Source organism: Rhinolophus hipposideros (assembly GCF_964194185.1).
Source record: "Rhinolophus hipposideros genome assembly, contig: HAP1_SCAFFOLD_55, whole genome shotgun sequence".
NCBI classification, from domain to species: domain Eukaryota; kingdom Metazoa; phylum Chordata; class Mammalia; order Chiroptera; family Rhinolophidae; genus Rhinolophus; species Rhinolophus hipposideros.
The window spans coordinates 312,280-384,368 of NW_027669331.1; positions in this window are offsets into that span (position 1 = coordinate 312,280).

Genomic DNA, 72,089 nt, shown 5'->3' on the forward strand with positions numbered 1-72,089 from the left:
TGTGACACATGACATATAATATGACATATATATGTATATGTGTAAATAAGTACATATACATATATGTACACGTATACAGATACATATACATGTATATTGATATACATATACATATGTATGTTTACATATACCTATACATATATCATAGTAATAGACATAATGTTAGGATATGTGCTTATATAAATATATGGGTGCATACCATATAAAATACCTAGTAAATATGAACATGCGTATACATTGTAATATACTATGTGTAGTCTAGAAAATATAAAAATTTATCTTATTTATGCATAATAATGTATAGTCTATAACGTACGATACTCCAATAGATGCAGTACATAAAAATACATGTTTTATATATTCAACAAGCAAAAGTGAATATACCGTGGCCAGAAACAAATAACAAGCCCTTAATATAGTTAATACTTAAATAAACATAAAACTAAACCATAATTTTACATTATCGTATGTACCAAAAGGACATGTATTGAGAGTCTGGAAAAACCAAGTTCTGTTGAGGATGTGGAGCCATTATAACACCAAGTCAGTTCTGGTGGCATGTGGATTGTTACAACCACATTGGAAAACAATCTGCAGTATTTTAACAGTCTTCACATTTATAAATAAGAACACAGAGGATCCACTGATCAATGTACATATGCTGGGGTAACTCGGTCATAGGTTTGCCTAAGGACACTTACAAAAATAGGTCACTGCCGTATTGTTCTTTAAAATAAAGGAAATGTCTGAAATGCACATCAGTAGGATAATGGATTTTAAAAGTCGCAGTCAGAGTCAAATCCAATATGGTAATTAAAAATAATGCCATTTTATAAAAGCTGGTAATATAAAAACGTCATTCATCATGTCACCTTGTTGATAATGCCCCCCTAATATATATATATATATATAATAACTATTAGTTACAAAATGAAGAAAGAACTGATATGCCTAAACAACTTCAGGCAGAATTTAACTTTTATTGAAGGAAAACAGAGGATTAAAAATGAGGAATAAAACAGAGAAAATGTCCTATATGATATTTTTTTTTGATTTTATACTTAATTAATAAATGATCTCAGATATTCCTATACTGAATAGTTGGATCGGGATTCTTGTTTTATTATACTGCTTGCTTATTTTCTATTTCTAATTTACATGTGTCTATTTTTTAAAATGATACATGTGACATAAAATAATATGTGTGACATGTCATATAATGTATAACATATATGTGTACACGTGCGTACACATACATACACGTGTGTAAAATTGCACTTATATGTATATGTGTGCATATACATACACACATACATGTACATGTATGTTTATATCCATGTACATATACATTTGTATATATGTCTACAAATAAATATACGTATATAATTTTAATAAACATAATATGTTTAAATACATCCTTATATAATTATATGCATATATGCCACATGAAATATATAGAAAATATGAACATGCATATGCATTGTAATATACTATGTGCGGTATAGAAAAGATAAAAATATATGTTATTTATGCATAATGATGTATAATATTAATCTGCAATACTCAAATAGATGCATCATATAAAAATACATGTTTTGTATATTCATAAAGTAAAAGTGAATATGATTTGGCCAGAAACATACAAGAACCCCTTAAGATTGTTAATAATTAAATAAACATGAAACTAAACCATAATTTTAAATTTTTGTGTGTTCCAGAATGGCAGATATTGAGAATCTGAAATAACCATGTTCTGTTGAAAGGGTGGAGTCTTTATAACTCCTAGTCAGTGCTGGTGGAAATGTGGATTGGTACAATCCTTAGGAAAACAATTTGCATTATTTTCAGTCTTTACATTTATAAATGAGAACACAGAGGATCCACTCATCACAGTACATATCATGGAGAAATTCGATCATAGGTTTACTTGGGGATGTTTACAAAAGAAGGTGCCTGACATACTGTTCTTTAAAATAAACACGATACAACTCAAATGACCATCAATAGGATAACGGATTATAAAAGTCGCAGTCAGAGTGAAATAAAATATGGTAATTAAAATAACAGCATGATATAAAAAAGTTAGTAATATATAAACGGCATTGAGTATGTCACCATATTGATAATGTCCCCGTACTATATATATGATATATGTAATAACTATTGGCTATACTATGAAGAAAGAAATGATGTGCTTAAACAAATTCAGGTAGTTTTGAACTTGTAATGAAAAGAAAAAAGAGGAAAAAAAAGTGAAGAATTAGACACAGAAAATACCCTGTATCACATATGTTTTTCATTTTACATTCAATTAATACATAATCTCAGATATTCCTATACCGAATAGTTCGATCTGGATCCTTGTCTTATTATATTGCTTACTTATTTACTGAATTCTAATGTATGTGTTGCTATTTTTAAAATATATTATATGTGGCATACAATAATGTGACATATATATTTTATGCGACATATATTAATATATGAGACATATGCAATAGAATGTATGTGACAATGTCAATATGTCAATATATGTGACACATGACATATAACATGACATATATATGTATATGTGTAAATATGTACATATACATATATGTACACGTATACAGATACATATACATGTATATTGATATACATATACATATGTATGTATACATATACCTATACATATATCATAGTAATAGACATAATGTAAGGATATGTGCTTATATAAATATATGTGTGCATACCATATAAAATACCTAGTAAATATGAACATGCGTATACATTGTAATATACTATGTGTAGTCTAGAAAATATAAAAATTTATCTTATTTATGCATAATAATGTATAGTCTATAACGTACGATACTCCAATAGATGCAGTACATAAAAATACATGTTTTATATATTCAACAAGCAAAAGTGAATATACCGTGGCCAGAAACAAATAACAAGCCCTTAATATAGTTAATACTTAAATAAACATAAAACTAAACCATAATTTTACATTATCGTATGTACCAAAAGGACATGTATTGAGAGTCTGGAAAAACCAAGTTCTGTTGAAGATGTGGAGCCATTATAACACCAAGTCAGTTCTGGTGGCATGTATATTGTTACAACCACATTGGAAAACAATCTGCAGTATTTTAACAGTCTTTACATTTATAAATAAGAACACAGAGGATCCACTGATCAATGTACATATGCTGGGGTAACTCGGTCATAGGTTTGCCTAAGGACACTTGCAAAAATAGGTCACTGCCGTATTGTTCTTTAAAATAAACGAAATGTCTGAAATGCACATCAGTAGGATAATGGATTTTAAAAGTCGCAGTCAGAGTGAAATCAAATATGGTAATTAAAAATAATGCCATTTTATAAAAGCTGGTAATATAAAAACGTCATTCAGCATGTCACCTTATTGATAATGTCCCCGTAATATATATATATATATATATATATATATATATATATATATATATATATATATATATATATATATATAATTTATGTAATAACTATTAGTTACAAAATGAAGAAAGAACTGATATGCCTAAAAAACTTCAGGCAGAATTTAACTTTTATTGAAGGAAAACAGAGGATTAAAAATGAGGAATAAAACAGAGAAAATGTCCTATATGATATTTTTTTTTGATTTTATACTTAATTAATAAATGATCTCAGATATTCCTATACTGAATAGTTGGATCGGGATTCTTGTTTTATTATACTGCTTGCTTATTTTCTATTTCTAATTTACATGTGTCTATTTTTTAAAATGATACATGTGACATAAAATAATATGTGTGACATGTCATATAATGTATAACATATATGTGTACACGTGCGTACACATACATACACGTGTGTAAAATTGCACTTATATGTATATGTGTGCATATACATACACACATACATGTACATGTATGTTTATATCCATGTACATATACATTTGTATATATGTCTACAAATAAATATACGTATATAATTTTAATAGGCATAATATGTTTAAATACATCCTTATATAATTACATGTATATATGCCACATGAAATATATAGAAAATATGAACATGCATATGCATTGTAATATACTATGTGCGGTATAGAAAAGATAAAAATATATGTTATTTATGCATAATAATGTATAATATTAATCTGCAATACTCAAATAGATGCATCATATAAAAATACATGTTCTGTATATTAATAAAGTAAAAGTGAATATGATTTGTCCAGAAACATACAAGAAACCCTTAAGATTGTTAATAATTAAATAAACATGAAACTAAACCATAATTTTAAATTTTTGTGTGTTCCAGAATGGCAGATATTGAGAATCTGAAATAACCATGTTCTGTTGAAAGGGTGGAGTCTTTATAACTCCTAGTCAGTGCTGGTGGAAATGTGGATTGGTACAATCCTTAGGAAAACAATTTGCATTATTTTCAGTCTTTACATTTATAAATGAGAACACAGAGGATCCACTCATCACAGTACATATCATGGAGAAATTCGATCATAGGTTTACTTGGGGATGTTTACAAAAGAAGGTGCCTGACATACTGTTCTTTAAAATAAACACGATACAACTCAAATGACCATCAATAGGATAACGGATTATAAAAGTCGCAGTCAGAGTGAAATAAAATATGGTAATTAAAATAATAGAATGATATCAAAAAGCTAGTAATATAAAAACGGCATTGAGTATGTCACCATATTGATAATGTCCCCGTCCTATATATATGATATATGTAATAACTATTGGCTATACTATGAAGAAAGAAATGATGTGCTTAAACAATATCAGGTAGTTTTGAACTTGTAATGAAAAGAAACAAGAGGAAAAAAAAGTGAGGAATTAGACACAGAAAATACCCTGTATCACATTATGTTTTTCATTTTACATTCAATTAATACATAATCTCAGATATTCCTATACCGAATAGTTCGATCTGGATCCTTGTCTTATTATATTGCTTACTTATTTACTTAATTCTAATGTATGTGTTGCTATTTTTAAAAAATATTATATGTGGCATACAATAATGTGACATCATATATATTTTATGTGACATATATTAATATATGAGACATATGCAATAGAATATATGTGACAATGTCAATATGTCAATAATATATGTGACACATGACATATAACATGACATATATATGTATATGTGTAAATATGTACATATACATATATGTACACGTATACAGATACATATACATGTATATTGATATACATGTACATATGTATGTATACATATACCTATACATATATCATAGTAATAGACATAATTTTAGGATATGTGCTTATATAAATATATGTGTGCATACCATATAAAATACCTAGTAAATATGAACATGCGTATACATTGTAATATACTATGTGTAGTCTAGAAAATATAAAAATTTATCTTATTTATGCATAATAATGTATAGTCTATAACGTACGATACTCCAATAGATGCAGTACATAAAAATACATGTTTTATATATTCAACAAGCAAAAGTGAATATACCGTGGCCAGAAACAAATAACAAGCCCTTAATATAGTTAACACTTAAATAAACATAAAACTAAACCATAATTTTACATTATCGTATGTACCAAAAGGACATGTATTGAGAGTCTGGAAAAACCAAGTTCTGTTGAGGATGTGGAGCCATTATAACACCAAGTCAGTTCTGGTGGCATGTGGATTGTTACAACCACATTGGAAAACAATCTGCAGTATTTTAACAGTCTTCACATTTATAAATAAGAACACAGAGGATCCACTGATCAATGTACATATGCTGGGGTAACTCGGTCATAGGTTTGCCTAAGGACACTTACAAAAATAGGTCACTGCCGTATTGTTCTTTAAAATAAACGAAATGTCTGAAATGCACATCAGTAGGATAATGGATTTTAAAAGTCGCAGTCAGAGTCAAATCCAATATGGTAATTAAAAATATTGCCATTTTATAAAAGCTGGTAATATAAAAACGTCATTCATCATGTCACCTTGTTGATAATGCCCCCCTAATATATATATATATATATATATATATATATATATATATATATATATATATATACATATATATATATATGTAATATATGTAATAACTATTAGTTACAAAATGAAGAAAGAACTGATATGCCTAAACAACTTCAGGCAGAATTTAACTTTTATTGAAGGAAAACAGAGGATTAAAAATGAGGAATAAAACAGAGAAAATGTCCTATATGATATTTTTTTTTTTATTTTATACTTAATTAATAAATGATCTCAGATATTCCTATACTGAATAGTTGGATCGGGATTCTTGTTTTATTATACTGCTTGCTTATTTTCTATTTCTAATTTACATGTGTCTATTTTTTAAAATGATACATGTGACATAAAATAATATGTGTGACATGTCATATAATGTATAACATATATGTGTACACGTGCGTACACATACATACACGTGTGTAAAATTGCACTTATATGTATATGTGTGCATATACATACACACATACATGTACATGTATGTTTATATCCATGTACATATACATTTGTATATATGTCTACAAATAAATATACGTATATAATTTTAATAGACATAATATGTTTAAATACATCCTTATATAATTATATGTATATATGCCACATGAAATATATAGAAAATATGAACATGCATATGCATTGTAATATACTATGTGCGGTATAGAAAAGATAAAAATATATGTTATTTATGCATAATAATGTATAATATTAATCTGCAATACTCAAATAGATGCATCATATAAAAATACATGTTTTGTATTTTCATAAAGTAAAAGTGAATATGATTTGGCCAGAAACATACAAGAAACCCTTAAGATTGTTAATAATTAAATAAACATGAAACTAAACCATAATTTTAAATTTTTGTGTGTTCCAGAATGGCAGATATTGAGAATCTGAAATAACCATGTTCTGTTGAAAGGGTGGAGTCTTTATAACTCCTAGTCAGTGCTGGTGGAAATGTGGATTGGTACAATCCTTAGGAAAACAATTTGTATTTTCAGTCTTTACATTTATAAATGAGAACACAGAGGATCCACTCATCACAGTACATATCATGGAGAAATTCGATCATAGGTTTACTTGGGGATGTTTACAAAAGAAGGTGCCTGACATACTGTTCTTTAAAATAAACACGATACAACTCAAATGACCATCAATAGGATAACGGATTATAAAAGTCGCAGTCAGAGTGAAATAAAATATGGCAATTAAAATAACAGCATGATATAAAAAAGCTAGTAATAAAGAAACGGCATTGAGAATGTCACCATATTGATAATGTCCCCGTACTATATATATGATATATGTAATAACTATTGGCTATACTATGAAGAAAGAAATGATGTGCTTAAACAAATTCAGGTAGTTTTGAACTTGTAATGAAAAGAAACAAGCGGGAAAAAAAGTGAGGAATTAGACACAGAAAATACCCTGTATCACATATGTTTTTCATTTTACATTCAATTAATACATAATCTCAGATATTCCTATACCGAATAGTTCGATCTGGATCCTTGTCTTATTATATTGCTTACTTATTTACTTAATTCTAATGTATATGTTGCTATTTTTTAAATATATTATATGTGGCATACAATAATGTGACATCATATATATTTTATGTGACATATATTAATATATGAGACATATGCAATAGAATGTATGTGACAATGTCAATATGTCAATATATGTGACACATGACATATAACATGACATATGTATGTATATGTGTAAATATGTACATATACATATATGTACACGTATACAGATACATATACATGTATATTGATATACATATACATATGTATGTATACATATACCTATACATATATCATAGTAATAGACATAATGTAAGGATATGTGCTTATATAAATATATGTGTGCATACCATATAAAATACCTAGTAAATATGAACATGCGTATACATTGTAATATACTATGTGTAGTCTAGAAAATATAAAAATTTATCTTATTTATGCATAATAATGTATAGTCCATAACGTACGATACTCCAATAGATGTAGTACATAAAAATACATGTTTTATATATTCAACAAGCAAAAGTGAATATACCGTGGCCAGAAACAAATAACAAGCCCTTAATATAGTTAATACTTAAATAAACATAAAACTAAACCATAATTTTACATTATCGTATGTACCAAAAGGACATGTACTGAGAGTCTGGAAAAACCAAGTTCTGTTGAGGATGTGGAGCCATTATAACACCAAGTCAGTGCTGGTGGCATGTATATTGTTACAACCACATTGGAAAACAATCTGCAGTATTTTAACAGTCTTTACATTTATAAATAAGAACACAGAGGATCCACTGATCAATGTACATATGCTGGGGTAACTCGGTCATAGGTTTGCCTAAGGACACTTGCAAAAATAGGTCACTGCCGTATTGTTCTTTAAAATAAACGAAATGTCTGAAATGCACATCAGTAGGATAATGGATTTTAAAAGTCGCAGTCAGAGTGAAATCAAATATGGTAATTAAAAATAATGCCATTTTATAAAAGCTGGTAATATAAAAACGTCATTCAGCATGTCACCTTATTCATAATGTCCCCGTAATATATATATATATATATATATATATATATAATATATGTAATAACTATTAGTTACAAAATGAAGAAAGAACTGATATGCCTAAACAACTTCAGGCAGAATTTAACTTTTATTGAAGGAAAACAGAGGATTAAAAATGAGGAATAAAACAGAGAAAATATCCTATATGATATTTTTTTTTATTTTATACTTAATTAATAAATGATCTCAGATATTCCTATACTGAATAGTTGGATCGGGATTCTTGTTTTATTATACTGCTTGCTTATTTTCTATTTCTAATTTACATGTGTCTATTGTTTAAAATGATACATGTGACATAAATAATATATGTGACATGTCATATAATGTATAACATATATGTGTACACGTGCGTACACATACATACACGTGTGTATAATTGCACTTATATGTATATGTGTGCATATACATACACACATACATGTACATGTATGTTTATATCCATGTACATATACATTTGTATATATGTCTACAAATAAATATACGTATATAATTTTAATAGACATAATATGTTTAAATACATCCTTTTATAATTATATGTATATATGCCACATGAAATATATAGAAAATATGAACATGCATATGCATTGTAATATACTATGTGCGGTATAGAAAAGATAAAAATATATGTTATTTATGCATAATAATGTATATTAATCTGCAATACTCAAATAGATGCATCATATAAAAATACATGTTTTGTATATTCATAAAGTAAAAGTGAATATGATTTGGCCAGAAACATACAAGAAACCCTTAAGATTGTTAATAATTAAATAAACATGAAACTAAACCATAATTTTAAATTTTTGTGTGTTCCAGAATGGCAGATATTGAGAATCTGAAGTAACCATGTTCTGTTGAAAGGGTGGAGACTTTATAACTCCTAGTCAGTGCTGGTGGAAATGTGGATTGGTACAATCCTTAGGAAAAAAATTTGCATTATTTTCAGTCTTTACATTTATAAATGAGAACACAGAGGATCCACTCATCACAGTACATATCATGGAGAAATTCGATCATAGGTTTACTTGGGGATGTTTACAAAAGAAGGTGCCTGACACACTGTTCTTTAAAATAAACACGATACAACTCAAATGACCATCAATAGGATAACGGATTATAAAAGTCGCAGTCAGAGTGAAATAAAATATGGTAATTAAAATAATAGCATGATATCAAAAAGCTAGTAATATAAAAACGGCATTGAGTATGTCACCATATTGATAATGTCCCCGTACTATATATATGATATATGTAATAACTATTGGCTATACTATGAAGAAAGAAATGATGTGCTTAAACAAATTCAGGTAGTTTTGAACTTGTAATGAAAAGAAACAAGAGGAAAAAAAAGTGAGGAATTAGACACAGAAAATACCCTGTATCACATTATGTTTTTCATTTTACATTCAATTAATACATAATCTCAGATATTCCTATACCAAATAGTTCGATCTGGATCCTTGTCTTATTATATTGCTTACTTATTTACTTAATTCTAATGTATGTGTTGCTATTTTTAAAAAATATTATATGTGGCATACAATAATGTGACATCATATATATTTTATGTGACATATATTAATATATGAGACATATGCAATTGAATATATGTGACAATGTCAATATGTCAATAATATATGTGACACATGACATATAATATGACATATATATGTATATGTGTAAATAAGTACATATACATATATGTACACGTATACAGATACATATACATGTATATTGATATACATATACATATGTATGTTTACATATACCTATACATATATCATAGTAATAGACATAATGTTAGGATATGTGCTTATATAAATATATGGGTGCATACCATATAAAATACCTAGTAAATATGAACATGCGTATACATTGTAATATACTATGTGTAGTCTAGAAAATATAAAAATTTATCTTATTTATGCATAATAATGTATAGTCTATAACGTACGATACTCCAATAGATGCAGTACATAAAAATACATGTTTTATATATTCAACAAGCAAAAGTGAATATACCGTGGCCAGAAACAAATAACAAGCCCTTAATATAGTTAATACTTAAATAAACATAAAACTAAACCATAATTTTACATTATCGTATGTACCAAAAGGACATGTATTGAGAGTCTGGAAAAACCAAGTTCTGTTGAGGATGTGGAGCCATTATAACACCAAGTCAGTTCTGGTGGCATGTGGATTGTTACAACCACATTGGAAAACAATCTGCAGTATTTTAACAGTCTTCACATTTATAAATAAGAACACAGAGGATCCACTGATCAATGTACATATGCTGGGGTAACTCGGTCATAGGTTTGCCTAAGGACACTTACAAAAATAGGTCACTGCCGTATTGTTCTTTAAAATAAAGGAAATGTCTGAAATGCACATCAGTAGGATAATGGATTTTAAAAGTCGCAGTCAGAGTCAAATCCAATATGGTAATTAAAAATAATGCCATTTTATAAAAGCTGGTAATATAAAAACGTCATTCATCATGTCACCTTGTTGATAATGCCCCCCTAATATATATATATATATATAATAACTATTAGTTACAAAATGAAGAAAGAACTGATATGCCTAAACAACTTCAGGCAGAATTTAACTTTTATTGAAGGAAAACAGAGGATTAAAAATGAGGAATAAAACAGAGAAAATGTCCTATATGATATTTTTTTTTGATTTTATACTTAATTAATAAATGATCTCAGATATTCCTATACTGAATAGTTGGATCGGGATTCTTGTTTTATTATACTGCTTGCTTATTTTCTATTTCTAATTTACATGTGTCTATTTTTTAAAATGATACATGTGACATAAAATAATATGTGTGACATGTCATATAATGTATAACATATATGTGTACACGTGCGTACACATACATACACGTGTGTAAAATTGCACTTATATGTATATGTGTGCATATACATACACACATACATGTACATGTATGTTTATATCCATGTACATATACATTTGTATATATGTCTACAAATAAATATACGTATATAATTTTAATAAACATAATATGTTTAAATACATCCTTATATAATTATATGCATATATGCCACATGAAATATATAGAAAATATGAACATGCATATGCATTGTAATATACTATGTGCGGTATAGAAAAGATAAAAATATATGTTATTTATGCATAATGATGTATAATATTAATCTGCAATACTCAAATAGATGCATCATATAAAAATACATGTTTTGTATATTCATAAAGTAAAAGTGAATATGATTTGGCCAGAAACATACAAGAACCCCTTAAGATTGTTAATAATTAAATAAACATGAAACTAAACCATAATTTTAAATTTTTGTGTGTTCCAGAATGGCAGATATTGAGAATCTGAAATAACCATGTTCTGTTGAAAGGGTGGAGTCTTTATAACTCCTAGTCAGTGCTGGTGGAAATGTGGATTGGTACAATCCTTAGGAAAACAATTTGCATTATTTTCAGTCTTTACATTTATAAATGAGAACACAGAGGATCCACTCATCACAGTACATATCATGGAGAAATTCGATCATAGGTTTACTTGGGGATGTTTACAAAAGAAGGTGCCTGACATACTGTTCTTTAAAATAAACACGATACAACTCAAATGACCATCAATAGGATAACGGATTATAAAAGTCGCAGTCAGAGTGAAATAAAATATGGTAAGTAAAATAATAGCATGATATCAAAAAGCTAGTAATATAAAAACGGCATTGAGTATGTCACCATATTGATAATGTCCCCGTACTATATATATGATATATGTAATAACTATTGGCTATACTATGAAGAAAGAAATGATGTGCTTAAACAAATTCAGGTAGTTTTGAACTTGTAATGAAAAGAAACAAGAGGAAAAAAAAGTGAGGAATTAGACACAGAAAATACCCTGTATCACATTATGTTTTTCATTTTACATTCAATTAATACATAATCTCAGATATTCCTATACCGAATAGTTCGATCTGAATCCTTGTCTTATTATATTGCTTACTTATTTACTTAATTCTAATGTATGTGTTGCTATTTTTAAAAAATATTATATGTGGCATACAATAATGTGACATCATATATATTTTATGTGACATATATTAATATATGAGACATATGCAATAGAATATATGTGACAATGTCAATATGTCAATAATATATGTGACACATGACATATAACATGACATATATATGTATATGTGTAAATATGTACATATACATATATGTACACGTATACAGATACATATACATGTATATTGATATACATATACATATGTATGTATACATATACCTATACATATATCATAGTAATAGACATAATGTTAGGATATGTGCTTATATAAATATATGTGTGCATACCATATAAAATACCTAGTAAATATGAACATGCGTATACATTGTAATATACTATGTGTAGTCTAGAAAATATAAAAATTTATCTTATTTATGCATAATAATGTATAGTCTATAACGTACGATACTCCAATAGATGCAGTACATAAAAATATTTGTTTTATATATTCAACAAGCAAAAGTGAATATACCGTGGCCAGAAACAAATAACAAGCCCTTAACATAGTTAATACTTAAATAAACATAAAACTAAACCATAATTTTACATTATCGTATGTACCAAAAGGACATGTATTGAGAGTGGAAAAACCAAGTTCTGTTGAGGATGTGGAGCCATTATAACACCAAGTCAGTTCTGGTGGCATGTGGATTGTTACAACCACATTGGAAAACAATCTGCAGTATTTTAACAGTCTTTACATTTATAAATAAGAACACAGAGGATCCACTGATCAATGTACATATGCTGGGGTAACTCGGTCATAGGTTTGCCTAAGGACACTTACAAAAATAGGTCACTGCCGTATTGTTCTTTAAAATAAACGAAATGTCTGAAATGCACATCAGTAGGATAATGGATTTTAAAAGTCGCAGTCAGAGTCAAATCCAATATGGTAATTAAAAATATTGCCATTTTATAAAAGCTGGTAATGTAAAAACTTCATTCATCATGTCACCTTGTTGATAATGCCCCCCTAATATATATATATATATATATATATATATATATATATATATATATATATATATATATATATATGTAATATATGTAATAACTATTAGTTACAAAATGAAGAAAGAACTGATATGCCTAAACAACTTCAGGCAGAATTTAACTTTTATTGAAGGAAAACAGAGGATTAAAAATGAGTAATAAAACAGAGAAAATATCCTATATGATATTTTTTTTTTGATTTTATACTTAATTAATAAATGATCTCAGATATTCCTATACTGAATAGTTGGATCGGGATTCTTGTTTTATTATACTGCTTGCTTATTTTCTATTTCTAATTTACATGTGTCTATTTTTTAAAATGATACATGTGACATAAATAATATATGTGACATGTCATATAATGTATAACATATATGTGTACACGTGCGTACACATACATACACGTGTGTAAAATTGCACTTATATGTATATGTGTGCATATACATACACACATACATGTACATGTATGTTTATATCCATGTACATATACATTTGTATATATGTCTACAAAAAATATACGTATATAATTTTAATAGGCATAATATGTTTAAATACATCCTTATATAATTATATGTATATATGCCACATGAAATATATAGAAAATATGAACATGCATATGCATTGTAATATACTATGTGCAGTATAGAAAAGATAAAAATATATGTTATTTATGCATAATAATGTATAATATTAATCTGCAATACTCAAATAGATGCATCATATAAAAATACATGTTTTGTATATTCATAAAGTAAAAGTGAATATGATTTGGCCAGAAACATACAAGAAACCCTTAAGATTGTTAATAATTAAATAAACATGAAACTAAACCATAATTTTAAATTTTTGTGTGTTCCAGAATGGCAGATATTGAGAATCTGAAATAACCATGTTCTGTTGAAAGGGTGGAGTCTTTATAACTCCTAGTCAGTGCTGGTGGAAATGTGGATTGGTACAATCCTTAGGAAAACAATTTGCATTATTTTCAGTCTTTACATTTATAAATGAGAACACAGAGGATCCACTCATCACAGTACATATCATGGAGAAATTCGATCATAGGTTTACTTGGGGATGTTTACAAAAGAAGGTGCCTGACATACTGTTCTTTAAAATAAACACGATACAACTCAAATGACCATCAATAGGATAACGGATTATAAAAGTCGCAGTCAGAGTGAAATAAAATATGGTAATTAAAATAACAGCATGATATAAAAAAGCTAGTAATAAAGAAACGGCATTGAGTATGTCACCATATTGATAATGTCCCCGTACTATATATATGATATATGTAATAACTATTGGCTATACTATGAAGAAAGAAATGATGTGCTTAAACAAATTCAGGTAGTTTTGAACTTGTAATGAAAAGAAACAAGATGGAAAAAAAGTGAGGAATTAGACACAGAAAATACCCTGTATCACATATGTTTTTCATTTTACATTCAATTAATACATAATCTCAGATATTCCTATACCGAATAGTTCGATCTGGATCCTTGTCTTATTATATTGCTTACTTATTTACTTAATTCTAATGTATGTGTTGCTATTTTTAAAATATATTATATGTGGCATACAATAATGTGACATCATATATATTTTATGTGACATATATTAATATATGAGACATATGCAATAGAATGTATGTGACAATGTCAATATGTCAATAATATATGTGACACATGACATATAATATGACATATATATGTATATGTGTAAATATGTACATATACATATATGTACACGTATACAGATACATATACATGTATATTGATATACATATACATATGTATGTATACATATACCTATACATATATCATAGTAATAGACATAATGTTAGGATATGTGCTTATATAAATATATGTGTGCATACCACATAAAATACCTAGTAAATATGAACATGCATATACATTGTAATATACTATGTGTAGTCTAAAAAATATAAAAATTTATCTTATTTATGCATAATAATGTATAGTCTATAACGTACGATACTCCAATAGATGCAGTACATAAAAATACATGTTTTATATATTCAACAAGCAAAAGTGAATATACCGTGGCCAGAAACAAATAACAAGCCCTTAATATAGTTAACACTTAAATAAACATAAAACTAAACCATAATTTTACATTATCGTATGTACCAAAAGGACATGTATTGAGAGTCTGGAAAAACCAAGTTCTGTTGAGGATGTGGAGCCATTATAACACCAAGTCAGTTCTGGTGGCATGTGGATTGTTACAACCACATTGGAAAACAATCTGCAGTATTTTAACAGTCTTTACATTTATAAATAAGAACACAGAGGATCCACTGATCAATGTACATATGCTGGGGTAACTCGGTCATAGGTTTGCCTAAGGACACTTGCAAAAATAGGTCACTGCCGTATTGTTCTTTAAAATAAACGAAATGTCTGAAATGCACATCAGTAGGATAATGGATTTTAAAAGTCGCAGTCAGAGTGAAATCAAATATGGCAATTAAAAATAATGCCATTTTATAAAAGCTGGTAATATAAAAACGTCATTCAGCATGTCACCTTATTGATAATGTCCCCGTAATATATATATATATATATATATATATATATATATATAATATATGTAATAACTATTAGTTACAAAATGAAGAAAGAACTGATATGCCTAAAAAACTTCAGGCAGAATTTAACTTTTATTGAAGGAAAACAGAGGATTAAAAATGAGGAATAAAACAGAGAAAATGTCCTATATGATATTTTTTTTTGATTTTATACTTAATTAATAAATGATCTCAGATATTCCTATACTGAATAGTTGGATCGGGATTCTTGTTTTATTATACTGCTTGCTTAGTTTCTATTTCTAATTTACATGTGTCTATTTTTTAAAATGATACATGTGACATAAAATAATATGTGTGACATGTCATATAATGTATAACATATATGTGTACACGTGCGTACACATACATACACGTGTGTAAAATTGCATTTATATGTATATGTGTGCATATACATACACACATACATGTACATGTATGTTTATATCCATGTACATATACATTTGTATATATGTCTACAAATAAATATACGTATATAATTTTAATAGGCATAATATGTTTAAATACATCCTTATATAATTACATGTATATATGCCACATGAAATATATAGAAAATATGAACATGCATATGCATTGTAATATACTATGTGCGGTATAGAAAAGATAAAAATATATGTTATTTATGCATAATAATGTATAATATTAATCTGCAATACTCAAATAGATGCATCATATAAAAATACATGTTCTGTATATTAATAAAGTAAAAGTGAATATGATTTGTCCAGAAACATACAAGAAACCCTTAAGATTGTTAATAATTAAATAAACATGAAACTAAACCATAATTTTAAATTTTTGTGTGTTCCAGAATGGCAGATATTGAGAATCTGAAATAACCATGTTCTGTTGAAAGGGTGGAGTCTTTATAACTCCTAGTCAGTGCTGGTGGAAATGTGGATTGGTACAATCCTTAGGAAAACAATTTGCATTATTTTCAGTCTTTACATTTATAAATGAGAACACAGAGGATCCACTCATCACAGTACATATCATGGAGAAATTCGATCATAGGTTTACTTGGGGATGTTTACAAAAGAAGGTGCCTGACATACTGTTCTTTAAAATAAACACGATACAACTCAAATGACCATCAATAGGATAACGGATTATAAAAGTCGCAGTCAGAGTGAAATAAAATATGGTAATTAAAATAATAGAATGATATCAAAAAGCTAGTAATATAAAAACGGCATTGAGTATGTCACCATATTGATAATGTCCCCGTCCTATATATATGATATATGTAATAACTATTGGCTATACTATGAAGAAAGAAATGATGTGCTTAAACAAATTCAGGTAGTTTTGAACTTGTAATGAAAAGAAACAAGAGGAAAAAAAAGTGAGGAATTAGACACAGAAAATACCCTGTATCACATTATGTTTTTCATTTTACATTCAATTAATACATAATCTCAGATATTCGTATACCGAATAGTTCGATCTGGATCCTTGTCTTATTATATTGCTTACTTATTTACTTAATTCTAATGTATGTGTTGATATTTTTAAAAAATATTATATGTGGCATACAATAATGTGACATCATATATATTTTATGTGACATATATTAATATATGAGACATATGCAATAGAATATATGTGACAATGTCAATATGTCAATAATATATGTGACACATGACATATAACATGACATATATATGTATATGTGTAAATATGTACATATACATATATGTACACGTATACAGATACATATACATGTATATTGATATACATGTACATATGTATGTATACATATACCTATACATATATCATAGTAATAGACATAATTTTAGGATATGTGCTTATATAAATATATGTGTGCATACCATATAAAATACCTAGTAAATATGAACATGCGTATACATTGTAATATACTATGTGTAGTCTAGAAAATATAAAAATTTATCTTATTTATGCATAATAATGTATAGTCTATAACGTACGATACTCCAATAGATGCAGTACATAAAAATACATGTTTTATATATTCAACAAGCAAAAGTGAATATACCGTGGCCAGAAACAAATAACAAGCCCTTAATATAGTTAACACTTAAATAAACATAAAACTAAACCATAATTTTACATTATCGTATGTACCAAAATGACATGTATTGAGAGTCTGGAAAAACCAAGTTCTGTTGAGGATGTGGAGCCATTATAACACCAAGTCAGTTCTGGTGGCATGTGGATTGTTACAACCACATTGGAAAACAATCTGCAGTATTTTAACAGTCTTCACATTTATAAATAAGAACACAGAGGATCCACTGATCAATGTACATATGCTGGGGTAACTCGGTCATAGGTTTGCCTAAGGACACTTACAAAAATAGGTCACTGCCGTATTGTTCTTTAAAATAAACGAAATGTCTGAAATGCACATCAGTAGGATAATGGATTTTAAAAGTCGCAGTCAGAGTCAAATCCAATATGGTAATTAAAAATATTGCCATTTTATAAAAGCTGGTAATGTAAAAACTTCATTCATCATGTCACCTTGTTGATAATGCCCCCCTAATATATATATATATATATATATATATATATATATATATATATATATATATATATATATATGTAATATATGTAATAACTATTAGTTACAAAATGAAGAAAGAACTGATATGCCTAAACAACTTCAGGCAGAATTTAACTTTTATTGAAGGAAAACAGAGGATTAAAAATGAGTAATAAAACAGAGAAAATATCCTATATGATATTTTTTTTTTGATTTTATACTTAATTAATAAATGATCTCAGATATTCCTATACTGAATAGTTGGATCGGGATTCTTGTTTTATTATACTGCTTGCTTATTTTCTATTTCTAATTTACATGTGTCTATTTTTTAAAATGATACATGTGACATAAATAATATATGTGACATGTCATATAATGTATAACATATATGTGTACACGTGCGTACACATACATACACGTGTGTAAAATTGCACTTATATGTATATGTGTGCATATACATACACACATACATGTACATGTATGTTTATATCCATGTACATATACATTTGTATATATGTCTACAAAAAATATACGTATATAATTTTAATAGGCATAATATGTTTAAATACATCCTTATATAATTATATGTATATATGCCACATGAAATATATAGAAAATATGAACATGCATATGCATTGTAATATACTATGTGCAGTATAGAAAAGATAAAAATATATGTTATTTATGCATAATAATGTATAATATTAATCTGCAATACTCAAATAGATGCATCATATAAAAATACATGTTTTGTATATTCATAAAGTAAAAGTGAATATGATTTGGCCAGAAACATACAAGAAACCCTTAAGATTGTTAATAATTAAATAAACATGAAACTAAACCATAATTTTAAATTTTTGTGTGTTCCAGAATGGCAGATATTGAGAATCTGAAATAACCATGTTCTGTTGAAAGGGTGGAGTCTTTATAACTCCTAGTCAGTGCTGGTGGAAATGTGGATTGGTACAATCCTTAGGAAAACAATTTGCATTATTTTCAGTCTTTACATTTATAAATGAGAACACAGAGGATCCACTCATCACAGTACATATCATGGAGAAATTCGATCATAGGTTTACTTGGGGATGTTTACAAAAGAAGGTGCCTGACATACTGTTCTTTAAAATAAACACGATACAACTCAAATGACCATCAATAGGATAACGGATTATAAAAGTCGCAGTCAGAGTGAAATAAAATATGGTAATTAAAATAACAGCATGATATAAAAAAGCTAGTAATAAAGAAACGGCATTGAGTATGTCACCATATTGATAATGTCCCCGTACTATATATATGATATATGTAATAACTATTGGCTATACTATGAAGAAAGAAATGATGTGCTTAAACAAATTCAGGTAGTTTTGAACTTGTAATGAAAAGAAACAAGATGGAAAAAAAGTGAGGAATTAGACACAGAAAATACCCTGTATCACATATGTTTTTCATTTTACATTCAATTAATACATAATCTCAGATATTCCTATACCGAATAGTTCGATCTGGATCCTTGTCTTATTATATTGCTTACTTATTTACTTAATTCTAATGTATGTGTTGCTATTTTTAAAATATATTATATGTGGCATACAATAATGTGACATCATATATATTTTATGTGACATATATTAATATATGAGACATATGCAATAGAATGTATGTGACAATGTCAATATGTCAATAATATATGTGACACATGACATATAATATGACATATATATGTATATGTGTAAATATGTACATATACATATATGTACACGTATACAGATACATATACATGTATATTGATATACATATACATATGTATGTATACATATACCTATACATATATCATAGTAATAGACATAATGTTAGGATATGTGCTTATATAAATATATGTGTGCATACCACATAAAATACCTAGTAAATATGAACATGCATATACATTGTAATATACTATGTGTAGTCTAAAAAATATAAAAATTTATCTTATTTATGCATAATAATGTATAGTCTATAACGTACGATACTCCAATAGATGCAGTACATAAAAATACATGTTTTATATATTCAACAAGCAAAAGTGAATATACCGTGGCCAGAAACAAATAACAAGCCCTTAATATAGTTAACACTTAAATAAACATAAAACTAAACCATAATTTTACATTATCGTATGTACCAAAAGGACATGTATTGAGAGTCTGGAAAAACCAAGTTCTGTTGAGGATGTGGAGCCATTATAACACCAAGTCAGTTCTGGTGGCATGTGGATTGTTACAACCACATTGGAAAACAATCTGCAGTATTTTAACAGTCTTTACATTTATAAATAAGAACACAGAGGATCCACTGATCAATGTACATATGCTGGGGTAACTCGGTCATAGGTTTGCCTAAGGACACTTGCAAAAATAGGTCACTGCCGTATTGTTCTTTAAAATAAACGAAATGTCTGAAATGCACATCAGTAGGATAATGGATTTTAAAAGTCGCAGTCAGAGTGAAATCAAATATGGCAATTAAAAATAATGCCATTTTATAAAAGCTGGTAATATAAAAACGTCATTCAGCATGTCACCTTATTGATAATGTCCCCGTAATATATATATATATATATATATATATATATATATATAATATATGTAATAACTATTAGTTACAAAATGAAGAAAGAACTGATATGCCTAAAAAACTTCAGGCAGAATTTAACTTTTATTGAAGGAAAACAGAGGATTAAAAATGAGGAATAAAACAGAGAAAATGTCCTATATGATATTTTTTTTTGATTTTATACTTAATTAATAAATGATCTCAGATATTCCTATACTGAATAGTTGGATCGGGATTCTTGTTTTATTATACTGCTTGCTTAGTTTCTATTTCTAATTTACATGTGTCTATTTTTTAAAATGATACATGTGACATAAAATAATATGTGTGACATGTCATATAATGTATAACATATATGTGTACACGTGCGTACACATACATACACGTGTGTAAAATTGCATTTATATGTATATGTGTGCATATACATACACACATACATGTACATGTATGTTTATATCCATGTACATATACATTTGTATATATGTCTACAAATAAATATACGTATATAATTTTAATAGGCATAATATGTTTAAATACATCCTTATATAATTACATGTATATATGCCACATGAAATATATAGAAAATATGAACATGCATATGCATTGTAATATACTATGTGCGGTATAGAAAAGATAAAAATATATGTTATTTATGCATAATAATGTATAATATTAATCTGCAATACTCAAATAGATGCATCATATAAAAATACATGTTCTGTATATTAATAAAGTAAAAGTGAATATGATTTGTCCAGAAACATACAAGAAACCCTTAAGATTGTTAATAATTAAATAAACATGAAACTAAACCATAATTTTAAATTTTTGTGTGTTCCAGAATGGCAGATATTGAGAATCTGAAATAACCATGTTCTGTTGAAAGGGTGGAGTCTTTATAACTCCTAGTCAGTGCTGGTGGAAATGTGGATTGGTACAATCCTTAGGAAAACAATTTGCATTATTTTCAGTCTTTACATTTATAAATGAGAACACAGAGGATCCACTCATCACAGTACATATCATGGAGAAATTCGATCATAGGTTTACTTGGGGATGTTTACAAAAGAAGGTGCCTGACATACTGTTCTTTAAAATAAACACGATACAACTCAAATGACCATCAATAGGATAACGGATTATAAAAGTCGCAGTCAGAGTGAAATAAAATATGGTAATTAAAATAATAGAATGATATCAAAAAGCTAGTAATATAAAAACGGCATTGAGTATGTCACCATATTGATAATGTCCCCGTCCTATATATATGATATATGTAATAACTATTGGCTATACTATGAAGAAAGAAATGATGTGCTTAAACAAATTCAGGTAGTTTTGAACTTGTAATGAAAAGAAACAAGAGGAAAAAAAAGTGAGGAATTAGACACAGAAAATACCCTGTATCACATTATGTTTTTCATTTTACATTCAATTAATACATAATCTCAGATATTCGTATACCGAATAGTTCGATCTGGATCCTTGTCTTATTATATTGCTTACTTATTTACTTAATTCTAATGTATGTGTTGATATTTTTAAAAAATATTATATGTGGCATACAATAATGTGACATCATATATATTTTATGTGACATATATTAATATATGAGACATATGCAATAGAATATATGTGACAATGTCAATATGTCAATAATATATGTGACACATGACATATAACATGACATATATATGTATATGTGTAAATATGTACATATACATATATGTACACGTATACAGATACATATACATGTATATTGATATACATGTACATATGTATGTATACATATACCTATACATATATCATAGTAATAGACATAATTTTAGGATATGTGCTTATATAAATATATGTGTGCATACCATATAAAATACCTAGTAAATATGAACATGCGTATACATTGTAATATACTATGTGTAGTCTAGAAAATATAAAAATTTATCTTATTTATGCATAATAATGTATAGTCTATAACGTACGATACTCCAATAGATGCAGTACATAAAAATACATGTTTTATATATTCAACAAGCAAAAGTGAATATACCGTGGCCAGAAACAAATAACAAGCCCTTAATATAGTTAACACTTAAATAAACATAAAACTAAACCATAATTTTACATTATCGTATGTACCAAAATGACATGTATTGAGAGTCTGGAAAAACCAAGTTCTGTTGAGGATGTGGAGCCATTATAACACCAAGTCAGTTCTGGTGGCATGTGGATTGTTACAACCACATTGGAAAACAATCTGCAGTATTTTAACAGTCTTCACATTTATAAATAAGAACACAGAGGATCCACTGATCAATGTACATATGCTGGGGTAACTCGGTCATAGGTTTGCCTAAGGACACTTACAAAAATAGGTCACTGCCGTATTGTTCTTTAAAATAAACGAAATGTCTGAAATGCACATCAGTAGGATAATGGATTTTAAAAGTCGCAGTCAGAGTCAAATCCAATATGGTAATTAAAAATATTGCCATTTTATAAAAGCTGGTAATATAAAAACGTCATTCATCATGTCACCTTGTTGATAATGCCCCCCTAATATATATATATATATATATATATATACATATATATATATGTAATATATGTAATAACTATTAGTTACAAAATGAAGAAAGAACTGATATGCCTAAACAACTTCAGGCAGAATTTAACTTTTATTGAAGGAAAACAGAGGATTAAAAATGAGGAATAAAACAGAGAAAATGTCCTATATGATATTTTTTTTTTGATTTTATACTTAATTAATAAATGATCTCAGATATTCCTATACTGAATAGTTGGATCGGGATTCTTGTTTTATTATACTGCTTGCTTATTTTCTATTTCTAATTTACATGTGTCTATTTTTTAAAATGATACATGTGACATAAAATAATATGTGTGACATGTCATATAATGTATAACATATATGTGTACACGTGCGTACACATACATACACGTGTGTAAAATTGCACTTATATGTATATGTGTGCATATACATACACACATACATGTACATGTATGTTTATATCCATGTACATATACATTTGTATATATGTCTACAAATAAATATACGTATATAATTTTAATAGACATAATATGTTTAAATACATCCTTATATAATTATATGTATATATGCCACATGAAATATATAGAAAATATGAACATGCATATGCATTGTAATATACTATGTGCGGTATAGAAAAGATAAAAATATATGTTATTTATGCATAATAATGTATAATATTAATCTGCAATACTCAAATAGATGCATCATATAAAAATACATGTTTTGTATTTTCATAAAGTAAAAGTGAATATGATTTGGCCAGAAACATACAAGAAACCCTTAAGATTGTTAATAATTAAATAAACATGAAACTAAACCATAATTTTAAATTTTTGTGTGTTCCAGAATGGCAGATATTGAGAATCTGAAATAACCATGTTCTGTTGAAAGGGTGGAGTCTTTATAACTCCTAGTCAGTGCTGGTGGAAATGTGGATTGGTACAATCCTTAGGAAAACAATTTGCATTATTTTCAGTCTTTACATTTATAAATGAGAACACAGAGGATCCACTCATCACAGTACATATCATGGAGAAATTCGATCATAGGTTTACTTGGGGATGTTTACAAAAGAAGGTGCCTGACATACTGTTCTTTAAAATAAACACGATACAACTCAAATGACCATCAATAGGATAACGGATTATAAAAGTCGCAGTCAGAGTGAAATAAAATATGGCAATTAAAATAACAGCATGATATAAAAAAGCTAGTAATAAAGAAACGGCATTGAGAATGTCACCATATTGATAATGTCCCCGTACTATATATATGATATATGTAATAACTATTGGCTATACTATGAAGAAAGAAATGATGTGCTTAAACAAATTCAGGTAGTTTTGAACTTGTAATGAAAAGAAACAAGCGGGAAAAAAAGTGAGGAATTAGACACAGAAAATACCCTGTATCACATATGTTTTTCATTTTACATTCAATTAATACATAATCTCAGATATTCCTATACCGAATAGTTCGATCTGGATCCTTGTCTTATTATATTGCTTACTTATTTACTTAATTCTAATGTATATGTTGCTATTTTTTAAATATATTATATGTGGCATACAATAATGTGACATCATATATATTTTATGTGACATATATTAATATATGAGACATATGCAATAGAATGTATGTGACAATGTCAATATGTCAATATATGTGACACATGACATATAACATGACATATGTATGTATATGTGTAAATATGTACATATACATATATGTACACGTATACAGATACATATACATTTATATTGATATACATATACATATGTATGTATACATATACCTATACATATATCATAGTAATAGACATAATGTAAGGATATGTGCTTATATAAATATATGTGTGCATACCATATAAAATACCTAGTAAATATGAACATGCGTATACATTGTAATATACTATGTGTAGTCTAGAAAATATAAAAATTTATCTTATTTATGCATAATAATGTATAGTCCATAACGTACGATACTCCAATAGATGTAGTACATAAAAATACATGTTTTATATATTCAACAAGCAAAAGTGAATATACCGTGGCCAGAAACAAATAACAAGCCCTTAATATAGTTAATACTTAAATAAACATAAAACTAAACCATAATTTTACATTATCGTATGTACCAAAAGGACATGTACTGAGAGTCTGGAAAAACCAAGTTCTGTTGAGGATGTGGAGCCATTATAACACCAAGTCAGTGCTGGTGGCATGTATATTGTTACAACCACATTGGAAAACAATCTGCAGTATTTTAACAGTCTTTACATTTATAAATAAGAACACAGAGGATCCACTGATCAATGTACATATGCTGGGGTAACTCGGTCATAGGTTTGCCTAAGGACACTTGCAAAAATAGGTCACTGCCGTATTGTTCTTTAAAATAAACAAAATGTCTGAAATGCACATCAGTAGGATAATGGATTTTAAAAGTCGCAGTCAGAGTGAAATCAAATATGGTAATTAAAAATAATGCCATTTTATAAAAGCTGGTAATATAAAAACGTCATTCAGCATGTCACCTTATTCATAATGTCCCCGTAATATATATATATATATATATATATATATATATATATATATAATATATGTAATAACTATTAGTTACAAAATGAAGAAAGAACTGATATGCCTAAACAACTTCAGGCAGAATTTAACTTTTATTGAAGGAAAACAGAGGATTAAAAATGAGGAATAAAACAGAGAAAATATCCTATACGATATTTTTTTTTATTTTATACTTAATTAATAAATGATCTCAGATATTCCTATACTGAATAGTTGGATCGGGATTCTTGTTTTATTATACTGCTTGCTTATTTTCTATTTCTAATTTACATGTGTCTATTTTTTAAAATGATACATGTGACATAAATAATATATGTGACATGTCATATAATGTATAACATATATGTGTACACGTGCGTACACATACATACACGTGTGTATAATTGCACTTATATGTATATGTGTGCATATACATACACACATACATGTACATGTATGTTTATATCCATGTACATATACATTTGTATATATGTCTACAAATAAATATACGTATATAATTTTAATAGACATAATATGTTTAAATACATCCTTTTATAATTATATGTATATATGCCACATGAAATATATAGAAAATATGAACATGCATATGCATTGTAATATACTATGTGCGGTATAGAAAAGATAAAAATATATGTTATTTATGCATAATAATGTATAATATTAATCTGCAATACTCAAATAGATGCATCATATAAAAATACATGTTTTGTATATTCATAAAGTAAAAGTGAATATGATTTGGCCAGAAACATACAAGAAACCCTTAAGATTGTTAATAATTAAATAAACATGAAACTAAACCATAATTTTAAATTTTTGTGTGTTCCAGAATGGCAGATATTGAGAATCTGAAGTAACCATGTTCTGTTGAAAGGGTGGAGACTTTATAACTCCTAGTCAGTGCTGGTGGAAATGTGGATTGGTACAATCCTTAGGAAAAAAATTTGCATTATTTTCAGTCTTTACATTTATAAATGAGAACACAGAGGATCCACTCATCACAGTACATATCATGGAGAAATTCGATCATAGGTTTACTTGGGGATGTTTACAAAAGAAGGTGCCTGACACACTGTTCTTTAAAATAAACACGATACAACTCAAATGACCATCAATAGGATAACGGATTATAAAAGTCGCAGTCAGAGTGAAATAAAATATGGTAATTAAAATAATAGCATGATATCAAAAAGCTAGTAATATAAAAACGGCATTGAGTATGTCACCATATTGATAATGTCCCCGTACTATATATATGATATATGTAATAACTATTGGCTATACTATGAAGAAAGAAATGATGTGCTTAAACAAATTCAGGTAGTTTTGAACTTGTAATGAAAAGAAACAAGAGGAAAAAAAAGTGAGGAATTAGACACAGAAAATACCCTGTATCACATTATGTTTTTCATTTTACATTCAATTAATACATAATCTCAGATATTCCTATACCAAATAGTTCGATCTGGATCCTTGTCTTATTATATTGCTTACTTATTTACTTAATTCTAATGTATGTGTTGCTATTTTTAAAAAATATTATATGTGGCATACAATAATGTGACATCATATATATTTTATGTGACATATATTAATATATGAGACATATGCAATTGAATATATGTGACAATGTCAATATGTCAATAATATATGTGACACATGACATATAATATGACATATATATGTATATGTGTAAATAAGTACATATACATATATGTACACGTATACAGATACATATACATGTATATTGATATACATATACATATGTATGTTTACATATACCTATACATATATCATAGTAATAGACATAATGTTAGGATATGTGCTTATATAAATATATGGGTGCATACCATATAAAATACCTAGTAAATATGAACATGCGTATACATTGTAATATACTATGTGTAGTCTAGAAAATATAAAAATTTATCTTATTTATGCATAATAATGTATAGTCTATAACGTACGATACTCCAATAGATGCAGTACATAAAAATACATGTTTTATATATTCAACAAGCAAAAGTGAATATACCGTGGCCAGAAACAAATAACAAGCCCTTAATATAGTTAATACTTAAATAAACATAAAACTAAACCATAATTTTACATTATCGTATGTACCAAAAGGACATGTATTGAGAGTCTGGAAAAACCAAGTTCTGTTGAGGATGTGGAGCCATTATAACACCAAGTCAGTTCTGGTGGCATGTGGATTGTTACAACCACATTGGAAAACAATCTGCAGTATTTTAACAGTCTTCACATTTATAAATAAGAACACAGAGGATCCACTGATCAATGTACATATGCTGGGGTAACTCGGTCATAGGTTTGCCTAAGGACACTTGCAAAAATAGGTCACTGCCGTATTGTTCTTTAAAATAAACGAAATGTCTGAAATGCACATCAGTAGGATAATGGATTTTAAAAGTCGCAGTCAGAGTGAAATCAAATATGGCACTTAAAAATAATGCCATTTTATAAAAGCTGGTAATATAAAAACGTCATTCAGCATGTCACCTTATTGATAATGTCCCCGTAATATATATATATATATATATATATATATATATATATATATATATATATATATATATATATATATATATATATATATATGTAATAACTATTAGTTACAAAATGAAGAAAGAACTGATATGCCTAAAAAACTTCAGGCAGAATTTAACTTTTATTGAAGGAAAACAGAGGATTAAAAATGAGGAATAAAACAGAGAAAATGTCCTATATGATATTTTTTTTTGATTTTATACTTAATTAATAAATGATCTCAGATATTCCTATACTGAATAGTTGGATCGGGATTCTTGTTTTATTATACTGCTTGCTTAGTTTCTATTTCTAATTTACATGTGTCTATTTTTTAAAATGATACATGTGACATAAAATAATATGTGTGACATGTCATATAATGTATAACATATATGTGTACACGTGCGTACACATACATACACGTGTGTAAAATTGCACTTATATGTATATGTGTGCATATACATACACACATACATGTACATGTATGTTTATATCCATGTACATATACATTTGTATATATGTCTACAAATAAATATACGTATATAATTTTAATAGGCATAATATGTTTAAATACATCCTTATATAATTACATGTATATATGCCACATGAAATATATAGAAAATATGAACATGCATATGCATTGTAATATACTATGTGCGGTATAGAAAAGATAAAAATATATGTTATTTATGCATAATAATGTATAATATTAATCTGCAATACTCAAATAGATGCATCATATAAAAATACATGTTCTGTATATTAATAAAGTAAAAGTGAATATGATTTGTCCAGAAACATACAAGAAACCCTTAAGATTGTTAATAATTAAATAAACATGAAACTAAACCATAATTTTAAATTTTTGTGTGTTCCAGAATTGCAGATATTGAGAATCTGAAATAACCATGTTCTGTTGAAAGGGTGGAGTCTTTATAACTCCTAGTCAGTGCTGGTGGAAATGTGGATTGGTACAATCCTTAGGAAAACAATTTGCATTATTTTCAGTCTTTACATTTATAAATGAGAACACAGAGGATCCACTCATCACAGTACATATCATGGAGAAATTCGATCATAGGTTTACTTGGGGATGTTTACAAAAGAAGGTGCCTGACATACTGTTCTTTAAAATAAACACGATACAACTCAAATGACCATCAATAGGATAACGGATTATAAAAGTCGCAGTCAGAGTGAAATAAAATATGGTAATTAAAATAATAGAATGATATCAAAAAGCTAGTAATATAAAAACGGCATTGAGTATGTCACCATATTGATAATGTCCCCGTCCTATATATATGATATATGTAATAACTATTGGCTATACTATGAAGAAAGAAATGATGTGCTTAAACAAATTCAGGTAGTTTTGAACTTGTAATGAAAAGAAACAAGAGGAAAAAAAAGTGAGGAATTAGACACAGAAAATACCCTGTATCACATTATGTTTTTCATTTTACATTCAATTAATACATAATCTCAGATATTCGTATACCGAATAGTTCGATCTGGATCCTTGTCTTATTATATTGCTTACTTATTTACTTAATTCTAATGTATGTGTTGATATTTTTAAAAAATATTATATGTGGCATACAATAATGTGACATCATATATATTTTATGTGACATATATTAATATATGAGACATATGCAATAGAATATATGTGACAATGTCAATATGTCAATAATATATGTGACACATGACATATAACATGACATATATATGTATATGTGTAAATATGTACATATACATATATGTACACGTATACAGATACATATACATGTATATTGATATACATGTACATATGTATGTATACATATACCTATACATATATCATAGTAATAGACATAATTTTAGGATATGTGCTTATATAAATATATGTGTGCATACCATATAAAATACCTAGTAAATATGAACATGCGTATACATTGTAATATACTATGTGTAGTCTAGAAAATATAAAAATTTATCTTATTTATGCATAATAATGTATAGTCTATAACGTACGATACTCCAATAGATGCAGTACATAAAAATACATGTTTTATATATTCAACAAGCAAAAGTGAATATACCGTGGCCAGAAACAAATAACAAGCCCTTAATATAGTTAACACTTAAATAAACATAAAACTAAACCATAATTTTACATTATCGTATGTACCAAAAGGACATGTATTGAGAGTCTGGAAAAACCAAGTTCTGTTGAGGATGTGGAGCCATTATAACACCAAGTCAGTTCTGGTGGCATGTGGATTGTTACAACCACATTGGAAAACAATCTGCAGTATTTTAACAGTCTTCACATTTATAAATAAGAACACAGAGGATCCACTGATCAATGTACATATGCTGGGGTAACTCGGTCATAGGTTTGCCTAAGGACACTTACAAAAATAGGTCACTGCCGTATTGTTCTTTAAAATAAACGAAATGTCTGAAATGCACATCAGTAGGATAATGGATTTTAAAAGTCGCAGTCAGAGTCAAATCCAATATGGTAATTAAAAATATTGCCATTTTATAAAAGCTGGTAATATAAAAACGTCATTCATCATGTCACCTTGTTGATAATGCCCCCCTAATATATATATATATATATATATATATATATATATATATATATATATATATATACATATATATATATATGTAATATATGTAATAACTATTAGTTACAAAATGAAGAAAGAACTGATATGCCTAAACAACTTCAGGCAGAATTTAACTTTTATTGAAGGAAAACAGAGGATTAAAAATGAGGAATAAAACAGAGAAAATGTCCTATATGATATTTTTTTTTTGATTTTATACTTAATTAATAAATGATCTCAGATATTCCTATACTGAATAGTTGGATCGGGATTCTTGTTTTATTATACTGCTTGCTTATTTTCTATTTCTAATTTACATGTGTCTATTTTTTAAAATGATACATGTGACATAAAATAATATGTGTGACATGTCATATAATGTATAACATATATGTGTACACGTGCGTACACATACATACACGTGTGTAAAATTGCACTTATATGTATATGTGTGCATATACATACACACATACATGTACATGTATGTTTATATCCATGTACATATACATTTGTATATATGTCTACAAATAAATATACGTATATAATTTTAATAGACATAATATGTTTAAATACATCCTTATATAATTATATGTATATATGCCACATGAAATATATAGAAAATATGAACATGCATATGCATTGTAATATACTATGTGCGGTATAGAAAAGATAAAAATATATGTTATTTATGCATAATAATGTATAATATTAATCTGCAATACTCAAATAGATGCATCATATAAAAATACATGTTTTGTATTTTCATAAAGTAAAAGTGAATATGATTTGGCCAGAAACATACAAGAAACCCTTAAGATTGTTAATAATTAAATAAACATGAAACTAAACCATAATTTTAAATTTTTGTGTGTTCCAGAATGGCAGATATTGAGAATCTGAAATAACCATGTTCTGTTGAAAGGGTGGAGTCTTTATAACTCCTAGTCAGTGCTGGTGGAAATGTGGATTGGTACAATCCTTAGGAAAACAATTTGCATTATTTTCAGTCTTTACATTTATAAATGAGAACACAGAGGATCCACTCATCACAGTACATATCATGGAGAAATTCGATCATAGGTTTACTTGGGGATGTTTACAAAAGAAGGTGCCTGACATACTGTTCTTTAAAATAAACACGATACAACTCAAATGACCATCAATAGGATAACGGATTATAAAAGTCGCAGTCAGAGTGAAATAAAATATGGCAATTAAAATAACAGCATGATATAAAAAAGCTAGTAATAAAGAAACGGCATTGAGAATGTCACCATATTGATAATGTCCCCGTACTATATATATGATATATGTAATAACTATTGGCTATACTATGAAGAAAGAAATGATGTGCTTAAACAAATTCAGGTAGTTTTGAACTTGTAATGAAAAGAAACAAGCGGGAAAAAAAGTGAGGAATTAGACACAGAAAATACCCTGTATCACATATGTTTTTCATTTTACATTCAATTAATACATAATCTCAGATATTCCTATACCGAATAGTTCGATCTGGATCCTTGTCTTATTATATTGCTTACTTATTTACTTAATTCTAATGTATATGTTGCTATTTTTTAAATATATTATATGTGGCATACAATAATGTGACATCATATATATTTTATGTGACATATATTAATATATGAGACATATGCAATAGAATGTATGTGACAATGTCAATATGTCAATATATGTGACACATGACATATAACATGACATATGTATGTATATGTGTAAATATGTACATATACATATATGTACACGTATACAGATACATATACATTTATATTGATATACATATACATATGTATGTATACATATACCTATACATATATCATAGTAATAGACATAATGTAAGGATATGTGCTTATATAAATATATGTGTGCATACCATATAAAATACCTAGTAAATATGAACATGCGTATACATTGTAATATACTATGTGTAGTCTAGAAAATATAAAAATTTATCTTATTTATGCATAATAATGTATAGTCCATAACGTACGATACTCCAATAGATGTAGTACATAAAAATACATGTTTTATATATTCAACAAGCAAAAGTGAATATACCGTGGCCAGAAACAAATAACAAGCCCTTAATATAGTTAATACTTAAATAAACATAAAACTAAACCATAATTTTACATTATCGTATGTACCAAAAGGACATGTACTGAGAGTCTGGAAAAACCAAGTTCTGTTGAGGATGTGGAGCCATTATAACACCAAGTCAGTGCTGGTGGCATGTATATTGTTACAACCACATTGGAAAACAATCTGCAGTATTTTAACAGTCTTTACATTTATAAATAAGAACACAGAGGATCCACTGATCAATGTACATATGCTGGGGTAACTCGGTCATAGGTTTGCCTAAGGACACTTGCAAAAATAGGTCACTGCCGTATTGTTCTTTAAAATAAACGAAATGTCTGAAATGCACATCAGTAGGATAATGGATTTTAAAAGTCGCAGTCAGAGTGAAATCAAATATGGTAATTAAAAATAATGCCATTTTATAAAAGCTGGTAATATAAAAACGTCATTCAGCATGTCACCTTATTCATAATGTCCCCGTAATATATATATATATATATATATATATATATATATATATATATAATATATGTAATAACTATTAGTTACAAAATGAAGAAAGAACTGATATGCCTAAACAACTTCAGGCAGAATTTAACTTTTATTGAAGGAAAACAGAGGATTAAAAATGAGGAATAAAACAGAGAAAATATCCTATACGATATTTTTTTTTATTTTATACTTAATTAATAAATGATCTCAGATATTCCTATACTGAATAGTTGGATCGGGATTCTTGTTTTATTATACTGCTTGCTTATTTTCTATTTCTAATTTACATGTGTCTATTGTTTAAAATGATACATGTGACATAAATAATATATGTGACATGTCATATAATGTATAACATATATGTGTACACGTGCGTACACATACATACACGTGTGTATAATTGCACTTATATGTATATGTGTGCATATACATACACACATACATGTACATGTATGTTTATATCCATGTACATATACATTTGTATATATGTCTACAAATAAATATACGTATATAATTTTAATAGACATAATATGTTTAAATACATCCTTTTATAATTATATGTATATATGCCACATGAAATATATAGAAAATATGAACATGCATATGCATTGTAATATACTATGTGCGGTATAGAAAAGATAAAAATATATGTTATTTATGCATAATAATGTATATTAATCTGCAATACTCAAATAGATGCATCATATAAAAATACATGTTTTGTATATTCATAAAGTAAAAGTGAATATGATTTGGCCAGAAACATACAAGAAACCCTTAAGATTGTTAATAATTAAATAAACATGAAACTAAACCATAATTTTAAATTTTTGTGTGTTCCAGAATGGCAGATATTGAGAATCTGAAGTAACCATGTTCTGTTGAAAGGGTGGAGACTTTATAACTCCTAGTCAGTGCTGGTGGAAATGTGGATTGGTACAATCCTTAGGAAAAAAATTTGCATTATTTTCAGTCTTTACATTTATAAATGAGAACACAGAGGATCCACTCATCACAGTACATATCATGGAGAAATTCGATCATAGGTTTACTTGGGGATGTTTACAAAAGAAGGTGCCTGACACACTGTTCTTTAAAATAAACACGATACAACTCAAATGACCATCAATAGGATAACGGATTATAAAAGTCGCAGTCAGAGTGAAATAAAATATGGTAATTAAAATAATAGCATGATATCAAAAAGCTAGTAATATAAAAACGGCATTGAGTATGTCACCATATTGATAATGTCCCCGTACTATATATATGATATATGTAATAACTATTGGCTATACTATGAAGAAAGAAATGATGTGCTTAAACAAATTCAGGTAGTTTTGAACTTGTAATGAAAAGAAACAAGAGGAAAAAAAAGTGAGGAATTAGACACAGAAAATACCCTGTATCACATTATGTTTTTCATTTTACATTCAATTAATACATAATCTCAGATATTCCTATACCAAATAGTTCGATCTGGATCCTTGTCTTATTATATTGCTTACTTATTTACTTAATTCTAATGTATGTGTTGCTATTTTTAAAAAATATTATATGTGGCATACAATAATGTGACATCATATATATTTTATGTGACATATATTAATATATGAGACATATGCAATTGAATATATGTGACAATGTCAATATGTCAATAATATATGTGACACATGACATATAATATGACATATATATGTATATGTGTAAATAAGTACATATACATATATGTACACGTATACAGATACATATACATGTATATTGATATACATATACATATGTATGTTTACATATACCTATACATATATCATAGTAATAGACATAATGTTAGGATATGTGCTTATATAAATATATGGGTGCATACCATATAAAATACCTAGTAAATATGAACATGCGTATACATTGTAATATACTATGTGTAGTCTAGAAAATATAAAAATTTATCTTATTTATGCATAATAATGTATAGTCTATAACGTACGATACTCCAATAGATGCAGTACATAAAAATACATGTTTTATATATTCAACAAGCAAAAGTGAATATACCGTGGCCAGAAACAAATAACAAGCCCTTAATATAGTTAATACTTAAATAAACATAAAACTAAACCATAATTTTACATTATCGTATGTACCAAAAGGACATGTATTGAGAGTCTGGAAAAACCAAGTTCTGTTGAGGATGTGGAGCCATTATAACACCAAGTCAGTTCTGGTGGCATGTGGATTGTTACAACCACATTGGAAAACAATCTGCAGTATTTTAACAGTCTTCACATTTATAAATAAGAACACAGAGGATCCACTGATCAATGTACATATGCTGGGGTAACTCGGTCATAGGTTTGCCTAAGGACACTTACAAAAATAGGTCACTGCCGTATTGTTCTTTAAAATAAAGGAAATGTCTGAAATGCACATCAGTAGGATAATGGATTTTAAAAGTCGCAGTCAGAGTCAAATCCAATATGGTAATTAAAAATAATGCCATTTTATAAAAGCTGGTAATATAAAAACGTCATTCATCATGTCACCTTGTTGATAATGCCCCCCTAATATATATATATATATAATAACTATTAGTTACAAAATGAAGAAAGAACTGATATGCCTAAACAACTTCAGGCAGAATTTAACTTTTATTGAAGGAAAACAGAGGATTAAAAATGAGGAATAAAACAGAGAAAATGTCCTATATGATATTTTTTTTTGATTTTATACTTAATTAATAAATGATCTCAGATATTCCTATACTGAATAGTTGGATCGGGATTCTTGTTTTATTATACTGCTTGCTTATTTTCTATTTCTAATTTACATGTGTCTATTTTTTAAAATGATACATGTGACATAAAATAATATGTGTGACATGTCATATAATGTATAACATATATGTGTACACGTGCGTACACATACATACACGTGTGTAAAATTGCACTTATATGTATATGTGTGCATATACATACACACATACATGTACATGTATGTTTATATCCATGTACATATACATTTGTATATATGTCTACAAATAAATATACGTATATAATTTTAATAGACATAATATGTTTAAATACATCCTTATATAATTATATGTATATATGCCACATGAAATATATAGAAAATATGAACATGCATATGCATTGTAATATACTATGTGCGGTATAGAAAAGATAAAAATATATGTTATTTATGCATAATAATGTATAATATTAATCTGCAATACTCAAATAGATGCATCATATAAAAATACATGTTTTGTATATTCATAAAGTAAAAGTGAATATGATTTGGCCAGAAACATACAAGAACCCCTTAAGATTGTTAATAATTAAATAAACATGAAACTAAACCATAATTTTAAATTTTTGTGTGTTCCAGAATGGCAGATATTGAGAATCTGAAATAACCATGTTCTGTTGAAAGGGTGGAGTCTTTATAACTCCTAGTCAGTGCTGGTGGAAATGTGGATTGGTACAATCCTTAGGAAAACAATTTGCATTATTTTCAGTCTTTACATTTATAAATGAGAACACAGAGGATCCACTCATCACAGTACATATCATGGAGAAATTCGATCATAGGTTTACTTGGGGATGTTTACAAAAGAAGGTGCCTGACATACTGTTCTTTAAAATAAACACGATACAACTCAAATGACCATCAATAGGATAACGGATTATAAAAGTCGCAGTCAGAGTGAAATAAAATATGGTAAGTAAAATAATAGCATGATATCAAAAAGCTAGTAATATAAAAACGGCATTGAGTATGTCACCATATTGATAATGTCCCCGTACTATATATATGATATATGTAATAACTATTGGCTATACTATGAAGAAAGAAATGATGTGCTTAAACAAATTCAGGTAGTTTTGAACTTGTAATGAAAAGAAACAAGAGGAAAAAAAAGTGAGGAATTAGACACAGAAAATACCCTGTATCACATTATGTTTTTCATTTTACATTCAATTAATACATAATCTCAGATATTCCTATACCGAATAGTTCGATCTGAATCCTTGTCTTATTATATTGCTTACTTATTTACTTAATTCTAATGTATGTGTTGCTATTTTTAAAAAATATTATATGTGGCATACAATAATGTGACATCATATATATTTTATGTGACATATATTAATATATGAGACATATGCAATAGAATATATGTGACAATGTCAATATGTCAATAATATATGTGACACATGACATATAACATGACATATATATGTATATGTGTAAATATGTACATATACATATATGTACACGTATACAGATACATATACATGTATATTGATATACATATACATATGTATGTATACATATACCTATACATATATCATAGTAATAGACATAATGTTAGGATATGTGCTTATATAAATATATGTGTGCATACCATATAAAATACCTAGTAAATATGAACATGCGTATACATTGTAATATACTATGTGTAGTCTAGAAAATATAAAAATTTATCTTATTTATGCATAATAATGTATAGTCTATAACGTACGATACTCCAATAGATGCAGTACATAAAAATATTTGTTTTATATATTCAACAAGCAAAAGTGAATATACCGTGGCCAGAAACAAATAACAAGCCCTTAACATAGTTAATACTTAAATAAACATAAAACTAAACCATAATTTTACATTATCGTATGTACCAAAAGGACATGTATTGAGAGTGGAAAAACCAAGTTCTGTTGAGGATGTGGAGCCATTATAACACCAAGTCAGTTCTGGTGGCATGTGGATTGTTACAACCACATTGGAAAACAATCTGCAGTATTTTAACAGTCTTCACATTTATAAATAAGAACACAGAGGATCCACTGATCAATGTACATATGCTGGGGTAACTCGGTCATAGGTTTGCCTAAGGACACTTACAAAAATAGGTCACTGCCGTATTGTTCTTTAAAATAAACGAAATGTCTGAAATGCACATCAGTAGGATAATGGATTTTAAAAGTCGCAGTCAGAGTCAAATCCAATATGGTAATTAAAAATATTGCCATTTTATAAAAGCTGGTAATGTAAAAACTTCATTCATCATGTCACCTTGTTGATAATGCCCCCCAATATATATATATATATATATATATATATATATATATATATATATATATATATATATATATATATGTAATATATGTAATAACTATTAGTTACAAAATGAAGAAAGAACTGATATGCCTAAACAACTTCAGGCAGAATTTAACTTTTATTGAAGGAAAACAGAGGATTAAAAATGAGGAATAAAACAGAGAAAATATCCTATATGATATTTTTTTTTGATTTTATACTTAATTAATAAATGATCTCAGATATTCCTATACTGAATAGTTGGATCGGGATTCTTGTTTTATTATACTGCTTGCTTATTTTCTATTTCTAATTTACATGTGTCTATTTTTTAAAATGATACATGTGACATAAAATAATATGTGTGACATGTCATATAATGTATAACATATATGTGTACACGTGCGTACACATACATACACGTGTGTAAAATTGCACTTATATGTATATGTGTGCATATACATACACACATACATGTACATGTATGTTTATAACCATGTACATATACATTTGTATATATGTCTACAAATAAATATACGTATATAATTTTAATAGGCATAATATGTTTAAATACATCCTTATATAATTATATGTATATATGCCACATGAAATATATAGAAAATATGAACATGCATATGCATTGTAATATACTATGTGCGGTATAGAAAAGATAAAAATATATGTTATTTATGCATAATAATGTATAATATTAATCTGCAATACTCAAATAGATGCATCATATAAAAATACATGTTTTGTATATTCATAAAGTAAAAGTGAATATGATTTGGCCAGAAACATACTAGAAACCCTTGAGATTGTTAATAATTAAATAAACATGAAACTAAACCATAATTTTAAATTTTTGTGTGTTCCAGAATGGCAAATATTGAGAATCTGAAATAACCATGTTCTGTTGAAAGGGTGGAGTCTTTATAACTCCTAGTCAGTGCTGGTGGAAATGTGGATTGGTACAATCCTTAGGAAAACAATTTGCATTATTTTCAGTCTTTACATTTATAAATGAGAACACAGAGGATCCACTCATCACAGTACATATCATGGAGAAATTCGATCATAGGTTTACTTGGGGATGTTTACAAAAGAAGGTGCCTGACATACTGTTCTTTAAAATAAACACGATACAACTCAAATGACCATCAATAGGATAACGGATTATAAAAGTCGCAGTCAGAGTGAAATAAAATATGGTAATTAAAATAACAGCATGATATAAAAAAGTTAGTAATATATAAACGGCATTGAGTATGTCACCATATTGATAATGTCCCCGTACTATATATATGATATATGTAATAACTATTGGCTATACTATGAAGAAAGAAATGATGTGCTTAAACAAATTCAGGTAGTTTTGAACTTGTAATGAAAAGAAACAAGAGGAAAAAAAAGTGAGGAATTAGACACAGAAAATACCCTGTATCACATATGTTTTTCATTTTACATTCAATTAATACATAATCTCAGATATTCCTATACCGAATAGTTCGATCTGGATCCTTGTCTTATTATATTGCTTACTTATTTACTGAATTCTAATGTATGTGTTGCTATTTTTAAAATATATTATATGTGGCATACAATAATGTGACGTCATATATATTTTATGCGACATATATTAATATATGAGACATATGCAATAGAATGTATGTGACAATGTCAATATGTCAATATATGTGACACATGACATATAACATGACATATATATGTATATGTGTAAATATGTACATATACATATATGTACACGTATACAGATACATATACATGTATATTGATATACATATACATATGTATGTATACATATACCTATACATATATCATAGTAATAGACATAATGTTAGGATATGTGCTTATATAAATATATGTGTGCATACCATATAAAATACCTAGTAAATATGAACATGCGTATACATTGTAATATACTATGTGTAGTCTAGAAAATATAAAAATTTATCTTATTTATGCATAATAATGTATAGTCTATAACGTACGATACTCCAATAGATGCAGTACATAAAAATACATGTTTTATATATTCAACAAGCAAAAGTGAATATACCGTGGCCAGAAACAAATAACAAGCCCTTAATATAGTTAATACTTAAATAAACATAAAACTAAACCATAATTTTACATTATCGTATGTACCAAAAGGACATGTATTGAGAGTCTGGAAAAACCAAGTTCTGTTGAGGATGTGGAGCCATTATAACACCAAGTCAGTTCTGGTGGCATGTGGATTGTTACAACCACATTGGAAAACAATCTGCAGTATTTTAACAGTCTTTACATTTATAAATAAGAACACAGAGGATCCACTGATCAATGTACATATGCTGGGGTAACTCGGTCATAGGTTTGCCTAAGGACACTTGCAAAAATAGGTCACTGCCGTATTGTTCTTTAAAATAAACGAAATGTCTGAAATGCACATCAGTAGGATAATGGATTTTAAAAGTCGCAGTCAGAGTGAAATCAAATATGGCAATTAAAAATAATGCCATTTTATAAAAGCTGGTAATATAAAAACGTCATTCAGCATGTCACCTTATTGATAATGTCCCCGTAATATATATATATATATATATATAATATATGTAATAACTATTAGTTACAAAATGAAGAAAGAACTGATATGCCTAAAAAACTTCAGGCAGAATTTAACTTTTATTGAAGGAAAACAGAGGATTAAAAATGAGGAATAAAACAGAGAAAATGTCCTATATGATATTTTTTTTTGATTTTATACTTAATTAATAAATGATCTCAGATATTCCTATACTGAATAGTTGGATCGGGATTCTTGTTTTATTATACTGCTTGCTTATTTTCTATTTCTAATTTACATGTGTCTATTTTTTAAAATGATACATGTGACATAAAATAATATGTGTGACATGTCATATAATGTATAACATATATGTGTACACGTGCGTACACATACATACACGTGTGTAAAATTGCACTTATATGTATATGTGTGCATATACATACACACATACATGTACATGTATGTTTATATCCATGTACATATACATTTGTATATATGTCTACAAATAAATATACGTATATAATTTTAATAGGCATAATATGTTTAAATACATCCTTATATAATTATATGTATATATGCCACATGAAATATATAGAAAATATGAACATGCATATGCATTGTAATATACTATGTGCGGTATAGAAAAGATAAAAATATATGTTATTTATGCATAATAATGTATAATATTAATCTGCAATACTCAAATAGATGCATCATATAAAAATACATGTTCTGTATATTAATAAAGTAAAAGTGAATATGATTTGTCCAGAAACATACAAGAAACCCTTAAGATTGTTAATAATTAAATAAACATGAAACTAAACCATAATTTTAAATTTTTGTGTGTTCCAGAATGGCAGATATTGAGAATCTGAAATAACCATGTTCTGTTGAAAGGGTGGAGTCTTTATAACTCCTAGTCAGTGCTGGTGGAAATGTGGATTGGTACAATCCTTAGGAAAACAATTTGCATTATTTTCAGTCTTTACATTTATAAATGAGAACACAGAGGATCCACTCATCACAGTACATATCATGGAGAAATTCGATCATAGGTTTACTTGGGGATGTTTACAAAAGAAGGTGCCTGACATACTGTTCTTTAAAATAAACACGATACAACTCAAATGACCATCAATAGGATAACGGATTATAAAAGTCGCAGTCAGAGTGAAATAAAATATGGTAATTAAAATAATAGAATGATATCAAAAAGCTAGTAATATAAAAACGGCATTGAGTATGTCACCATATTGATAATGTCCCCGTCCTATATACATGATATATGTAATAACTATTGGCTATACTATGAAGAAAGAAATGATGTGGTTAAACAATATCAGGTAGTTTTGAACTTGTAATGAAAAGAAACAAGAGGGAAAAAAAGTGAGGAATTAGACACAGAAAATACCCTGTATCACATTATGTTTTTCATTTTACATTCAATTAATACATAATCTCAGATATTCCTATACCGAATAGTTCGATCTGGATCCTTGTCTTATTATATTGCTTACTTATTTACTTAATTCTAATGTATGTGTTGCTATTTTTAAAAAATATTATATGTGGCATACAATAATGTGACATCATATATATTTTATGTGACATATATTAATATATGAGACATATGCAATAGAATATATGTGACAATGTCAATATGTCAATAATATATGTGACACATGACATATATATGTATATGTGTAAATATGTACATATACATATATGTACACGTATACAGATACATATACATGTATATTGATATACATATACATATGTATGTAAACATATACCTATACATATATCATAGTAATAGACATAATGTTAGGATATGTGCTTATATAAATATATGTGTGCATACCATATAAAATACCTAGTAAATATGAACATGCGTATACATTGTAATATACTATGTGTAGTCTAGAAAATATTAAAATTTATCTTATTTATGCATAATAATGTATAGTCTATAACGTACGATACTCCAATAGATGCAGTACATAAAAATACATGTTTTATATATTCAACAAGCAAAAGTGAATATACCGTGGCCAGAAACAAATAACAAGCCCTTAATATAGTTAATACTTAAATAAACATAAAACTAAACCATAATTTTACATTATCGTATGTACCAAAAGGATATGTATTGAGAGTCTGGAAAAACCAAGTTCTGTTGAGGATGTGGAGCCATTATAACACCAAGTCAGTTCTGGTGGCATGTGGATTGTTACAACCACATTGGAAAACAATCTGCAGTATTTTAACAGTCTTTACATTTATAAATAAGAACACAGAGGATCCACTGATCAATGTACATATGCTGGGGTAACTCGGTCATAGGTTTGCCTAAGGACACTTGCAAAAATAGGTCACTGCCGTATTGTTCTTTAAAATAAACGAAATGTCTGAAATGCACATCAGTAGGATAATGGATTTTAAAAGTCGCAGTCAGAGTGAAATCAAATGTGGCAATTAAAAATAATGCCATTTTATAAAAGCTGGTAATATAAAAACGTCATTCAGCATGTCACCTTATTGATAATGTCCCCGTAATATATATATATATATGTATATATATATAATATATGTAATAACTATTAGTTACAAAATGAAGAAAGAACTGATATGCCTAAAAAACTTCAGGCAGAATTTAACTTTTATTGAAGGAAAACAGAGGATTAAAAATGAGGAATAAAACAGAGAAAATGTCCTATATGATATATTTTTTTATTTTATACTTAATTAATAAATGATCTCAGATATTCCTATACTGAATAGTTGGATCGGGATTCTTGTTTTATTATACTGCTTGCTTATTTTCTATTTCTAATTTACATGTGTCTATTTTTTAAAATGATACATATGACATAAAATAATATGTGTGACATGTCATATAATGTATAACATATATGTGTACACGTGCGTACACATACATACACGTGTGTAAAATTGCACTTATATGTATATGTGTGCATATACATACACACATACATGTACATGTATGTTTATGTCCATGTACATATACATTTGTATATATGTCTACAAATAAATATACGTATATAATTTTAATAGACATAATATGTTTAAATACATCCTTATATAATTATATGTATATATGCCACATGAAATATATAGAAAATATGAACATGCGTATGCATTGTAATATACTATGTGCGGTATAGAAAAGATAAAAATATATGTTATTTATGCATAATAATGTATAATATTAATCTGCAATACTCAAATAGATGCATCATATAAAAATACATGTTCTGTATATTAATAAAGTAAAAGTGAATATGATTTGGCCAGAAACATACAAGAAACCCTTAAGATTGTTAATAATTAAATAAACATGAAACTAAACCATAATTTTAAATTTTTGTGTGTTCCAGAATGGCAGATATTGAGAATCTGAAATAACCATGTTCTGTTGAAAGGGTGGAGTCTTTATAACTCCTAGTCAGTGCTGGTGGAAATGTGGATTGGTACAATCCTTAGGAAAACAATTTGCATTATTTTCAGTCTTTACATTTATAAATGAGAACACAGAGGATCCACTCATCACAGTACATATCATGGAGAAATTCGATCATAGGTTTACTTGGGGATGTTTACAAAAGAAGGTGCCTGACATACTGTTCTTTAAAATAAACACGATACAACTCAAATGACCATCAATAGGATAACGGATTATAAAAGTCGCAGTCAGAGTGAAATAAAATATGGTAATTAAAATAATAGAATGATATCAAAAAGCTAGTAATATAAAAACGGCATTGAGTATGTCACCATATTGATAATGTCCCCGTCCTATATATATGATATATGTAATAACTATTGGCTATACTATGAAGAAAGAAATGATGTGCTTAAACAAATTCAGGTAGTTTTGAACTTGTAATGAAAAGAAACAAGAGGAAAAAAAAGTGAGGAATTAGACACAGAAAATACCCTGTATTACATTATGTTTTTCATTTTACATTCAATTAACACATAATCTCAGATATTCCTATACCGAATAGTTCGATCTGGATCCTTGTCTTCTTATATTGCTTACTTATTTACTTAATTCTAATGTATGTGTTGCTATTTTTAAAAAATATTATATGTGGCATACAATAATGTGACATCATATATATTTTATGTGACATATATTAATATATGAGACATATGCAATAGAATGTATGTGACAATGTCAATATGTCAATATATGTGACACATGACATATAACATGACATATATATGTATATGTGTAAATATGTACATATACATATATGTACACGTATACAGATACATATACATGTATATTGATATACATATACATATGTATGTATACATATACCTATACATATATCATAGTAATAGACATAATGTTAGGATATGTGCTTATATAAATATATGTGTGCATACCATATAAAATACCTAGTAAATATGAACATGCGTATACATTGTAATATACTATGCGTAGTCTAGTAAATATAAAAATTTATCTTATTTATGCATAATAATGTATAGTCTATAACGTACGATACTCCAATAGATGCAGTACATAAAAATACATGTTTTATATATTCAACAAGCAAAAGTGAATATACCGTGGCCAGAAACAAATAACAAGCGCTTAATATAGTTAATACTTAAATAAACATAAAACTAAACCATAATTTTACATTATCGTATGTACCAAAAGGACATGTATTGAGAGTCTGGAAAAACCAAGTTCTGTTGAGGATGTGGAGCCATTATAACACCAAGTCAGTTCTGGTGGCATGTATATTGTTACAACCACATTGGAAAACAATCTGCAGTATTTTAACAGTCTTTACATTTATAAATAAGAACACAGAGGATCCACTGATCAATGTACATATGCTGGGGTAACTCGGTCATAGGTTTGCCTTAGGACACTTGCAAAATAGGTCACTGCCGTATTGTTCTTTAAAATAAACGAAATGTCTGAAATGCACATCAGTAGGATAATGGATTTTAAAAGTCGCAGTCAGAGTGAAATCAAATATGGCAATTAAAAATAAAGCCATTTTATAAAAGCTGGTATTATAAAAACGTCATTCAGCATGTCACCTTATTGATAATGTCCCCATAATATATATATATATATATATAATATATGTAATAACTATTAGTTACAAAATGAAGAAAGAACTGATATGCCTAAACAACTTCAGGCAGAATTTAACTTTTATTGAAGGAAAACAGAGGATTAAAAATGAGGAATAAAACAGAGAAAATATCCTATATGATATTTTTTTTTATTTTATACTTAATTAATAAATGATCTCAGATATTCCTATACTGAATAGTTGGATCGGGATTCTTGTTTTATTATACTGCTTGCTTATTTTCTATTTCTAATTTACATGTGTCTATTTTTTAAAATGATACATGTGACATAAAATAATATGTGTGACATGTCATATAATGTATAACATATATGTGTACACGTGCGTACACATACATACACGTGTGTAAAATTGCACTTATATGTATATGTGTGCATATACATACACACATACATGTACATGTATGTTTATATCCATGTACATATACATTTGTATATATGTCTACAAATAAATATACGTATATAATTTTAATAGGCACAATATGTTTAAATACATCTTTATATAATTATATGTATATATGCCACATGAAATATATAGAAAATATGAACATGCGTATGCATTGTAATATACTATGTGCGGTATAGAAAAGATAAAAATATATGTTATTTATGCATAATAATGTATAATATTAATCTGCAATACTCAAATAGATGCATCATATAAAAATACATGTTTTGTATATTCATAAAGTAAAAGTGAATATGATTTGGCCAGAAACATACAAGATACCCTTAAGATTGTTAATAATTAAATAAACATGAAACTAAACCATAATTTTAAATTTTTGTGTGTTCCAGAATGGCAGATATTGAGAATCTGAAATAACCATGTTCTGTTGAAAGGGTGGAGTCTTTATAACTCCTAGTCAGTGCTGGTGGAAATGTGGATTGGTACAATCCTTAGGAAAACAATTTGCATTATTTTCAGTCTTTACATTTATAAATGAGAACACAGAGGATCCACTCATCACAGTACATATCATGGAGAAATTCGATCATAGGTTTACCTGGGGATGTTTACAAAAGAAGGTGCCTGACATACTGTTCTTTAAAATAAACACGATACAGCTCAAATGACCATCAATAGGATAACGGATTATAAAAGTTGCAGTCAGAGTGAAATAAAATATGGTAATTAAAATAACAGCATGATATCAAAAAGCTAGTAATATAAAAACGGCATTGAGTATGTCACCATATTGATAATGTCCCCGTACTATATATATGATATATGTAATAACTATTGGCTATACTATGAAGAAAGAAATGATGTGCTTAAACAATATCAGGTAGTTTTGAACTTGTAATGAAAAGAATCAAGAGGAAAAAAAAGTGAGGAATTAGACACAGAAAATACCCTGTATCACATATGTTTTTCATTTTACACTCAATTAATACATAATCTCAGATATTCCTATACCGAATAGTTCGATCTGGATCCTTGTCTTATTATATTGCTTACTTATTTACTTAATTCTAATGTATGTGTTGCTATTTTTAAAATATATTATATGTGGCATACAATAATGTGACATCATATATATTTTATGTGACATATATTAATATATGAGACATATGCAATAGAATATATGTGACAATGTCAATATGTCGATAATATATGTGACACATGACATATAATATGACATATATATGTATATGTGTAAATATGTACATATACATATATGTACAAGTATACAGATACATATACATGTATATTGATATACATATACATATGTATGTATACATATACCTATACATATATCATAGTAATAGACATAATGTTAGGATATGTGCTTAAATAAATATATGTGTGCATACCATATAAAATACCTAGTAAATATGAACATGCGTATACATTGTAATATACTATGTGTAGTCTAGAAAATATAAAAATTTATCTTATTTATGCATAATAATGTATAGTCTATAACGTACGATACTCCAATAGATGCAGTACATAAAAATACATGTTTTATATATTCAACAAGCAAAAGTGAATATACCGTGGCCAGAAACAAATAACAAGCCCTTAATATAGTTAATACTTAAATAAACATAAAACTAAACCATAATTTTACATTATCGTATGTACCAAAAGGACATGAATTGAGAGTATGGAAAAACCAAGTTCTGTTGAGGATGTGGAGCCATTATAACACCAAGTCAGTTCTGGTGGCATGTGGATTGTTACAACCACATTGGAAAACAATCTGCAGTATTTTAACAGTCTTTACATTTATAAATAAGAACACAGAGGATCCACTGATCAATGTACATATGCTGGGGTAACTCGGTCATAGGTTTGCCTAAGGACACTTGCAAAAATAGGTCACTGCCGTATTGTTCTTTAAAATAAAGGAAATGTCTGAAATGCACATCAGTAGGATAATGGATTTTAAAAGTCGCAGTCAGAGTGAAATCAAATATGGCAATTAAAAATAATGCCATTTTATAAAAGCTGGTAATATAAAAACGTCATTCAGCATGTCACCTTATTGATAATGTCCCCGTAATATATATATATATATATATATATATATATATATATATATATATATATAATATATGTAATAACTATTAGTTACAAAATGAAGAAAGAACTGATATGCCTAAAAAACTTCAGGCAGAATTTAACTTTTATTGAAGGAAAACAGAGGATTAAAAATGAGGAATAAAACAGAGAAAATGTCCTATATGATATATTTTTTTATTTTATACTTAATTAATAAATGATCTCAGATATTCCTATACTGAATAGTTGGATCGGGATTCTTGTTTTATTATACTGCTTGCTTATTTTCTATTTCTAATTTACATGTGTCTATTTTTTAAAATGATACATGTGACATAAAATAATATGTGTGACATGTCATATAATGTATAACATATATGTGTACACGTGCGTACACATACATACACGTGTGTAAAATTGCACTCATATGTATATGTGTGCATATACATACACACATACATGTACATGTATGTTTATATCCATGTACATATACATTTGTATATATGTCTACAAATAAATATACGTATATAATTTTAATAGACATAATATGTTTAAATACATCCTTATATAATTATATGTATATATGCCACATGAAATATATAGAAAATATGAACATGCATATGCATTGTAATATACTATGTGCGGTATAGAAAAGATAAAAATATATGTTATTTATGCATAATAATGTATAATATTAATCTGCAATACTCAAATAGATGCATCATATAAAAATACATGTTTTGTATATTCATAAAGTAAAAGTGAATATGATTTGGCCAGAAACATACAAGAAACCCTTAAGATTGTTAATAATTAAGTAAACATGAAACTAAACCATAATTTTAAATTTTTGTGTGTTCCAGAATGGCAGATATTGAGAATCTGAAATAACCATGTTCTGTTGAAAGGGTGGAGTCTTTATAACTCCTAGTCAGTTCTGGTGGAAATGTGGATTGGTACAATCCTTAGGAAAACAATTTGCATTATTTTCAGTCTTTACATTTATAAATGAGAACACAGAGGATCCACTCATCACAGTACATATCATGGAGAAATTCGATCATAGGTTTACCTGGGGATGTTTACAAAAGAAGGTGCCTGACATACTGTTCTTTAAAATAAACACGCTACAACTCAAATGATCATCAATAGGATAACGGATTTTAAAAGACGCAGTCAGAGTGAATTAAAATATGGTAATTAAAAATAATATCATTACATAAAAAGCTAGTAATATAAAAACGGCATTGAGTATGTCACCATATCGATAATGTCCCCGTACTATATATATGATATATGTAATAACTATTGGTTATACTATGAAGAAAGCAATAATATGCTTAAACAAATTCAGGTAGTTTTGAACTTGTAATGAAAAGAAACAAGAGGAAAAAAAAGTGAGGAATTAAACACAGAAAATATCCTGTATCACATATGTTTTTCATTTTACATTTAATTAATACATAATCTCAGATATTCCTGTACCGAATAGTTCGATCGGGATCCTTGTCTTATTATATTGCTTACTTATTTACTTAATTCTAATGTATGTGTTTATATTTTTAAAAAATTTTATATGCGGCATGCAATAATATATGTGACATGTCATATATTTTGTGACATATATTAATATATGAGACATATGCCATAGAATATATGACAATGTCAATGTCAATAATATGTGACACATGACATATAACATGACATATATATGTATGAGTAAATATGTACACATGTACATATATATGTACACGTATACAGATACATATACATGTATATGTATATTGATATACATATACATATGTATGTATACATATACATATACATATATAATAGTAATAGACATAATGTTAGGATATGTGCTTATATAAATATATGTGTACATACCATATAAAATACATAGTAAATATGAACATGGATATACATTGTAATATACTATGTGTAGTCGAGAAAATATAAAATTTTGTTATTTATGCGTAATAATGTATAATATATAACGTACGATACTCCAATAGATGCAGTACATAAAAATACATGTTTTGTATATTCGACAAGCAAAAGTGTATGTACAGTGGCCAGAAACAAATAACAAGCCCTTAATATAGTTAATACTTAAATAAACAGAAAACTATACCGTAATTTTACATTATCGTATGTACCAAAAGGACATGTATTGAGAGTCTGGAAAAACCAAGTTCTGTTGAGGATGTGGAGCCATTATAACACCAAGTCAGTTCTCGTGGCATGTGGATTGTTACAACCACAATGGAAAACAATCTGCAGTATTTTAACAGTCTTTACATTTATAAATAAGAACACAGAGGATCCACTGATCAATGTACATATGCTGGGGTAACTCGGTCATAGGTTTGCCTAAGGACACTTACAAAAATAGGTCACTGCCGTATTGTTCTTTAAAATAAACGAAATGTCTGAAATGCACATCAGTAGGATAATGGATTTTAAAAGTCGCAGTCAGAGTCAAATGAAATATGGTAATTAAAAATAATGCCATTTTATAAAAGCTAGTAATATAAAAACGTCATTCTGCATTTCACCTTATTGATAATGTCCCCGTATTATATATATATATATAATACGTAATATATATATAAAATATATATACATATATACATATATACATATATACCTATATACATATATACATATATATACATATATATAAACAATATATACATATATATACATATATACATATATATATATGTAATAACTATTACAATATGAAGAAAGAACTGATATGCTAAACAAATTCAGGCAGTGTTTAACTTTTAATGACGAAAAACGGAGGATTAAAAATGAGGAATAAAACAAGGAAACTATCCTATATGATATATATTTTTTTGATTTTATAGTTAATTAATAATAATCTCAGATATTCCTATACTGAATAGTTGGATAGGGATTTTTGTTTTATTATAGTGCTTGCTATTTACTATTTGTAATTTACATGTGTCTTTTTTTTAAAAAATGATATTATAACACCAAGTCAGTGCTGGTGGAATGTGGATTGTTACAACCACTTTGGAAAACAATCTGCAGTATTTTAATAGTCTTTACATTTATAAATAAGAAAACAGGGCACCCACTCATCTTTGTACATATCCTGGGGCAACTTGATCATCGGTTTACCTGGGGACATTTATAAAAAAGTTCACTGCCGTATTGTTCTTTAAAATCAACATGAAACAACTCAAATCATCATCAATAGGAGAAAGGATTTTAAACGTCGCAGTCACACTGAACTAAAACATGGTAATTAAAAATACCATTTTATAAAAAGCTAGTAACATTAAAACAGCATGTAGTATGTCACCATACTGATAATGTCCCGGTACTATATATATAATATATGTAATAACTATTGGTTGTAATATGAAGAATGTAATTATATGCTTAAACAAATTCAGGTAGTATTTAACTTTAAAGGAAGGATAACAAGAGAATTAAAAATGAGAAATAATACAAGAAAATATCCTATATGATATATTTTTTAATTTTATATTTAATTAATAAAATGATCTCAGATATTCCTATACTGAATAGACGGATCACGATCCTTGTCTCGTTATATTGCTAACTTATTTCTAATGTATATGTTGCTACTTTTAAAAAATAATATATGTGACATATAATACTATATGTGACTTATGTCATGTAACACATATGCTATAAAATAATATGTTACATATATGTCATACAATACATGACATATATGTGTACTTATATGTACATATATGCATCTATACACATACGTATGTATATATGTATTCATATACATATACATATAGAATTTTAATAGATATAATGTGTTAGGATATGTGCTTATACAAGTAGATGTACACATACCATATAAAATATATAATATGAACATTCATATACATTGTAATATACTATGTGTACTATAGAAAATATAAAAATATGTTATGTATATAGTAATGTATAATATATAACATACAATACTCAAATAGTTACAGTATAAAAAAATACGTTTTATATATTCAAAAAACGAAGGTGAATATAGTTTGGCCAGAAACATATAAGAAGCCCTTAATATTGTTAATAATTAAATAAACAAAAAACTAATATATAGCATCCACTCATCCCTGTACATACCCTGGGCAAACTCTATCATAGGTGTACCTGGGGACAATTACAAAACAAGGTCACTGCCATATTGTTCTTTAACATAAACACGAAACACCTCAAATCATCATCAATAGGAGAATGGATTTTAAAAGACGCAGTCACACTGAAATAAAATATGGTAATTAAAGATAATGCCATTTTATAAAAACCTAGTAATATCAAAACGGCATGAAGTATGTCACCATATTGATAATGTCCTTGTACTCTATATGTAATATATGTAATAACTATTGGTTATAATATGAAGAATGCAATGATATGCTTAAACAAATTCAGGTAGTATTTAAAATTAATGAAGTGAAACAAGAGAGGTAAAACTGACGAATAACACACAGAAAATATGCTATATGATATATTTTTTAAATTTATACTTAATTAATAAATAGATCTCAGATATTCCTATCCTGAATAGTTGGATTGGGATCCTTGTCTTATTATATTGCTTACTTATTTACTTATTTCTAATGTATATGTTGCTATTTTTAAAATAACATGTGACATATGTCAATGTGTCAATACTCTATGACATATCTCATATAATATATGACATATATATGTACATATATATGTACATCTATAGGAGGGAAAGCCAAGAGCCAAGTGAGGAAGTCAAAGATAGAGGGCTGAGACACCTTGTGGCTACACTTCAGGTATTGCTGCAGGGTGGTAGTGTGTCCTTGTGAACCAAGTTCCTGGTCGGCGCGGATTTTGTCTTGCGCCCAGTGGCACTTAAGCCTCATGTCCCAGACTTGAACCGAGTCATTTTCCCACTGGAGACTTCTTTAAGGTAGAGGATGCCTTAGAGCCTTTTAAAGGTCTGTCTCGGGCCCACCAAATTGTGTGGCAGACGGGGTCTCAGCCAGAGAATGGAATTAGAGAAACAAGAAAGAAAGAAAAGTACCTTGAATCCAGTGGATCCGAGTCACAACTTCAGAAAGATGTTACGGGGAATGACGTTGCACCTCACTTCTTTGGTCTTCTAGAAGGAAAGAATTCAGTCAAGAGAGAGTTTGTGCAGCATACAACAACAAGAAGTTTATTAGTGAAAGCAAGCATGGTCGGACATGGAGCAGGCCCACCCAAGGGAGGGAAACAGACTCTCCTTAGTTTCTGTGAAAGCTTTTGTTTCTGTGTGGTGAACTGTCTCACCCCTGCCCTCTCTAGTGCCTCTCATTGTCTTGGTGGCATGCCTCGTACTCCCTTCTTGCTCCCAAGGTTGTCAGAGCTCATAACAATACACGGAGAAGAATTGTGTACATTCTGGTAAGCAGGATGGTCTCTCTCTCTCTCTCTCTCTCTCTCTCTCTCTCTCTCTCTCTCTCTCTCTCTCAGTTACAACAACACATCCTTTGCTTCAGTTGCATGTGAGAGCCTGGAATCCTGCAGTGCTGGTAAGACACTGGTGACCTAAGTGAGGGCAGCTGCAAGGGGTCTTGAGCTAAGGAGGAAATCCAGCCAGGGGCTTGCTTACCTGGTTTGGCCTCTCCTTCTCCTGCTCATTGCTATCTCTGTACCTATCCTATCACAACTGGTCCCAAGGATCCCCCCTCCCGTTCGCTCAAACTGAGTGTTGGTACCTACGTGTAAGGTCTTTGTCATTAGTGTCAGTGTCTGAGCAGCTTTCCACCAGCCCGTCTTTACAAACAGAAAAATAAACAATAAAGTTATTAGAAAGACTTTCTCCACCATCCTCCACATCCACTGGAGGCTATTGAGAGTTGTAGAGCATTACCACGATATTTCCTCCAGGTTCTCAGACCATCTGTGGGATCTGTGGGGTCAGAGCCCTTCAACAAGACGTTGGTCACAGATGCCATTTCTACAATCAGGCAGATGCTGCAGGAATTACCTTTCAACTACTCACTCACACTGGCCCACAATTGCTCCCCCTCCAATCTTATTCACCTGAAATTGCAGCTCTTATGTATAAACTTGAGTGTGGTATACGTGACTGAGCAGTTGGAAGTTTTAATTTATTTGAACTCATATAATTAATTAATGATCAAGTAAAAAGAAATTAAAAACAATCACACTGGGCCACTGGCTGCCACGATGCATAGCCCATCTCTAGAACTGAAAGGTGTGCAAGGTGTGCCCTCCCCTCCCAGCTTGCTCCATCCGAGTGGTTTTGGGGCCTGATCTGATCATTTACTTGCAGGAACTTCAGGACTCCTGTGCATGTGCCGGGCGCTACTTCAGGCTCTGGCGATCCTCCAAGTGTAAGGTCAAAACCAGATCTTACAGGATCCCCAGAGGGGCCCCACCTGCAGACACAGCTGAGAGCATGGCTGGCACACCTGTGTGCGACACCATCAGAGTTTTGGGTGGGGGCACTTCCCTGACTTCTGAAGCCCACGCTTCTCACCCCTAACTCTGAAGTGGAGCTGAGGGAGGCAGTGGCAAAGACCTCTCAGTGGGTGAACGACTTTTTCAATGATAACTGGAAAACATTGCTGAAAGAGTTTTTAAGAGCACAAATAATTGAAATGACGCACTGTGTTCATGGGTTGGAAGACTTAATAATGTTACTATTTCCGTACAACCCAAAAGGATCTACAGATTCAGTGCAAGACCGCTCAAAAGCCATGTGTTATTTGTACTTAATACAAAGAGAAAAACACCCTAAAATACATGTGGAGCCACAAAGCACGCGGTTAGGCAAAATGATGTTCAGATTGAAGAACAAAGGGACAGAGTACAAACTTCCTGGCTTCAAAAACATGACAAAGCAACAGTAATCCACACAGAATGGTACTGACATAAAAACAGACACATCGATCTGTGAAAGTAAAGCGAGGGCCAAGACATACAGCCTCGTCCACGTGTCATGTAATGTACGAGCAGGGAAGCAACAATGGAGTAAAGACAGTGTATTTAATAAATACTTTTGGAAAATTGGACAGATAAATGCAAAACCATGAAACTAGGTCATCTTATTACTCCATATACAAGAATAAACTAAAAATAAATTTGATTTAAATGTAAGACAATGCCAACCTTCCAATCAGTGATATGTTGAAGGAATCACCCTCTTGTTCCCACTGGCCCACAATTGCTCTCCCCTCCAAACTCATCAACCTGCAATTGCAGCTGTTGTATACAAACTTGAGTGTAGCTCCTGTGACTGCACAACTCGATATTTATTTTCTTTTAATTCATTGAGTTAATAAATGATCAAGTGAAATAAATTGCAAGCGGCACAGCTGGCCACTGGCTTCCCCAGCGGATTGGCCAAAGCAAGAACTGAAAGATGTGGAAGGTGTCTTCTCCCCTCCCCAGATTGTTCCTGAAGAGTTGTTCGCAGATCTGAACTGATCATTCACTCACAGGAATTCAAAAACTGATGTGCATGTGCCAGGTGCTTCTGCAGACTCTGGGGACACTCAAACAGTAAGGTCAAAACCAGCTATTAAAGGATTCGCAGCAGGGGGTCCGACTGCAAACGGAGGAGACCAGCAGGGCTGGTACCCCTCTGCTAGGTGGAATCAGAGAAGTGGTCTGAGTAGGGGCCACTTTGCTGTCCTCAGGTATCCCCACTTCATCCACCTGAACAATGGAGTAGAGCAGGAGGAAGTCAGTGGCAAAGTCCCCTAAGAGGGTGAATGACTTGTACTGTGAAAACTACACAGAATTGCTGCAACAGTAAAAAAGGACAGAAAATTTGAATGGTACGTTGTGTGCCTGGCTTGGAAGGCTTACTATCGTTACCATTCCCATACAACTCAAAGGGATCTGCCGAGTCAGTGCAACTCCTATGAAAAGCTCAATGCCATTTCTACAGAGATAGAAAAAACAAATCAAAAAATGGTTATGGAACTACAAAGAACCCCTGTAGCCAAAAGCATCTTGAGAAGGAAGAACAAAGATAGAAGCTCAATTCTTTCTGGCTTCACAACACATGGCAATGCTACAGGAATCTACAGAAAACAGTATGCTGCTGGTATAAAGGCAGACACATTGTTCTGTGGAACAAAAGACAAAATTCTCAAACACACATATATGACCAAATGATTTTCAAGAACGGTGCCAATATCACTCCATCGAAGAAGGGAAATCTCTTCAGCAATCAACACAATGGCAAGGCACCCCCACAGAACAGGAGAAAACACTTGGAAACCTCACATATGAAAAGGAGCTAATATCCAAAATATGTATGACACGCCAAAACTTCATTATAAAGAAAAAAAGGATAGGACCCGATTGAAGAAGGGGAAAAGACTGAAAAAAAGAAATTTATACAAAGAAGACATACAAGTGACCAACAGACCTTTGAAAAGATGCTCGACAGCACAAAGCACCAAGGAAATAAGAATCAAAAGGACAGTGGACTACTGCCCAACCCCCGTTAGACTGTATTAGTCAGAAGGAGAAAAGTAATGTGTTGGCGAGGATGGGAAAACACTGGATCCTTTCTGCACTGTTAGTGGGCAGGTAAAGTGGAGCAGTCATCGTGGAAAACAGTACTGAGGTTCCTCCCACTATTACAAATAGAACAACCCCACGACACACCCATCGCACTTTCGGGTATACATCCCACGGGAATGAAATCAGCATCTCCAGGCGATAACTGCACGGCCCTGATCACGTCTGCATTGCTCAGAATAACACAGACCCGGAGAAACAGCCCCTGCGTCCAGGGACAGGTGAGTGCATAAAGAAAAGGTGGTACATGCCTACACTGCAATTGCATTCCCCTTGAAACATGAAGGGAATCCTGCCATTGGCAGCAACAGGAATAAACCCGGAGGACAGTATTCCACGAGATATAAGCCAGTCGGAACAAGAAAAGAAGACACACACACACAAATAGTTTCTGATTCCATTTAAATGAGTTTCTAAAATAGTCAAATTTATAGACAAGAGAGTACAAGGGTGGTTGCCAAGAATTGAGGGGACAAAGAAATATAAAGTTAGGCTGAAAGGGTGTACAGTTCCAGCCATGTGAGATGAAAACCATTTAGAGATTGCCTGTACAGCAATGTACATACCATGCACACCACTGTGGTATATGTTTAAATACATACAGAGGCCAGATTTCATGTTGTGTGTTTTGACCACAAGAAAAAATAAGTGGAATGAAGTAGAAAGTAAGGAGAACTGACCCTGGGTGGACAAACACATGATGTGAGATATAAATGATGTATTACATAATCGTACACCTAAAATCTATGTTCTTTACTAACAATTGTCACCCCAATAAATTTAAAAACCAAAGACAAGAAATAAAGAAATGGAGAGGGGAAGAAGGAGTGAGAGGGCGAGATGAAGGAGGATTAACGGAAGCAATGACAACAAAAAGCAGAGAAGGTAGAAAGGGAGTAGAGAAGAAAGGGTCTGGTTGTCACACAGGCCGATAAAGAAGACCACAGGGCAGGAGGAAAGCTTCTGTCTCCGGGTTGTCAAGAAGATGTGTACAGTGTTTGCTCCAGAAACACGGCTGTTTCCTATCCCCATTCGAGAAACAGCCACATACCATCTTAAGTCTGGGCAAGACGGGGCTCACGGCTTGATGTCACACAGTTTCTCCCGACCTTGAAACCATCACCTGTCCTGGGAACCCGCCCTGTGTCTTCGTTCGCTGCTCTAAATTGTTTTCATCGTAAAGTGCGGCCTAAGGTTCTCAGAGCTGTTCTCACAAATCGAGTCTACTGGCCATTGTCTCTGAATCCTTGGAACACAGCTGTTAGTTGCATTTCGTACGACACATTAGGGTTCCCTTCAGACCACGGGGAAAGTATCATCTAGAAATTAAGGACTTCTTAGACCACCTTGTCTCAAGAAGACAGGTTCTGGGTAAACAAGTGATATTTTACATTCTAGAAGTCTTAAAGTTCTGCTTAGTGGGGAAAGTTTGAAGACTACAGGACAATGAAGTTCTACTAAAATACATGTAATTCACAGGAGTCCTGGGCCAAATGAAACTCCCACTAAAATTAGGCTCATTTTATATTTACCTTGACTTAAAAACTCCCTTCACTTGATTTCTTACAAAGCGTTGCAGAAGAAACCGTGACCCTATTTCCAGACAAAGGGTCAAAACCACTATGAATGGTAATGCTCCTGCCTCCCGGCTGAACTTTTCTTTCCCTGTGTTGCAATGCACAGCCTCCCCTTTGTCCTCGTATGAAGGAAGCCCAGTGCCACCGTGATGCTGAGTACCTGTCAATGACCTCTTAGCTCTCTTCAACACAGTGATTCTGGCTCGCACACAAAGCCAGATCTACGGTGAGTGATGGGAGGCCTATTTTCCACATGAGAAACACATGGTGTCTTCTTAGTAAGAGTGTGTGAGGGGAAATGCTAGACCTCCATGGAGAAATTCACAGTGAATAGCACCCAGCTCTTCCTGGAGGCTCCTCTAGAAAGAGAAGTGGCCTGGGCTATACCAGGGGCCAGCTGCAAGACGAGCCCTGTGCAGCACCCAGCTATATTGGGCGGGAGGAGTCATTCTGAGGCCTTTAATAGAAAAGCGATGTGAATCAGGGGAGTGGCAGATGTGACACATCATGACCTCTCAAAATGCCACGAGACGTCCTAAGAGGTGATGGTCGTAAGTAAATGAAGTTGTCACAGATGCAGAACAGAGGTTCTAAACCACACGTTTTCCATTTAGAACCCGGCGGACATTGTGTTGGGCCGTGACGGATTTGTTTCCAGGGTAGTTGCCATACACTTGGCACAAACACGGTGCAGACATTAGGGTACAATGTGATTAGTACATACACACCACATTAGTACGTACACACCTATGCACACAGGATGTCATGTATGAGAATATTTATTGTGAAACATGAAAGCAGCAACCACGGAACGAACAGGAACATAAATAAGGGAAACACTCCTCACACAAACATTTACACACACACACACACAAACTATAACCCTCAGGGATGAACACAAGACACTCACTCCCACACGTGCACATTGAATGACCACATTGGAACTGGAGAACAAGTAAACAGTTCTGTACTTAGAAAGCCAGGTTCTATCATCACATCCCCAGTTCTAATGCCACCAGGAAGCTGACATCACGGTGACTCTGCATTGTAAAGCCAGCAAGAAAGTACCTATTTTGTCATGTTCTCCACTTTTTGTCACCAAACGAGGAATTCTAGAATACGTACCACAGACTGTGTCCACTGGGGTGTCCTGAAATGATAGAAAATATGACAAGGATCAGATCATGTGGGTTGTGTTTGTACAGGTCTTTGGTTTCCTTAATGACAATAGAAAACCAATGGGAACACTGGTGGGTCAAGGGAACCCAAAACAAGAAATCAAGCTAAAGTACTCAGGTCAAAAGCCATGAACTTTTGCTGCAGGAAGTATCTCACACAGGCATATTGGGTTGCCAGTTACACAGTTGTATTCCAAAACAAACAAACAAACAAACAAAAATGCTACATGGGAAAAAGATCACTCCCATATATTCTATTACTAATGCTGCCCTTGTTGAGTGCATATTCAAAACAAGTGTCAGTTGGTAACAAATTCACACTCAACATTCTCCTCAGCCAGAAGATTGTCTGTATTATTGGGATGGACATGCCAACGTTTTCAATCTTAGTTTGACTGAGTGTATTAAAGAGGATTTCTGTCTCAGAGGGTGGAAAACAAGCTTACCGTGATAGGTTTGATGTCCTCATTGCAATCATCAGGAAGTTCATCTTCCTCTGGGATGTCCGGGAGAACTACAAGAACACAGAGTAAATGTGTCATCGGTTATACTACTCAAACCTACTCAGGGAGATGAGCTTGATGTGGACGTGAGAGAGACTGTGTGGCTATGGGTTTTTCATAACTATGAGCTGAACATGTGCCGTGCTGAACTCCTTGGTGGAAGAAGCAAGGCCAAGGAGAGGCGAGGAAAGAAGTGGGACATGGGGTCTTAGGTGTCTAGCTAAATAGAATGTAATTAACTTGAAATACTCTTAAAACGGGTAGACAAATAAATGCATGTTGTGTTTCAGTGAGAGATTTTCATGAATTTTTCTGCGCATTTTAAAACACAGCACAGTCCTACTTTTTCCTGAAATGTTACAAGACCATTTCAGTTTTCCATGAATTCATATACGCTGTCCTCTCTTCATCATCTCTATTATTGGATTTTCTTAACTTTTTGACAGTGATGAGAAAGAAATGCTATTTACGCTGCTTTTCATAATTTGTGACTATATAGGTCTGGAGCATGGATTATATGTACAACGCTACAGACTCGTCACTACTATCTAGATCCAATCTTTTTCATCATATCCACCTCAGTTCCCTTTAACAAATCACTCTACTTTCTCCCTCCTTCCAACCGTTGTTATCTCTACTTGTCTCTCAACTGTGAATCTGCCTGTTGCAGGGACCTCATGTAAGTGGAATCACACATTATTTGTCTTTCTGTGTCTGCCTGGTGTTACTTAGGACGATATGTTTTCAATGTCCTTTCATGTTGCAGCATATTTCAAAGTTCAATTCCCGTTCACGACTGAACGACAGTCCACTCTGGGTATATATCAGACTGTGTTTATCCACTCATCACTTGATGGACTTTGGAAAAGTTTGCAACTGTTGGCTGTTGTGAAGCATGTCGCTATGACATCCGTGTGCTGATATCCTGGGATCCTCCTACAGTGACACATAATCTTATGATCTTCGCCCAACTTATAGAATGTCCCCACAGCAGACGTGAACCTTAACCTGAACTGTGCACATTTTAATCAATAAGACATTGATGTCATTGCAATGACTGGCTTGTGGGCTGTGGGAACGTTGTGTATCGTCTTGTCAACTCCTTTGTTAACCCCAACCTCTTCTCAACAAGGTGTATCAATGTTTCCAAATCTGGGGACATTGCATTCCGGAGGGATCTATTCAGCAAAAGGTAAACACTCAGCTAATGTGAGCATTAGCTCAGGACATTGTTTACTATTCAACGTGAATGATATTTTGAGTTGTCAATGCATCTTGACTTCATAGTTACAGCAGTACTAATTTCGTGAAGATACTTAAATTTGCAGGCATAAAAGTAGAACGTGGCTTAGCATTTTTATAGTTTTCTGTTAAAACTGGGACACAAAATTCTTAATTCTGAATTAACCTAATGAGCATAGATCCGCAGTACCTTCTGCAGGGTCCCTGTGAGGGTAAAACTTGAGGCGTGGCCGCTCACGCACTCTTCTTTTCCATCTCTGGCTGGAAACTGATGAGTGGGTTCTGTTTATGGGAAGACAACTTCCCTCATCATGGCTGCTACTTCCTGAGAAATACACGACAATAGATAGACCCTGTGACATCTTAGTGGCAGGAGACCATAGGTACAGTAGGAATAATTTATTCACACTTCCAACTATTGTTCCCTTCATTCACCAGCTAGCTGAGCAGATGACCCAGTAGACTTAAAGATGGACCTAGATATATCTTGTAGTTTGCTGAGCAACCAAATCCCCAACACACAGGTTTTGTAGGAAAAATCTTGAATGAGCTGAGGCATTATAGAAACGCAACAAAACACAGTGACTACGCCTAGTACACTGAGTTCCAATCGTTTACAGAAGTTGCACGTATCTGAAAGATATGGAGACCGCACTTGGACTCAGTGCCCCATTTTGAAGTGAGAAAATGTGAAGAGGACCTCCTTGTTAGTATTATCAGTGTTCCATGCTAAGCTTTCCCCATGATCAGGTGACCACGCTGAGGGGCCAGAGGTCTGTGCACCTCCCAAGCCAGCTCAGAACTTTCTGAGTTGACGGCCATGTGACCACTTGGCCAAAAACTAGCTTCCCTTTAAGTGACTTACTCTGGATGAGCAGTTCATGCACATGACCCAGGAAAGTAGCCGTCTGTGCTGGTGCTTTGGTAGATAGTTCAATGAATTATGGCTCAAACCTCCACTGTGTGCAGACTACTGATGTGAGCACTCATCTGGGAAGCCTGAACTCGGGCCTGACTTAGAGGGGGAAGTGGCAGCACAAGCTGTGAGTGTCCCCTTCCCTGCCCAGGGACCCCCCTCACTACATCACAGCCTCTAAAACCGCCTCATCCCACCCGACCCGGAAGAAGCAGGGGGCAGAGTCCCGTTCCTCTGAGAGGGACCCTTACTTAGTCATAGCCAGTGACCCTCCCTGAGAACTACCCAGACCCTCGTAATCCAAGTTCTTTGCACCCACTCGAGGCAAGGGCATGTCACACTGACCTCGCAGGAAGAACCTACACAGTCACGTCCCCTGTGCACTTCAACCCATGGATTCCCACCATCTTGTGTCCATCTATTCTTAAAACCTCTGGACTAAGACTGCTGATGTCAGGTGTTGGATTTTACAACTAAAGTCAGATGAGTTGCCCTGATCCCGACCCAGTGAAAGCGGCGTGTCTGTGCCTGCGCTTGATCTATTCCCTTGAAGAACGAGTGCAAACTGGCACTAGGAAATGCTCCACTTTTCTAAGTTTAGGAAAATAAATGTCAGCCCTCTGGTTGGAAGAATCAGAAATGTCAATTAAGTGATACAAGTAAACTACAGATGAATTGATCACTCCACAGACAGATTGGGAGTGGTGGAAAGGACTTAAAAAAATGAGGAAAATATTTGCAGTCAAAGGTGAGCAGCCTGCTGAAGGAGCAGCATTCAGGCGATCAGTGGGAACGAACCTCCACACAGTTAGTTAGACTAGCGTGGGGGAGAACACTACGGAACGAAAAGTAGTCTGGTTTAGCTAGATGCTAGAGCAAAGGGCAAACGAGGGTTGGTAGCAAGATGTAGGCTGAGATGTTTGGTGAGAACTACATTGATTTGGGTGTTTTCATTCCATGCAAAGGAATGTGGAGTTTCTCCTGAGGGTACATGGTAAACTAATGACAAAGTAAATGACTGGAGATTTAAATGTCACCCATCAGGTGACAGCTACAGTGTTTCCTCCAAAAATAAGACTAACCGGAAATTAGGCCCTAATGCGTCTTTTGGAGCTATAATTAATATAAGACCTGGTCTTATTTTCGGGGAAATATGGTAGCTTGGCCCTTCTAGGAGGTACCGTATTTCCCCCAAAATAAGACCGGGTCTTATATACATTTTTGCTCCCAAAGACACATTAGGTATTATTTTCTGGTTAGGTCTTATTTTCGGGGAAACACTATATATGAACAGTAATTGCTTAAGTATCACTAGATAAGTCTGGTTATTGGGCCTCATATCACTGGCAAAAACATAAAAGTTGATGAAGCCCCGTTTTCAACGTGCAGGTGGAAAGTTCCATAGGGATGGCAGAAGAAAAAAAGGGGACAGGCCAGAAATGAAAAGAGATACATAGACTCTTGAGATATTACTCATATGACCTTGTCTTCACTATGAATGTTTATGCTTTCACCTTTTTTATTTGCTAAGGCCAAGAAAATATTTAATGTAGTATCTATTATCAGAACATGGAAAGGGATGCCATTTAATATTTACATTTTATTCCAGAAATCAATGATATCTAACTAGAATTAATACATTTTGGCAACATACCGTCTTTGTGTAGTTCTTTAGTTATTTTTTCCTGGTACTCCTGCAGCGACTGAAATAAATCAAATCTTATTATAGCATTTAAGGTAAACAAGAGACTTTATTGTAGAAATGATATATCTTATGAAATGTGCTCTTTAAATAATGCCTTTAGAGAATAGACTTAATGTATGGATTATATAAATACAGAAAAGTTAAAAAATGAATAACATAAATTACTGCTTATTTTGATTTTATATAATAGAGACCATCTATATGAGATGCTATTTAGATTAATCTGACCAACAGTGCAATTGATATTGGTCTACCTAACATACATAATTTCAAAAGGGTGACGTTTGATTTGATTGGTACAAAGAAGTTTAAACAAGTCAAGTCATATTTTACACTGAATGCATTACTTTGCAATTTTTAGAAAAATTGTCCTTTATAAATGTTTCTTGTTCTTTGTTTTTACTTTAATGGACTTTTCCTTAAAATGAGCTTTCCATTCTTGCACTTCTAGAAAAGTAATCTTAAGGTGTATTCTAGGCTATTCATTTTTCGGCATAGAACCTTAAAGACATAAAATGATGAAAGTGGTACTGTGCCGTCATGTGAAAATTCTAATGACAGAAACAATAACCAAAACGATTTTGCAGTCTATGACTGAAACATTACTGTATTCGTATGGACAGAAAGATTTCCGAAAAGCTGCTTGAATAAAGTATGACCTAGAGCCAGTTTTCAAATTTACTTTCTCATTTATGACTTTGTAGAGTTAGAAACAAAAAATAATATATAATTTTTTAAATTTGACTTTGTTCCTTAGAAATCAGGTCCAATTTTAGAAACACTCAAGTAGCTGTAGTTATAGTCTATTTAATTATGAAATATGTGAGAGTATTTCAAACTATATTACAAGTGTCCCAGTCTAGAGTGGTCTTACTTAAACCTTTCTTCTGAAAGCTATCCTCTCACAAAATGTCCAAAGTAGTGCTTAAAATAATATCCAGAACCTAATAGACACTGTGGTGACAACAATGTGACAGCCAATCCTTGTACAAATTTAGGGGGAATGTGGGAAACCGTGCTAAAGTGCTAGCAGGTATTGTTTTGTGAAATGTTGAACCTTTGACTTCCTTGAGTGGTCTGTGCTCCCAGCAAGGCAGAAGTTCCTACTCTGAGAACACAGAACCAGACAAGGTCAGGAAGTGTGGAGCTGGCCAAAAAACAGGCCCTTGTGTATTACCTTTATTGTAACTACTAGATGGCAGACAGTTCTGTTACTTTTTGATGCCCAGAGTATATAAGCTGCAAAAATAAACTTGAGCTGAGGCATTCTACTTAGATCTGAAGCAGTCTACTTAGAACTGCGGCAGTCTACTTAGAACTGCCTGCCCTCCGGATCCCATCTTTGTCTCTCTTCTTTTTTCTCAATCCTCACTCCCCACTTCAGGGACTGTTCGTCTCGTCGGCAGGCACCGACAGGGGAAGACAAATTTGTTTTCCAATATTTGCATAACACTTTTTTTTGTGAATGGCTTGATAGACAGGGTTTATAACGTGAATAATGTGACAACAACATCACCAGACAGGCCGTGTAAAATCAATAACTAAATACCATAGAAAGGGAGAGGACTTTCATGAAACAGTTTTAAGTTATTGTTAATCAACAATATAAAATGTAAATCACATTTTTACACGACTTGAATTAAGGAACTACCAATGTAGCGTTATTATTTTCCCCCAAAACAGCTCTTTTCTTAAATATTTACTTCAGCACTTTCTATCGTGTTTCCCCGAAAATAAGATGTAGCTGGACCATCAGCTCTAATGCGACCTTTGGAGCAAAAATTAATATAAGACCTGGTATTATTTTAACATAATATAAGAATGGGTCTTATGTAATATAAAATAATATCAGACCAGGTCTTATACTAATTTTTGCTCCAAAAGACACATTAGAGATGATGGTCCAGCTATGTCTTATTTTCGGCGAAACACGGTATGTTTATTTCCAGGTGAGGAGTGTGTTCAGATGGTGGAAGTAGCTTGAAGTCCAACATTAATAAGGACAACATATCTGCAGTCTTATTTATACTTTTCCATTTATCAAATATATACAAAGGTGAGAAAATTATACATAAAAAATGTATCAGCAAACTTTAATTCAAAGGATATCAACTAGAAAGATTTTCTCATTACTGGCAGTTCTCACTAGACTACGTCTCAGAGAAAGCTCAGGTTCCACTGGGGACACCCACGGGATAGCACCGCTTAGGAGTCTGCATCCCTCCTTTAGCTAGGTAGCTCTACACATCTCTGCTTTGGTTTGTTTTGTGTTAATTGGGGACTACTGAGGAACAGTTTGCTTTTCCAGGATGTCAAATTGTTCTTTTTTTCAATCTAGTTGTGGATGGTGCATCTCACTTGCCAATGTGGGACGTGAACCGGTTACCTTGGTGTTATGGGCACCTCGCTCCAACCACTGAGCCAACAGGCTCCCCACCAGCAGCCCAATTCCAAGCTCAACCCATTGCTTCCCACGGGTCTATGTGGGAATCGAACTGTAAACCTTGGTGTTATGAGCACAGTGCTCCAACCACTGGGCCAACCGGCTGCCCACCATGGTTCATCTCCAAGTTCAAGCCATTGTTTTCAATCTAGCGACGGAGGGCGCAGTTCACTGGCTCATGTGGGAATCGAACCCACAACCTTGTTGTTAAGAACTTGCACTCTAACCAACTGAGGCATCTGGCCACCCTTGGTCTCTGTTTTTATATACCGTGTTTCCCCAAAAATAAGACCTAGCTAGACAATCAGCTCTAATGCATTTTGGAACAAAAATTAATTAAGACCCAGTCTTATTTTACTATGATATAAGACCGCGTATGATATATGATATGATGTGACATGATGTGACGCATCTTACATTAATTTTTATTCCAAAATACACATTAGAGCTGATTGTCCGGCTAGGTCTTATTTTTGGGTAAACACAGTCATTAAACAAAAAAAATTTTCTCAAAGAACGGTACTATTCTTTGATAAAAAGAATATTTTTCAGGTCTGAAAGTCACTGATTTAGTGAAAGTCCCTAATTTTGCATAAGTGGCAACCAAGACTCACAGAGATTATATAGGTCACCTGAGGTCACCAAACCAAGGAGCTGCGGGCCAGGAATGGGATAAGTCTCCCTATTGAGGCTAGCGTGCTATGCCAGCTACTACCTCATATTCCGGAAAATTCCATCAATTTCTGAGTACAACTCAAAGAAAATGAATATGTAAAACTTTGTCATGTAGCTCAATAATGTTAAAGCATGAGAAACAAAATAGTAGCTTTCTAACTCAAGTATTAGCTTTAAAGTCATTAATAAAAATAAAGACAGATTAATATCACAAGTCCTATTAACAGAAGTCAAACACACTCAATTTATAAAGCATAAACATTTCTAAACACAGAAAAGGGAACTTGAAGGAGAAAATCATGAGTTAAAGAAAGCAAACTCAAGTTGAGGAAATTCTTCCTTAAAATGACTTGTCTTTTCCTCAGAGTCAAATTTGGGTGACCAATATAAACCAACACAGGTATTATTCATGGTGGGGGTTAAGTATAGCGAAATTGGAAACACAAAACAGATTTCTCTTTACCATCTAGTGCACTTATGTCCAACCTCACATCATCACAATTGCATCATCAGTCTTTCCAGTGTTCCCTAGTGATTTGGGACACTTATCTCTGGATCTTGACAGAGTGGGGCTTTTCCATCTCTTATTCAGCCTTGCATGATTGGGCAACCCAACGCCTCACAAGGGAACAACGTTGGCCTTGGAATGAGGGCATTGACTTTAACATAAACAATTTTCCAATTTATGAGGAAATACTGAAAACTAAACACCTCTTTCCTACCAAAAAATAATTAAAGGAAAAATGTCCACAAGCATATTCTCTCTCATTGCTTCTGCCTTTACACTCTTTCATCTTCTGATTTCTGTGGTGAAACCACTGAGAACATTTTAATTGTGCATCATGCTTAAGAATTTACAGAAGCGTTGGCCATTCACTTTCTTTTTGTACCCAGTCCTTTCTCCAGGTTCACCTCTTTGAAGGACTTGGACTCCATTTAGCCGAAGGGCTGTCCGAAAATCCTTGGCTTTGTTCTCCTATGATTTATTAAAGGGAAGCTAAATGAAAACACAAGGTTGGAGTCCCATTTAGCACAGGCCTGTGCTATGTTTCTCTGCATTAAGAAGGCCACAAATCACCATCAAAACCACAAACCACCCTGCATTGATCAAAATGGATATCCTTTGGAATGATGTAAACATCATGTCAAGAGAGACCCCTTTCTATCTCCACGATATCTACAACTCATCGGGCATCTATAGCCCAAGAAAGGATCTTCTGCTCAGCACACTACGATTCCTTAAAAGACCACGCATCTGTAAAAGGGAAGGAGGGTGCACTGGATGTGAAAGGGAGGCACGATGGAGGAAAGCACACGGACAGCCCACAGCTGCAGTTCCAGGGGGACAAGGCTGAGCCTGAAGCCCCAGCAAAGGCAGTGGTGGTGGAGGGGACAGGGTGCAGCTCCCACATCACTGACCAGGGGAGGCTAAGCGGGGCAGCAGCAGCATCCCCCCACCCCTCTCCAGATGCAGCAGTGCTGGCACCACCAGGGACCAGTAGCAGCAGCAGAAACAATTCTCCAGTCTCACGACCACACACAGTGCTACCAGTAGACATAGGGAACCAGGTAGCAGCTCAGCGGGCGCAAGAACAGGCTCCCCTCAACCACCCACTTCCCCCACCTGAGTGGTGGTGGTGACCAGAGACCCTGGAGACCTGGATACAGTTGCAACACCCATCTCCCTGGTCACCCATGCTTGGATTCCCACACCCACAGCTAAGCCCCCGCCCCTGGACCTCCCATACTCAAGGAGCACCTCTGGGAGAAAACAGAAACTACACTATTGTAACATCTACTGAAAACAAAAGAAAGACCCCTGATTATATATCTGTTTAATTGTTCAAATCGAAATGTACCTACATAAGAAAGTATTCACTACTTCAAATGTGCCTGTAGAGGAACAAGCCACTCAGCAGCATGAAGAAGCAAGGTGACATGGTTAACACTGAGAGAAGATGACACTTCTCCAGAAACCAAGTCAAAGTTACGGAAGATTGTGATCTCTGTGACCGAGATTTCAAAACAGCAGTCATGCTCTCTGCTCATCACACAGAACAGCTAAGAGACTTGTAGGAGGATTACTTGAAGGTGGGCAAACTGGGCGAGCAGGGGAAGTGGGAAGGGAGACGTGGCCCACATCCATGGCTGCGGAGGTGCAGGTGGTCCCAGGACAGAACAGAGACCACAAGAGCCAGGAGGTGGGCTCTGTCCCTGTGTCCCACAGCTCATCTCCCTGCCCAGAGAGCAGCATATCCAGAGTTTGAGGCAGTAACCTCAGCTGAGACCCCCAGCTGGGCCCTAGGTGGGACAAAGGAAGTAAGCACCATACCTGGGCCCCTCCCCCGACTCTCCCAATCCTACCCCCACCCTTCCAGAGACTCACGCTGGCCCCTGATCTGAGGAGTAGTGTCAGATTACAGAGGACCCATAGTGCTCAGGATCTGGGAGGACCAGGTTTGTAGCTACTGTGACCCAGGGAAGAAGCTGGGAAGTGTGTGACACTGCTGGGCTGAGAGAGAGAAGACTCCTCCATCCCCAGTCCCCACCTTTTCTGACCTGCCCAGGGCAGGGCAATTACAACTCTGGAGACATGCCCAGGGGTTAGCAGTAGGCAGCAGTCGCAGCTCTGGGCTTTCAGCAGCTCAGAAATCTCCCACCACACACGCACACATGCACGCATGCACACACAAACGGAAAAAGTGACCTAAGACTCAGGAGACCTGGGCACAGGGCTGGTTGTGTTATTCTCAGTGCGCATATGTGCAGGCAAGAGCAGAAACTGCACTGACTTTGTAGAAGCTACCATCCAGACCCGATAGCCCCACTCATCTACAACTGCCGTCCCAGGGTCACTCTGGGCACCAGGTGACCGGCTCCGCCTGAACAATACACAGAGGACTCTCTGGTACAGCAGAGGACGGCCTGGAGATTACTTAGTGGGCTTAAGCCAAGACTGGCGCTGCGTTTTTTGTTTTGTTTTGTTTTTTTTTGTATCTTTGATATTTTTGCCTGTGTTGAGTGTGGGTTATTTGTTGTTTTCACACGTGAGTGTATTTGGTTTTTACTTTGTTGTTGCTGTTGTGCTTGGTGATTGGCTTTGTTCTGAAATTGCCCTACCCCAGGGCCCAGCCCAAGAGTCACAAGATTCAACACCTCCTGACACCAACTCCAGACCCAACCAGAGTATTATTGGGTTTGACCTACAAGTGACACACCCAGAGGGAATTCTCTACAGGCACAAGAGCCCATAGAGGCCAAGTCTAATTGGAGTGGTCAACCCTCACGCAGCAGATCATCTACCGAGGGCAGAGCTAAGTCTCACAACTAGGCAGCCTAGGATCAACCCCACCTACTGACCAGCCAAAAGCAATGGAAGTTCAACTTTACACAGCAAAATATACACAACACCAGGGTCACCTTTGGAGCACACGCACAGGAGAATAGGGAAGTGGTGCAAGTCAGATATAAAGGACACACACTACATAAGATAACCCAGCAAAGACCGAGAATCCTAGGGGATCTACCTAATACATCGAAGCAAACATG